This window comes from Canis lupus, chromosome 36, assembly GCF_048164855.1.
Source record: "Canis lupus baileyi chromosome 36, mCanLup2.hap1, whole genome shotgun sequence".
NCBI lineage: Eukaryota > Metazoa > Chordata > Mammalia > Carnivora > Canidae > Canis > Canis lupus.
Window position 1 is genome coordinate 30,615,792 of NC_132873.1, and position 72,089 is coordinate 30,687,880.

Genomic DNA, 72,089 nt, shown 5'->3' on the forward strand with positions numbered 1-72,089 from the left:
AGGGTGGCCACGATGGGTAGGAGAGTTCAGGGCATACGTACTTCACTAAAAATGACCATATGCCCATAATGTGAGCACTGCCGGGAATTCCAGGATTTGGTTGTTATTTGTACACTGTTCTCTCCTTCCCAGAGATATACCAGAACCCCAGTGCTAACCTGGTACTAGGGAGTTAGCAGATGGCAGATATGAGAAATATCTAGAGTCACACGTTGAGCCAAGATTTTATTTATTTTAATTACTAAATCTTCTGCACACAGGAAATCAGCACAGTTTGCTTCTGATATATGCAGCCTCGTGCTTTCAGCACAGCGCTAATGTCTTGTTATATTAAGAATATTTACTGAGAAGAAGTGGGCTCTCTTGGGCTTCCATAAACATTGTGGGTTTTTGTAGGTCGAACAAAATCCGCAGCAGCAAAGTCCTGCAAATTCCTGGGCAGAAATCTAAGGCACCGCTCGAACTGCTTACTCTTTTTTCCTTGGCAGATGGTGTTTCCGTTCAACCACACGCTGACCCTGCCCAGGCCTCTGCTTTAAATGCTGCTTTATTAAAAATCTTGATTTAAACCTGCTTTAAACAGTTAGGTTTTCTGGGAGGCAAGCGAAGGGACTATCACGTGAAAACTTTTTAAAAGCATTTTCCAGAATCACCAGTTAATACTCGGCAACCCAGGAAAGGCCAGGATCCCTAAAGTCCGCAGCGGCGGAGCCAGTCCCCATGCCCACTGCGCCCTCCAGATAACGCTCCGGGCCAGGAGCCCGTGGCCCAGCCCCTGTGAGTGGGGGCTTGCCCCGGCCTGGGGAGCGGCCACCTCGGGCTGCTGGTGGCACCTGCTGGGGCCTGGCTGACAGCACGGCCTGTGGGGCGCACCCCACTGGCCCAGGCCCAGGGCGCACCCCACCCCCCACTCCCCAGGACAAGCCACGGCCTGCTTGTGGTCCTTGCTGTCCTTGCTTCTGTACGTGGCCCGGTGTCTGTTGTGGTGACATCTCCAGGGGGAGAGCCCTGCTCTCAGTTTGGCCCTGGAGCCGCTGCCACAAATCTTCTCTTTCTTCCTTCTGGGGCACTCATGCCAGAAAGGCTCAGGATAAAAGGTGTTTTCCCTCTTTGCTCAAGGAATGGGAATGTGGAAGAGAGGAAGCACTGAGGGAGGCCCTAAGTGCTGTAGGCCCAGAGTTGCTTACAGTGGCAGGAAGCTCCGAGGGGGTGCTCCAGGGTGAGGGTGCTCCAGGGTAGGGGTGCTCCACAGTAGGGGCGCTCCAGGGTGGGGGCGCTCCAGGGTGGGGGCGCTCAGGGTAGGGGTGCTCCAGGGTGGGGGCGCTCCAGGGTAGGGACCGTCTGGGATAGGGACCCTCCAGGGTAAGGGCTCTCCAGGGTAGGGGCGCTCCAGGGTAGGGGCGCTTCAGGGCTGGAGCGCTCCAGGGCAGGGGTGCTCCAGGGTAGGGGCGCTCCAGGGCAGGGACCCTCCAGGGTAGGGGTGCTCCAGTGTAGGGGCGCTCCAGGGCAGGGACCCTCCAGGGTAGGGGTGCTCCAGGGTAGGGGCACTCCAGGGCAGGGACCCTCCAGGGTAGGGGTGCTCCAGGGTAGGGGCACTCCAGGGCAGGGACCCTCCAGGGTAGGGGCGCCCCAGGGTTGAGGGGGAAGAGGAGGACTAGTCCAGGGGCAGAACATGGAGAGAGAAGGAAGAGCTGCAAGCTCACCCAAGCCTCTGGGTGTCCTGGAGGAGACTTTCCCTGTGAGGACACGGCACCTGCACGGGGGGCGGCTACGAGGGGGCAGGGCTCAAAGGCTGGGTGTCAGGGGGAAGGAGGGTTGAGGGACAACCGGGAAGGCCATCAGCGGCCTTGCAGTGGTTGCAGGACACGGGGACTCAGCACAGTGCTCAGGCGGGAGGGGACCCATATCCCGGGCTACAAAGGAGGCCCTGACCCGACCAGGGTCTGCACCAAGGTCAGTATTTAGAATGAAAGGGGAATCACAACCAGCGACCGTGATTTATGTTCGCTGTGACATGAACACAGGAGGAAAGCTTCAGGCTTCAGGCCCCATCAGCCTCGTGGCAAATCCCACTCTGGCCACAAGGATATAAGTGCCCTGAAGCGAGCGCCGGATTGTATGGCCGGGGGTGTCCCAGGGGGGTTACGGGGGACACAACGCATCCTCCACATGACAGCTTCGAGACGTTCACATGTGCTCGGGGCAGCTCCAACTGCGGATATTTTTAAATAAAATTTAAATAAGACCATGCATATGGAGGTGTTTTAAAAACTTGTAAAGTTCTCCTGCAATGCTAGGTATTTATTTTCTTTACTTTCTGAAAAATCCATTATATCTCAGCCATTCATCAAATTGATCTAGGACTTCAATGAGCCTGTTTATTTTCAACCCACACAAGCTCCTTAGAATTTTGTTTTACAGTTACTATGAAGTATTATCTCTCATTTTTCCTAAAATATTGTTCTCTCAGCTACCATGATTCCTTTTTGAGAAAACAATATTGTTTCAGTCCCCATTTAAGAATGGTTTACGAGGGCAGCCCGGGGGTGCTGAGTGGTTTAGCGGTGGCCTTCGGCCCAGGGCATGACCCCAGGGTCCCAGGTTCGAGTCCCGCGTCGGGCTCCTGCATGGAGCCTGCTTCTCCCTTCGCCTGAGTCTCTGCCTCTCTCTCTCTCTCTCTCTGGGTCTCTCATGAATAAATAAATAAAATCTTTTAAAAAATGGTTTACACTTTCATCATCTCTCCAGACTAAAGTTCTAATCTTTGCTTTCATCTTCTTTCATTAAGTCCTTAATTCCTTTGTTAATTTACCATTCTCACTTTTGTGCTTTCTCAAGACTAATTGTTGTATTTTTTTCAAGGTTTCTGGCCAGAACGGGAATGAATATGGAATGGAAAGAAGAGTTTATAAGTCACTTGTGTGTGTGCGTGTGCGCAGGTGGGTGTGTACTTTCCAATCCTTTTGCTACATAAGCGTCTCATTTGGCTAATTGTTGGCAATGATGGGCTGACTTGTTTTCAGTTTGGTTTCTCCTATAGGGTTCCCTTCGGTACTAGTTAGTTGTGATCTGGGAGAAATTTGATCAGGGTAACCCAGGATGCAGATGAAGTCTGGGGCGGTGAGCGAGGGCACTCCAAGCACCAGGGACAGTGGATGGGGAAAACAGATGGAAATTAAGAAGCGGGGTGCGACCGATGGAGGCACCTGAGAGACCACGGGTCACGGACTGGGGAGCACCGGGTGCCTGAGAAGATAAGAGGTTCTGATCCTGGACGACAAGCAGGAAGTTAGGGCACCCGGCTGGTACAATGGAGGTGGAGCTGGACCTTGTAATTAGACCAAAGGTTTTCATTTCATGAGTGGCCAGTGTGGAACGGAGGCAGAGATCAAATAGACCAAGTAATCAAATAGAACTTGTGTGGGAGAGATTAGAGAAGTAGTTCCCAGCCCTGTCTTCATACGACGATCACCTCAACACTTTAAAAAAAAAAAAAGATTTTATTTTGTCTTTGAGAGAGGGAGTGTGAGCTGGGGGGAGAGGGAGAAGTGGAGAGGATCTGAATCCGGCTCCACGCTGAGTGCAGAGTCCCAGCTGGGGCACGAGGGCCCGTCGTGCGACCACGACCCGAGCTGAAGCCCAAAGTAGGCTGCTTACTGGACTGAGGCACCCGGGCACCCCGACTTTGATAGTTTTAAAGCATGCCAATGCCCTGGGGCCATAAACCAATTGAATTAAAATCTGCAAGTAGACCTAGGCATTGGCAAGTTTTGAAAAATTATCAAATGGTTCAGGCATGCATTCAGAATTGAGAACTATGGCCTAGAGCCCTGGTTCTAAACTGGAGAAGTTTTTATAATCCTGCTGGTGCAGGTGGTCTTACTCCTTACCAATTAAGTTAGACATTTGGGAGTGAGATCCAGGCATCAAAATGATCATCAAAATGATCCAGGCATGAAAATCCCCTGGGTGGTTCCAATGCACAACTAAATTTAGGAACTGTTGGGTTAGAGGGATCGTGTCCTGTGACCTGCTGTGCATTAGGGATACAGTGAAATTTTGTTGTGTGGTAGGCCCAGTGTATTAAAATCACACTTGCAGCCTTGAAGTTTCAGGCAAAGAAAAGAATCCAGATGCTGCAGTTTGTCTTTGTTCTGAAGCTTCAGTACACCCTTCTACTTTATTGGGTTTTTTTTAAGATTTTATTTATTTATTCATGAGAGACACACAGAGAGAGAGAGAGAGAGGCAGAGACACAGGCAGAAGGAGAAGCGGGCTCCATGCAGGGAGCCCGACACGGGACTCGATTCCGGGACCCCAGGATCACGCCCTGGGCTAAAGGCAGGTGCTCAACCGCTGAGCCACCCAGGCATCCCCCACCCTTCTACTTTAATGGAATTAGAATAGCAAAATTTTGAAAACTAGAAGAGACCTCCGGGAAGGAGTAATGCAGCACTTCCTCTTGTACATGAGAAATAAGAGACCCAGAAAGGAAAGTAAAATTGTTTGTGATCACTTGGGCGATCACTTAATGACAGAGAGGTGTCCTCTGACTTAAATATTTTTCAATCTTCTTCCACAATGCTGGCCACTTAGCTCCGAAGTGCTAAATGCTGGAAGGGATAGGATTTAATTTATAAAATCTAGAAAGTGGAGGAACAGGATTGATGTGAACCTGTCCACAAAACTCTAGAAAATGAGGAGTAAAAGCTATTCTTGAAGCATAAAAAAAAATATTTTTAAACAAGTTAGATTTAAAAAACCTAATCCCCAATATGGCATTTGTAACGTTACTGGCTATGAGACTGCTTCAAGCCATAGAGACAGTCACGGGATAGCCATCCGTTTGTTTAGGGAGACTAGAACCTGGGGGGACTTTAGACCTGGAAGCCCAAATACTTGGGTTTCCTAAGGTCATCTGCTAACTGTAAAAGAAAGTTGAGCAGTCAGTACCTAGACCCTCAATCATGAGGCTTTCGTATCTTCTGAGTTGGGTAGTCCAATTCCTGAACTAATCCAACTTTGCAGAAATCAGAGCAAAAGCAGATCTCTGGGGGATAAAGATAACTGCATCTGATTATATTCTGTTTGCTAAATGTGCACCCTCCCTTGTGCATATGTGGACTTAAATCTCAGTATACAATCTTTGCAAAAAACATAGCGGCCATCCCCACTCTCCCCTCAAGTGATATCTTTTGGTTGGTGCTTCGTGTGCAGCTTTCCTGGCCAGGATCTTTGCCAGTGGCCATGGCTGGAACATGCTGATCAAGCCTAAAAGGGACTTGAAGGAGGCAAAATGAGTACATTAGGTCACAGAATTGGGATTCAGAAAGGTCTCTGTGCACGGCAGTGAATGGCCAGAATCTAAGATACGATTTGGTGGGAAGAGAAGACCGCAAGCGCCTGTACTTGGACCCAGAACTCGGTACAGGAGCGGGGAGTACTCTCCCTTACAACACATGAAGGGTCGTTATTGAGGAGGGTGCCTAAGCTTAAGGCCCACAGATCATCATGCTCTTTAGGGGCTTGGTCATGCCCCAGAAATTGCCTGTCGCCTTCATTAAATGCTCGAAATAGGAAAACCCAGATTAGACCTAAAGGTTTTAATGGGAAAAAAAATAAAAGGAAGCTACAAATAGATTTTATCTCCATATGAGAAAGAAATTTCTCAGTTAAAGCCATCCAAAGATGGGATGAGCTATCCTGGGAGGCTTCAACTTTCCGAAACATTTGGCAAGGATAGCATGGAAGGGATTGAAGCAACAGATGGATGGTTGAAATGGGTCATTATGTCTCTTCAAAACAAACAACCGTGTGCATGGGGAGAATCCCTGAATGCAAGTCACCTGGAGGCTGGTGGGGCAGGAGACCTCGGCGCCTGGGGGGCTCACGGGTTGAGCATCTGCCTTCGGCTCCAGGCGTGACTTTAAAGAAAAAGTCTTTGGGCTTTCTTTAAAGAAAGAAAATAAAATGTGAGGGTATAGTAGCTCTGAGCATGGACTGTGAAGTTAGGCTGATCAAATCTCACTTCTGCCTCCATATTTACTAGTCATTTACTATGACTTTGGAGAAGTTATATAGCCACTCTGTGTTTCTTTCTTTTTAAAAAATATTTTATTTATTTATTCATGAGAGACACAGAGTGTGTGAGGCGGAGACCCAGGCAGAGGGAGAAGCAGGCCCCATGCAGGGAGCCTGACACGGGACTCGAACCCAGGACCCCGGGGTCACACCCTGGGCCGAAGGCAGATGCTTAATCGCTGAGCCCCCCACTGCATCCCCACTCTGTTTCTTTTCCTATCTAAAAATTAAAATAACAACGGTACCTCTGTGTAGGTTGGAGAATCAAATAAATACAAAAGTAAAAACAAAAACAAAAACAAAAAAAAACAAATAAATACAAAAGTCCTGTAAAGAATTTAAAATGGTGATAAAAAATGTTAGCTACGTTATTATTGTTATTTCTAGTTACTGAAGATACTTGAATTTTTTATAAACTGTCATTTATTTACTTATTTATTTATTTTTTAAACTGTCATTTATTCGCCGTGTGATGTAGGGGAAATTCCTTACTTCTCTGGCTTCAGGTTTTGCACCTGTAAAATAGTGACCACATTTCTATTATAGACAAAGACAGGATCTCTTGTTCTATTGTCCTTAAGAGTTGAAGGAGTCAAAGTACCTGAAAGGCCTACTAAGGTAGCAGAGCACAATAATTTTACAAATTTATGTTTGTCTCAGAACATTAATTCTTGATTTGGAAGCAATGCTTTAGATTAGGTTTTGAAATCACCGGCAAAGTGTACTCGTCTAGTCGGTCATCAACCCTTGTTAGAGCCTCACCTGTGTGTCGAGCCGGCGTCTCCAGAGCTCAACCCAGAACTTTAAATAAGGAATGTCCGACAGATTTTTTTTTGGGGTGGGGGAGGATCTGTACCTTTTTTTTATATATATAAATTTATTTTTTATTGGTGTTCAATTTGTCAACATATGGAATAACACTTTTTAAACACTTCACAGCACTTCCTGACCCGGCTCCCAGCCGCAGCTGGCGTTCCCAGGCCCGGGGAGGAACTCGGCCTCCACAGCAGTCGGAATCCTCGAGGCTCCCTAACACCACTGACTCTTCACATCTGGAATGTTTTTGCAAAGGGAGTGCCTGTTGCAAAATTGGCCAGGGAGGTTCACCAAGCTTTATAGTCTATTTATAAAGCGGTTTTTTTTGTCTTAAAGCGAGGCCTGGTATATATGTATTTATGTGTAAGAATGCCTAATCTTTAATTAATAATTGATGAAGCCTCATATGAAAGGTAATGGGGTTTTGTTTTTAAATTTAGCTTCAAATGCTAAATTAGCAGTGGAGTAAACATGCATCAGGATAGTCTCATTATTTTAGATTCTACTACTCTGAGGTTTGTGTTAATTGACTGGACCAATGTGTACCTCCACTCAATCAGTCATCTTCTTTATAGCAGAAATTAATAGCATTCCCAAACATTTGAGGTTTTAAAAGAACAGCTCTTAAGCTCTGTAAGTACTTTATAAGCAACTACTGAAATGCTCATTATAAATTACTCTTATCTGTTCATCACATCTTTTCTTGAGAGGAATTAGAGTCTCAAGAAGCTGACAAAACCAACTTTCAACTCCGAGTTCTTAGCATTCTTTGAAAAAATGATTTTATCAGGTTTTTATCTTCAGCCCAGTCTTCTGGTTTTTGCCTTTTTTTTTTTTTAATCTCCTTCCTCACTAGCCATGTTCTGCTTGGCTGCTCTTTTAATTTATTACCCATGCAGAGTATATGACAGCTAGTTTACACTGATTTGCAGATGTCAGATTTTCCTCAGGCAGTTTAGGTTCTTTTGGAGTGTCACAGAGATCTGCTTTCTATTTCCTGGGTTAAAAGTAAAATCATCAAGAAGGAAATAGCCCCTTTTATGACTTTCCTTCATTACTAGGAAACCTCTCTGGGACCCCTCCTGGTCACACCAGGGGCTATGCAAGGAAGAACTTCATCATCCTGAACCCCATCCCCTCTCTCCGCCCACAAGCTCCCTGAACCTCTGCTTCCTCCAGTGTCTATACCATTCCTCCTCAGAAGGGCTCCACAGTTTTAAATTTTGCTCTTTGAACTTTTTCTTTCCCAAAGTGAACAAACTGTTTTGAGACTATTCCTCATCTTGTATTCAAGAACAAGGAGCTATGACTTCAGTCAAACTCTTAGATACAAACTTTTCTCAATGGAGAAGCAATTTGAACCTGGGATTAAAGTCCAGTCTTTGGAAAACTATAAATTCAGGAAGAATGATTCCCTCCCCTTCTCTTGCTCCCCTGGACATCTGGCCATATGGACTCTAGTGTTCCCCGAGAGCTGTCGGCCACAGCAGATCACATCCCCAGCCTTCCTGTGTGCTGGGGGGCTGCCCTGGCCTCCCCTACCTCCCATCCCAGCTCCACATGTGGGAGATCTTCAAGGCCTTTTCCTTTATGACTCAGCCCAGCCTGCCTTCCCCTGGAACAGTCCTGTATGCGGACTTCACCATGCTGTCTAGGTGCTCCACTCACCACCACCTCCTTCATATTCTTACAGGTGAGATAGAGGAGGAGGAGATGGACAGAATCACCGAGGTGCCTGCGAACTGCTCTGTGCTGAGGAGCTCCATGTGCTCGCTGTCCCCTTTCCGGAGGCACAGCTGGGGTCCTGGGAAGAACGTGGCCAGTGATGCTGAAATGAACCAGCGCAGTTCATTGCGAGTTCTTGGGGATGTTGTCAGGAGACCTCCCATTCATAGGAGAAGTATGAGCTGGTGTCCCTTTGGTGTGCAATACTCTGCTGCCCCGAGTGCTGACTTTAATTACAGAAGTTTCATCCTAGAAGGCTTGACAGGAGGAGCTGGTGGTCGGAAACAAGCCATCTTCATCCCTAGATATAAACTCCATAAACACCAAAGAACTCAGACACCCTTTCAATGGTGAAGAAAGGGGTGACTCTTTGGTGTCACTTTCAGAAGAGGATCTGGAATCAGGCCAGAGAGAACATAGGATGCTTGATCAGCAGGCATGACACAGATCTAAACAACAGGGATTCAATTACTGTACATCAGCCATTTCTTCTCCATTAACGAAATCCATCTCATTAATGACAATCAGCCATCCAGTGTTGGACCATTCTCGGCCTTTCCACAGCACCAGTGCCAATCTGACTGAGAGCATAACAGAAGAGACCTATAGTTTCCTGCCACAAAGCCCCTCTAAGAAAGATTTTGAAGGGAAGAGTGGAACAAAAGTCAGTCGTACATTCAGCTATATCAAGAATAAAATGTCCAGCAGTAAGAAGAGCAGAGAAAAGGAAAAAAAGAGAAATGTTGCTTCATGCAGGGGCACTTGTCTGGCTCAGTTGGTGGAGCACTTGACTCTTGATCTTGAGGTTGTTGAATTTAGGCCCCTGTTCGGTGTAGAGATATCCTATAAATAAAATCTTTTTTAAAAATTTTATTTATTTTATTTGAGAGAGAAAGAGAGAGGGTGGCCAACTCCTTGCTGAGTGCAGAGCCCAACTTGGAGCTCAGTCTCAAGACCCTCAGATGGTGACCTGAGCCCAAACCAAGAGTTGGACACTTAACTGACTGAGCCATCCCGGTGCCCCACAAAAAAAAAAAAAAAAAAAAAAAAAAAAAAAAAAAAAAAAAAAAAATCTTAGGATAAATATAAATAAATAAATAAATAAATAAATAAATAAAGCCATCTTGCTTCCTGCAGAATCTGTTTACCTGATTGATTTATCCTTCACCCCCACGTGAGCTCCTCTGGAGTAGACAACATTTCTGGAGTACTGCATCTAGCACAGTGCATGCCTAGACATAACATGTCCTCAATATAAATCTGTAGCATAAGTAAGTTTGTGGCATAACTGAATTATAAGCATCGACCATTCTATAAAAAATAAACAGAATTAGTGAATTTCTAGAAATTATAAATTTAGAGAGGTCATTGTTAGGCAATGGCATTGAAATAAAAGGGAAAGTTAAGATTATTTCAAGTAAGGGCAACATACAGTAAAATTCTATTTAACAATTATATATGTCAATAAATAGACATTTAGAAATTTTTAAAAGATTTTATTTATGTATTTGTGAAAGACACACACAGAGAGAGAGAGAGGCAGAGACACAGGCAGAGGGGGAAGCAGGCTCCATGCTGGAGCCCGATGCAGAACTCGATCCCGGGACCCCAGGTCATGCCCTGGGCCAAGGGCAGGCGCCAAACTGCTGAGCGACCCAGGGATCCCCCACGTTTAGAATTAATACAAAACACAAATAGTAAAAAAATTGTTTAAGCAGTTGTGGGTTTTTTTTTTGTCTTAAATAGACAAAATATCTCATAGTAGGCTTTAAAAATGCTGCCTAGTAGAGATTTTTCTTCCTTCTCACTTAGCTGTGTGACAGGAACTGTCATGGCTTTTGAAAACAGTTCCGTTTGAAAGATTACCTCTGGTTTGAAGCAAAAGAAAGGATTCTGACACTGGTGAACTAAATTTTTATTTTCAGAAAAGTCATAGGAATAAAATTAATTAATCTTTAAAGATAAAGGTAAAATAAATATGAAATTACAGTTGACCCTTGAACATTGTGGGGGTGAGGGGCCCTGACACCTGCACAGTCAAAAATCTGCATATAACTTTTGTTGTATAACTGTATAAAACTTAACTACTAATACCCTACTGCTGACCAGAAGCCTTACCAACTACAGAGCCAATTAACACACATTTTGATGGTCATATGTATGATATACACTCTATATTTTTACTGTATTTCTACAATAAAGTAAGCTACAGAAAAGAAAATTATAAGAAAGAGAAAAAGCATTTACAGTATTATACTGTATTTACTGAAAAAAAATCACATGTAAGTGGACCCATGCAATTCAAACCTGTGTTGTTTCAAGAGTCAGGTATATAGTAAAACACTAAGTAATTAGGACCAAGACTGATTAGAATTACTGGACTTCTTGAATCAATACAATATTTAATCATTATGTTGCATACCTGAAACTAATATAAAATTTTTACTTTGATAATAAAAATTTAAAAATAAAAATTTTTAAATATTTAAATAGGAATATGATTGTATTGCTTTCAAAGAGAGACAGGACCTGGATCTAGGTTAATGTGTGTCCTGTATTAAGGAATATAGAAGGGTGATCGGCAACTCTGTGAGTTAGGCAATGTTGCACTGAATCACCTCACTGTAGAAATGTTTCCATTGGCATATTCACTCCAAACTTGAATTCAGCTTACACATTCAAGTAGAAAATGCCCTTGAAATTGTGTTTAGTCCATTAATTTACTTCAAAAATATGAAAACAAAAAAAATTAAATTTAGCGCATTTCTGAATTACCCAAATTGCCAGAGAAAAGATCAAATGAATGAGAAATTGGTCGTTTTAAAAGTTAAACGTGTATGAGCAGAGGTGGGGAGAGAATACTTGGCAACATAACTTTCCATTTCATTCACAAATGTAAGTTTATTTAAAATGATTTTTAACCCATATGTATATAAAGAGAGAGAAATGCTAGAATATGGAATTTTCATTCCAGAAGAAAAATTTCAAAATTATAAGTTCTGATTAGTTCTGAGTCAAGTCACAAAGTACTTCCTCGTCATCAGCATTTCTGTCACAGGATTCCGTGCTTTGCAGTCCTCCAGCGTGAACGCAGACTTGTGACTGGCTTAAGAACCTGGCACATTGACCTCAAAGTGGAATAAAAAGAAAATACTCTCCAATCATGTGATGTTTGGATTTGAAGATGACACATAAGTCTTTTTCAGCTGTGATTTTTATAAATGGCATAACATGGGTAGGGTTTGGGGAAAATTGGTGAGGAGAAAGAAAAGGAAAATGAAGGATGTACATCCTCTGGAAAGAAGGAGGAGTAGATGTAGTGTGGAAAGGGTAATGATACAGGGAGGGCTTCACTCTTTTTTTTTTTTAAGATTTATTTATTTATTTGAGAGAGAGAAAGAGTGAGAGAAGGGAGAGAGGGAGAGGCACAAGCAAACTCCCCACTGAGTGTGGAGCCCTGATGCAGGGTTTGTGCTAAAGACCCTGAGATCAGGACCCTGAGATGGTGACCTGAGGTCATGACCTGATCCTGAGATCACAAGCTGAGTGGAAATCAAGAGGTGAAAGCTTGACCAGCTGAGCCACCCAGGTGCCCCAGGGAGGGCTTCACCTGTTCTCAAAACTTGAACACTGCACCTGGTTGTGAAACTGCTGCTGTGCACTGTGCGCAGCTGATGCCCTAGAGCGCCACCTCCCAATCTGGCCAATCCGCGCTTCTCATCTTTAACTTCTCTTGCAAGAAAGAGTGTTTGATTCCAAGAGCCACGGGAGGGACTTGCTGATCCTACATTCCGTTAGGAAACTTGAGGAATTTATGGCGGTTCCCACCCTCCCTCTGGGCACTTTATGCTTCCAGACAACCTTTGCTTTTAGTTTCCTTTCTTTTTCTTCAGGGGGATGGCCCTAAATATGGTCAGATTTTTTTGTGGCTCTCTGTCCTATATACATCTTCTCCTTATAAGTGTGTGACTGTATCTCTTAAATCATGGTTAAAATTAGTCTCTTTTGTTTCCCTTCCCTGTCCTTCCAGCACTAGTAATTTCACCCACCACCCTCTCTACTCATTCTGTCTCCCTAAGAGAATCCTTCCCTCCCCCCTTTAGGACTTTGTTCGATCAGTTACTGGTGGTTTCACATTCTGCACTTTGTCTCTTCCCTCAAGCTAAAAGGGACTAAAAGAATCTTCTCTTAATTCTGCTTCCACCTCAAACTTCTGTTTAATCTCTCTTTTTTTTTGGACAATAAATCATATAAGACCTATATTGTCTATATTTGCTCTCTTTAACTTCCTGACCTCTTTTGGCAAATAGACTTCTATCTCTACAACTCCTTAGCAAATGCATTGGTTAGGATTACTAGTAACTTTATAATTGGCAAATCCAGAACCTCTTTTCCAGTTTTCACCTTCCTTGGCTTCTTTACAACAACTATACCATTGACTATTTCTTTTCTTAGTTCTCTTACCTTTTTACCTATTCTTTCTTAGTTTCTCTCATTCTTTCTGCTTCTTCATTAACATTTTTTAATCACCCAGGATTCACTCAGGATTGCCTTGTCATTCTTTCTTCTCTATGTCGTCTCCCTGGGGCAGTTACTGCATGCATCCCCCAGGGTCAACAATTAGCAATCCTTCCTCAGCTACCAATATCAGATATATTTCTTCTGCATCAACCCTTCTTTTGAGCTCCATTTATGTATTAGTGATGGCAACTTTGACATTTATATGACTGTGGGCAATTTATGTAAGTTTCTGTTTTTTTCATGTGTGAAGTTAGCTGTAAGATTCCATAATATAACGTTTCTTGTCATGTTTTAAGAATAATGAAGGCCAATGGAAATGTCTTATTCCTAATAAATGAACAGTAAAGGTGAAAAGCAACTTCAGTGGATGCGGTGTGGGCAGCAGGAATAAATGTCAAACAGGGGAAGCACCACATTTTGCTTTGAGATGAACTAATGCTGTGGAATAAATATAGAGTACGACTACGCCAGTGACAAACATGAAGATTAGCAAACATGAGTAAACAGACCTAGTCCTAAACTAAACAATTTAAAATGCTGATTTTTATTCCATTTAAATATCAGCATACTCCAAATATGAAGACTGTCTTGCATTTTCTGTTGGTGAATTAATGTTTTCTTTAAATATATGCATTTACAAGTATTAATTAAGTAATAGATTGCATATTATCTATCATCTAAACAATAATGATGAAACTTTTGAACTTATGCTTTTCTCAGTGATTTGTTACCTTGAAAAAGTATCATAAAAACGGATTTTTTCATCAATTTGACTTTTTTTTTTTTTTTTTTTGGAAATTGGTCTGTGCCAGGCACAGTTGCATGGTGGTGCAGATTATTATAAGACAAGGGTACTTGCTTCAAGAAACTTAAAAAGAAAGCTATGTAACTAGATAATATACCTGACAGACGTGCAACAGGTAAGAAGGATCATTTTGCTTAAAGTAATCAGCAGAATAACCCATGACTGGGGTGTGTCCCCCCCTTGGTCAAGTGGCTCCAACAACTCAGGAATGTTGATGAGTTACCTGCCCCAGACATCTTTCCCTGAGTCAGTGTCCTAAAATAATCTATGGCTCGTCCAAGACTAGAGTCTGCTCTATTTTCTTCCTCCTCACTATCAACACTTCTCCTTTCTATATCTTGTTCCCGTGGGACTCATTCTGCTACTTCACCCAACCATCTCTTCTCATACCCCATTTCATTATACTGGTTCTTGAGCTGCATATATTCTAAAATCTCAACCGATTGGACACTTTTAAGATCTGCAGTTTGAATATACTGATCTCAGGTTTCAGGACAATCTTCAATGATTTGAAGATGTTGAAGAAAAAGTATTTGCTTGGGTAGTTGCCTTGATTAATTAAAACCATGTGAAAGGTAATCTGGATTTTTGAATTAAGGCTAAAAATGATTATTATTTCTTTCATTCCTAAAAGGTTTAAGAATGAAATGGTATATTTTCAAATGCATGATTAACTGGCTCTATTAATTAGATACGATAGAATCAAGATAAAACTTTGAGAAAAAAATTAGTAATTTACTCTTTGACAGGTTTTGAACCTTCTGGAGTAGTTGAAACCCATTTGATATAGAAATCTGATAAAAATGTAAATCAATGCTCCTTAAATTTGGGCAAGACTCACTGCTGGTACTTGTTCCCATGAACAAACATCCTCTTGTGAAGGAAAGGCCAATGTTTCCTTCCCTTCCAAGAGAACTGATTACAGTGACAGTTTCTATTTTGGTAAGATATATAAACATGTTTCAATGAGAGCAAAAAAGCAAAGCATAGCATGGTTGGTGATTCAGCAAAAATGAGGATGGCTTTGGTCAGTGAAAACAATTGAGATTTTTCTCATTAATGAGTGCCATTTCCACTAACTCTCAAAAACATTGCTTTTAAAGTTGGCTTAAGAAAAAAAATAGAATGTTTATGAAAGCCCCTTTAATTTCAAGCTTATGGTAGAATCATAACAAACGTGACTCACCGGGAGAACATTTCCTGGGAATGAGATAATAATTCAGTATTTGGTCAGTCATCGCCTTCCAGATACCATTCTCTGCCAACTTTGAGGTTTCTGTGTATTGGACTATAAACTGCCAAAGTCAACGTTTTCATATATAAGAATAAAGAATGGAATGGCTTTTCAAGTACTTTCATTTGAAGCCTGCATGCTTAATTTTTGAATATGCCAATGTACTTCTTGTCTGAAATTTTTTTTTAATTTCAGAAAATTAATTTAATAGAAACTAAGGCAACTTCATTTTACCTCTTACTCTCAAAATAGGTAAAACCCAGCTGGACCACTGATACAGGGAGACAGGCAATGCTGGCAAGAGAGGCTTTTTATGGTCACAAGAGTAAATATATCCACAGGGTAACCAACCTAAGTAGAAGTGAGACACTTCACTGGGAGGATTTATTGGAAAATCATAGTTTGATTATTCATTCATTCAAGAAATATGTATTGACCATTTACCATGTTGACACAGCCTCTGACATCACTAAGCTTTCAGGGCAGTGGCAGAGATCATCAAGTAAACAGGTGTAACCAGGATAACATTTTGAAAATGCTGAGCAGATGTAATTTTAATTCCCATTAAGTCATGATACTCTGCAGCACCTTATGATGTATGCATACAGATGGATCATACAATCCAAACTTGGGCTAAGGAGGTATCGTTATAAGGATGAATAAGAGCTGGAGCCTAAATAATATTAGGCAAAAACACAAACAAGTGTGAAATCCTGGATCCCAGTGAGAACATTCAAAGAACTAAAAGAATGGCTGGAGAGAGGAAGAAAGTGGTAAAAGACTGGGGTGGTGAGCAGAAGCTAGATCACACAATGCCTAATAATCCCTGTTACCACATATTTGGTGTATTTGAAGAATTGAAAGAAAGTACTGTACCATCCAAGTGGTACCATCCAAGACTGTACCATCCAAGTGGAATGTTTGAAATCATGAGTCTAAGTCGTGTGCAATTGGAACATTAGAGTTTAATGAATTAATCCAGCTTGGGGAGCTATAAAATAGCCAAGGATGTTCATTCTTATGATCCAGTTTGAATGAGTGCTTTGTGTGAGCAGGAAAAATGAAAAAGATTTGGGTGTTTGGTAAAGTTGCCTGTAAATCTGAATTGGATACAGGGAAGTGATGGACTCTGCACAGCATCCCCTGGGTGGACAGTCTCAAATATTCTAAGGGCTCATTTGTGGCAAGAGTAGGTCTAGGTTCTGGCTCAGGAAAGAGCAGGAGAAAGTCTATGAGGCAGTTCTGAATACTCTCCTCCCTGCCCTCATGAGGGGCAGCTTCCTTCGAGGACTAGAAGTTAGCATTCATAAGAGACTTTGAATATGGCCCCTGAAAAAGCTGTAGAGCCCCACAATGGGGTTGATGAGAGAATGAGACAGGCCTGTGGGACACTGCACAAGGTAGTTCCTATTTAACTATAGTAATCAGAGGCATCCAGAAAGCTAGTCTAGAGAATATGTCTAAGAAAGGGTGTTAGGTTAGGTTATCAGTTATGGTTCCAAACATCAAGCAGGAATCCAGAAACAAAATGAAGAGGAACAATGAGCTCATGAGGAAAGGAGTCTAGGTCTGGAATTTTTGTAATGAGTAGAGTAATGATGCCTGGATTCTCCTTTGCTGGGCACCAGCTATATTTGCATGAATGAGTCAGCCTCAGTTAAGACACAGGCTCATGGTAGACATGTACAGAAATAAGGACTGCTGACTAAATGGTCTCCATTGATTGGAACTATCACCTGCAAGAGCACTCATTAAGGCAGGTCATGGTAAACCAAAGGAGTAACCAAGATCCACTACCTGGAATTGTTGACATTGGGAGCTACTATCAAAAGAAACCAAGGAAAACCACAGCAGAGAGTCCCAAGACGGAAAGGTAAACTAGATGATCACCCTGGGAGGCCACCACATAGCTCTGGCTTTCTCTGAAATTCCAATGGAAGATACTTTTTGCTATAAAAGAAGGGAATAGAGATGGGGAACTGGGAAATAGAAAACACCTGGCTGGAGTTTTGGACCATCTAGTATAGAATTATAACCTATCGTTGGACTCCTCGTAGAAGGCAAGAGAAATGATGGCTATATATGCCAGAAATGCGGTTATGATGGATGCCCCTTGTCACTGGTTTTTGGTTCGCAAACTGGTGGGTCAGAAATAAGATTTCTTTCATGATGACCTGATGAACTTTTGCATCCTCATCAGTTTTTTTTTTTTTATCAATACATCACCTTTTAGTGAACTTAGCTTATGATACCTGAGCAGAAAATATATTTATACATGAATCATTTCTTTTATTTAGTGCCAGAAACTGTCGCGGGGGGGGGGGATCTCTAGCAAGATGTCTTTTTATTTTTATATTTTTATTTTTTTTGCAATATGTCTTTTTAAAGGTCTATTATATGAGTTACAAATGGTGATTTGAATTTAGATCCAAACAACCAATTTCTTTAAAAAAAAAAGATTTATTTATTTATTTATTTATTTATTTGAGAGAGAGAGAGGGAGAGCACAAGTAGGAGTGGGGAGGAGGGAGAGGGAGAAGCAGACGCCCCGCTGAGCAGGGAGTAGATGAAGTGAAGATCCCTGGGATCATGACCTGAGCCCAAGGTGGACACTTAACTGAGCCAACCCAGGTGCCCCTAAACAACCAATTTCTTTTAAATCAAGAGACATCTATGAGTAGTTAAAATAAGGAACTAAAAGCTTCCCTGAGTCTTAAGTTTTGAGTAAATGGAAACACAATCATATTAGGTAATCTTGCACTTGTCCTTTTGCTAGGACTATTTCCTTCAAGTATATTGTTCATCCTCCTGAAAAAAGAATTAAACTAAATGATACTTAAAGTAGTATAAAAATGCTTTTATTATTAAATGGTTGGAATTAAGCAAATATAAGTTGGCTAAAATCTTCAATAAAATTTTAAAACATACAACTTTTAAGACAGACTATATAGAAATAGAGGGAAGGAGAAAACATCTGTGGTTAGTCTCATAGTAGTTCATGAGGAGAAAACTTAGACAACCCAACATGAGTTACTTTTGCCCTTCCTACCAAGAAACTCGGATCTAAGTTTTCAGTGTTAGTTCGTACTTTTAATATGCATTTATCTGATGGCTAATGATGTTCAATACCTTTTCATGTGCTTATTTATCATCAGTATGCCTTCTTTAGGGAACTATCTATTCATGCCTTCTTCCCTGTTTTGTATTTTATTTTTTATTTTTTTCTGTTTTGTATTTTAAAATGTACAACTTTCTAACCTCAGTTGTGCATTTTTAAATTTAAACATACATTGATATGTACAGATCTTCCTCCACTTACGATAGGGTTCCATTCTGATAAACTTACATAATTTGAAAATATCATATCAAAATTGCATTTGATACACCTATCTACTGAGCATCATATGTTAGCCTTGCCCACCTTAAATGTGCTCAGAACACTTACATTAGCCTACAGTTGGGCCATATCACCTAACACAAAGCCTATTTTATAACAAACTGTTGAATATCTCACCTAATGTATTGGATACTGAACTGAAAGTGATAAACAGAATGGTTGCTTGGGTACAGAATGGTTCTAAGCGTATCCATTGTTACCCTTGTGATCGCGTGGCTGACTGGGAGCTGTGTCTCATGCGCTGCCTAGCATCACAAGAGGGTATTATACTGCACGCCACCAGACAGGCAAACTATCACATTCAAGATTCAAAGTATGGTTTCCATTGAATATATACCACTTTTGCACCCTTGTAAAGTAGAAAAATCTTAGGTTGAACTCTACTGGAGAATGTTCACATCTTTTTCATGGTTTCATTTCAAACAGAGAAGCCAACACATTTCCCACAGATCTAAGCCTCATATTTGTACTCAAGATTCACTTGAGGGGCACTCGGTTGCCCCTCAGTTGGTTAAGCGTCTGCCTTTGGTTCAGGTCATGATACCTGGGTCCTGGGATGGAGCCCCATGTCAGGCTTCCTGCTCATTAGGGAATCTACTTCTCCCTCTCCCTCTCGCTGCTCCTCCCCTGGCCCCACGTGTGTGTGTGCTCTCTCTCAAATAAATAAATAAAATCTTAAAAAAAAAAAAAGATTCCCTTGAGAGTTAGCAACCAAGAATCTGAGAAATGGCTTCTAGAAGACTCTTAAATTTTTTTTTAATTTCATAAAATATTTCTGACCCTTAGGGATTCCAATTGTTCCAGTAAATTAGCTAATAAATTAGGTCAAGTAGTGGAAAATACATTTACAGCCTTAAAAATACAGTTGTAGGACAACCTACACTCCCCATCAGCTAGAAGGAAACCTCCAAGAGACATCAGGATCTCTAAGGTGTTGAATCTGCATTGGGGAGCTGGGTTCAGCAGGTCAGTAAGACAAGCATGCACACCTGCCAGGCCTTGACATGTGGTTTATTTATTATTATTATTATTATTATTATTATTACTATTATTATTATTATTATTTAGCGGTATCTGAATTTTTTTTTTTTTGGTATCTGATTTAATAAACACACTGCCTTCTAAAAGACAACACCCCATCCTCTCATAGTATTCCTTCAACCTGGCAATTAAGGTGCCTGTAGGAGGCCTTTCCAGCATTCTAAAGGTCAGCTGCCTCCAGATGTTGTGCTATGTGCTCATGTGGTTTAATATCAGTGAAGGTCGGGCAGTCCTGGTGGCGCAGCAGTTTAGCGCCGCCTGCAGCCCAGGGCTTGATCCTGGAGACCCTGGATTGAGTCCCACGTCAGGCTCTCTGTATGATGCCTGCTTCTCCCTCTGCCTGTGTCTCTGCCTCTCTCTCTCTCTCTCTCTCTCTCTCTGTCTCTATGATTAAATAAATAAAATCTTTAAAAAAAATAAAAATAATAAAGTTAAAAAAAAATATCAGTGAAGGTCAGCAGAGAACTGACAGGGTGGCGCGAGGGGCTTTGGCCTCATCTTGGTCAGCCACGGTACACACCAACACGACACGAACAGCCGGGTGCTTGTTGGAAGTCTCTACAGTGAGAGGAGGGTGAGTAATGGTGACCAGGATAGAGCAGGCAACGGTGCCCCCCAGGGCCTGTGCCTGTCAGGGCCCCGTAGAGAAGAGGAAGTTTCCAAGCCAGAAGGGAGAGAGAGAGGCGAGACTGACCGACTAGAGATGTTAGGGGCCAAGGACATGGCTTTGCATAGTTGTTTGGGGAAAAAAAAGTCTTTGAATGAGAGGGAAGCCCCAGACTTAAAGGAAGAGATAGGATGTCTTGTTTTTCCTTTCCTTCCAGGATCATACATCTGAGAATGGCTTTTAGAAACTCTAAACCCTGGTGTGGGCCTTTATTGGTAGTGGATAGTGAGCGACTGAAAAACCTGCTTATTATTTTGTTTTTTTGATTTTGGATTCTACCAGTGTTAGTCCAATTCCCATCCTCCTCAAATACTTTCTAAGGCTATAGTCTGGATAGGACCAAAAACATCCTAAATTAAAGAAAGAAATTCTAGACCAAGACTAAAGGATTGACTCATGATTTGAAGGGTGAATAAAATATCCCCCAATAATTCGCTATCTATTCTCCCCCTCAATTACCATGATCTTTTACTGATAATTTCCACAGCCAAATTTCTTAAACTGGTTGACCCCATTTCCTTATTCCCTCTCACTCTTTGACCTGACTTTCTCCAATATAGTTCTTGCTAATGACCTCCCTGTCATTAAATCAATAAGCATTTTGGGGGGTGTTTTTTGGTTTTTTAGTTTCATTTACTTGACCACAAGGCAGAATTTTTTTTTCCTGTGACTTCTAATGTCCCTCTGACCTTCCTGCTCTCTCTTTTAGACTTACCCTCCTGTAACGAGACAATAGAAGTTGGAGCCCCTCAAGACTTAGTTCTAAACCTTTCCTCTTAATCTACCTACACCCATGGACGTATGAGGCCACCTATACCTGTTTTGAAGCTACCAGAATCTCTCCATTGAATTAAACTTACAGTTATTCACTCTTGGCCTCTGCCCCCCAATTCACTCTCTACAGTGTTATTTTTTTTTTCTACAGTGTTATTTTTAAAAAGTAATCTCGTCACTTCTCTGCTTTTAAAGACTGGCTCCTGCTTGCTGCTCCTACTGCCGCCAGGCTCAGCTCTGTCAACACATCCTCCTTTCAGTTCTTTCTGTCTCAGGGTCTTTGCTAAGGCAATTTCCTCTGCCTGAAATATTTCTGCCTCCCCTCCTCTCCAGCTTCATCTAGTTGTTGACTAATCATCCTTCACGTTTTAGCCAGAATGTTACTTCCTCAGAGAAGCTTCCTGATAGCCCCAAAATGGATCAAATCCACCCCTCACATGCTTCAGAGACCCCTGCACTCTTCTTTTAAAGGCTTTTCGCTGTTTCTCTGTCTTCAAATGATTATTTGATTAATTTGTGTTTGTCTCATGAGATTCTAAGCTCTGGAAGAGAAGGCGCCTTGGCTATTGGCCCTTCCCATAGCTTTAGACCCCAGCATAGAGAATGAAGAGACCATCTAGTCATAATCGTTTGAGAGCCTGAAAAGTGGCTGAAAAGTGGCCCCCTGGCCCTCAGGTCTCCAAGGAGTAGGTCCTCCACAGCCAGTGGGCGTGGGGTCCTGGAGTGGGTACCCTGGACCCAAGAAGTAAGCACAGGTTGTGACTGCCTCTGCTTAATTGTACCAAGTTCAATTTCTGGTGATCTTCTTTTCTGATTATTTGAATAATTCCCAAAAGCCTTGCTCATCCAGAAATTGTTTCAGCGTTTATTTTTAAAATGTTTTAAAATAACATTTGTAGGGCATTTTAGAGTTATAAAGTATATGCATTTTCATTATGTCATTTCAATCTCCAAACACCTTCTGAAAGAACATGTATCATTCTTAATTGACAGATGTGGGAAATAAGGCTTAGAGGGATTAAGCGACTAACCCAAATTCTCTCAGCTAATAAGGGACCAAGCAGGGACTTCATTCCAGATTTTGCAATGCCAAAGTCTGTCTTTTCCCACTGCTAGATAACTGCTCATGGCTTCTCTTTACTTGGTCGAATCTGAATTTGGACTTTCAGGGTTAACAATAACCCAAGAATGATAGAGCTTGCCTGAGCAGAGCAGACATGTCTGCCAATGATCTGCATCTGTATCAGTTTTTCTTTTCTTTCTTTTCTTTTCTTTTCTTTTCTTTTCTTTTCTTTTCTTTTCTTTTCTTTTTTCTCTTCTCTTCTTTTCTTTTCTAAGATGTTATTTATTTATTCATGAGAGACCCAGAGAGAGAGGCAGAGACACAGGCAGAGGGAGAAGCAGGCTCCATGCAGGGAGCCCGACGCAGAACTCGATCCCAGGACCCCAGGGTCACGCCCTGGGCCCAAGGCAGGTGCCAAACCGCTGAGCCACCAGGTGCCCCATCTGTGTCAGTTGTCCTTATACTAGAAGGGACACATGATACTTACATAGTTGTCTTTGTCAGATGACCGTGTTTTCCTTTCTTCCTCCCTCTTCCTCTTTCTTTCTTTCTTTTTTTCTTTCTTTCTTTCTTTCTTTCTTTCTTTCTTTCTTTCTTCTTTCTTTCTTTCTTTCTTTCTTCTTCCTTTTTAATTTGAATTATAGTATTCAGGAAATTGTTTACTGTGTTTACAAAATAATAGGACAAATCCTCAAAACTATAGGGAGTCCTCTATTGCTGGGCATTTAGTTACACAAGAATCTGGCTGCCCATTTCTGAATTCAAGGTTTGTTAGTCCTGACTAGCAGGTTAGTTGCTATTGAAAAACAGAAAAATAATTGCAGTGTGGAAAACCTGACTCTTTACTTTGAGCTAATTTAGATTTCTACGGAGTGTCTTCTCCTTGAGGCAAGCTTTATGGTGGCAGTTAACATCTAGTTCTTGGCTCCACAAATATTTACTTGAAGACGACCTGCAAATTTAGGTCATGGCTCTAGTGTCACCGTTGTTAACGTGCTTACCTCGTTGGCTGTCGGGGCTCACTGAAAAAAAAGAACGAGGTTAAAAGGAGCTGTTCCATATACCTGGAAAGTGCAGGCTCGTGTGCAGACACCACAGACTGCCAGATTCATCATGATCTTGAGAACAACCTCCTTCGTTTTTCGCGAAAGAAGAGAAAGGCAGCAGGAGGCCAGGATCCTGAGGACTCACGGTGCCAGGCCAGCTCTCTCTGAAAGCAGAGGGGGCAATAAAAACAAATTGAGCAAACAGGCAAAAGCCTCTAAGCTGGTGGAAAAGAACATATTTTAAACACAAGCACATTAGTATAAAAACATTTTGATTCTAGGAAAGTGAAACTGGAAAAAAAAAATAAAATAAAAGCGCGTATTAGGCTTCGGGAAGCCCGGTAGCTGGTCCTGAGAGGCGGACTGTGTTCCGTCTACACCAGACACAGCCTGGGTCGCTGGAGGCGCCGGCAAAGCAGCTCCGTTCAGGGACTTCAGGCCTGTGAGCGCCAAACTGCCCAATATCCCACCAGTGCAACTAAGGGTGTCTTAAAGGATGGAGGTTTTACATGGTTGGTCATTACTGGCATTTCTTCCTTTAAAAATCCTCGAACATTTTAGATTTTTTAGATTCTTTCTGTAGGAATAGAAAAAAATACAAAGCCAAAACTTGAATTTTGTGTATGAATTTTTGAAACTTTGAAACGTTTACTTCAAGCGACTAAAAAAAGCAACAAATTTCTTAAACATCTGTGTTAAAGAGTGTGATTTCGGGGGCGCCTGGGAGGCCAGCCCGTGAACGTCGGCCTTTTGCCCGGGTCCTGACCAAGGTTGCGGCTGGGCCTGGCGGCTCCTGTGCGCGGAGGTCGCCTCTTCCTTCTGCCTGTGCTCCCTTTCTTTCAAGTGAATACAGTGAAGAGATAAATTCTTTTTTAAAAATGTGATTTCAGACAGATGACTTAAAAATATACTCATGAAATATAGAAGAGAGACTAATTCACTTCTGCTGAAACGGCATCTATGAAATCTATAACATCCAAATTAGAGGACAATTTTAACAAATTATGCCGGTGTTATTTGCAAAGGCTGAAGAAAATTATTTCCTACTTAAATCCCGACTAGTGGGAGCCTTGTAAACAAACTCACACTCCTCGAGGTGCTGGTGGAGCATCTAGTGCAGATTATATGACAGACAAGGCGTCAAAAAAATTTAAATGCTTTGGAATTACTATGATGAAAGTTCTCCTCTAGTCTAAGTATAGGATGAAGTGTTCTATTACTAAGAAAAGTCAGTGGTCTAAAATTTAGAAAGTTCTTGTGAATGGCTGCTGTTGATAAAAATGATAAGAAAGTGTGATGATTTTCATTCAGAACCATTCTAGAAAAAGCATTGGTCTTTTTTCCTGTAAATTCCTTCTACATTACTTCTTGCCTAAAATGACCTTGTTCTAGTTTAGACAAATCATTCCTTTTTATGGGGCCCCTAAAAATATACTCTGCTCTATGCATGGGAGAGTCTGTAAAGATAATTTACATTATAAGGAGTCATTTCTTTTAAAGCTCCAATATATCATTGGTAGTGTGTGTACCTGAATGATGAAAATGAAAAGTCAGATTCCTTTTTGCTACTGATAAATTATTAAAAAGTCAGACTTATTCAAACAAATGTTTTATTATTTTTCTGTTTTTATGATTTTCCTCCTAATGGAAAATGGTCAAATATTAAATACATAGCTTCAACTGGGTCAAATATATTTGAACTTTTTTTAACCGACTGTACAATTGGTCCAGCTTGTCATTATTGGATCCATTTTTAGATGCCCAGAAATAGACTCTTACCATGAGGGAAATCACACGGTTGGACTGGAGTTTCCTGTTACACCTCCAGAGAAGATGCCAGTGTGTGGCTGTACATGAGGCCCTGGGTGCGAGAAATAGAGCTGACTCTGTTTGATGGTAATCCGAGTTCTTCCCTGGCAGACAGAGGCACGGAAGCGTGTGTAACATGTGTGAAGGTTATGGTGCTCTCAGTTTCGGAATCAGCCTGTGGGATTTCAGCAGGAGGCTACTGGGAGAAGAATGAAGAGTAACTACCTTTCGAAATCTCAGCCCATCTTGTGCCTTTGATGTTTTCTCCATCAGAGGACGCCAATTTGGTCCTTCTACGGATGCCTACTTGTTAGCGGCCTGTTGTGATGCAACGTGTCCTGAAGTAGAACTAAGCAAAGGTCCTTCCGTTCTACCATGTTAATATTCTTTTCCCTTTTTCACAGCATTTACCACCCGTTACGACACCTCCACAGGGTTGGCGTATTTTGTAGGAATGTTTTCTGTCTTAGATGAGCACAGTTGATGATGGATTAGTCCATGCACATGGTCTGCACTGCTGTTTGATGGGGATGGTGCACAATCTGGCGGTAAGTAATCAGGAAGGCCCTTTGGTTTCCCTCGAATATCAGGTGGAGACCTGGCCTCTTGGACTAAGAAACTTTTTAATGAGTCAGAGGAACAGGTAATTACATTTAATCTTATGTAAACCAGCCACCAGGAAACATTTGCTACTTATTCCATAATCCAGTCTCCTGACTTCCCTATCAGCCTCCAGATTCCAACCATACAGAGAAGCTCTTCTGAGAAGACAACACCGCCAGCAGTATTTACTTACGAGAACATTTGTCTTTGTCCAAGGAATTTCTCCACTTGTAAGCTAGCACTCTGAAAAAAAAAATTGTATGTTAATAAGCCATTATCCACATGATAAATACTATTGTCTTTTCTTTTCCTTACAAATGGGATGTGATTGACTCATTGACACGGACCAGGAATTTGTTTTCCTTTTTTTAGAAAAAAAAATATTTATTCATGAGACAGAGAGAGAGAGAGGTAGAGACACAGGCAGAGGGAGAAGCAGGCTCCATGCAGGGAGCCTGACATGGGACTCGATCCCAGGACCCCAGGATCATGCCCTGGGCTGAAGGCAAACACTCAACCGCTGAGCCACCCGGGCATCCCAGGAATTTGCTTTCCATTAGTGATGGTGGATTTTCACAGATCTATCCACACCTTGCCTTACTTGCCTCATGGCTGGTGATCTTAGAAGCAACGTGAGAGGCAGTTGCCAGGAGGCTAGGAATGTAAGTCAGACTGGAGTCTTCAATTTGTCCAGATATGTTCTTATTTATGAGGTGATGTATACTGGTAAAACCGCAGCTACAGCATTGTTGCTTTTAGGAAATATAATCATGTACAATGATCCAGAACAAACCACACTTAACAAGGCTGCAGGAAGTGACCACACTCCCCACCAAGTATTTGTAGTTAACCCTTGCTATCTTCCTCATCTTGAATTTATCCTGACTCTTACTGCCACCTTGAGAATTCTCATTTTCTTCTTTTCATTGCCCTAAGGCTCCCTGAACACCTGCTTAGCTTATCCCTTAAACAAAGGATACAGTTGGGTTGGCTGTGCTCTGGAGGCTAACTTGCTTTGTTTCAGCTCCTTTCATTACTGAACTAAACGTTATGGACTAACCGCTCCCACTTCAATGTTGCCATACTTTCAATAGCTTGAGATCCACAGCACACTCTTTTTCAGAATAATAAATGTCTATTGAACCTAAAACAAAAGTACATTTGAAGACCAGGGTTATTTCAAATACAGTGTATGCACACTGAGAGCAATGCCTAGCCATCCTTTTTGACTCTACGGCACTGGTCATGCTTCCTACTGAAGTTAAGAGAACTTTCTGTTGCTGCTGTCCCACATAAGGACCATATGGAAATTTTCCAATGCATGCTTATTCAATGAATTATTCAATGAATAATTGAAAAAGGACCACCAGCATCATGGTTCAGGTAAAATATAGATTAAAAAGATTTTGGTGGGGGGCACCTGGATAGCTCAGTTGGCTAAGCATCCAACTTGGTTTTGGCTCAGGTCATGATCTCAGGGTCTTGGGATCCAGCCTTGCATCAGGCTTCATGCTCAGAGGGGAGTCTGCTGGAGAGTCTCTCTGTCTCCCTTTGCCCCTCCCCCTACTCAGGTACTCTGTCTCTCAAATAAATAAATCTAAAAAAAAAAAAAAAAAAAAAGATTTTGGTGGTCTGAAATGGAAACCCAACCATCATTTTCTAACCTGACAAGAATACACTTTCCTACTGAAACAGTTTAATATTAGTGCTTTTAAGTCAGAAACAGTAACACATATGTACAATGGAGAGACCGAGACAGAACCCAATATGTGAACAGTCTGTACTGTGTATAAGGGTACATATGTTTTAGGAATGAGGAGTGAGGAAATGGATTTATGGGTTAGCAGAGTTGACCAAGATACAGTGATTCCAAATATACTTTGGGGAGAATAATGAGTGTCTTTTGAGAGAAGGTGACTGAGTAGTACTTCAGACATACTGGACAAACTAATAAAGGAAGGATCGCTTTCCAGTGTCACAGCGTCCAAAGGCTTGGGTTCAAACTTGAAAAAAGCATTCATTTCATTGTCCTTGAATGATTAGCCAAAATGCCCCAGGGGACTTGGTATGGTTCCCCTGTGAGGAACCATGAATGTAAATGATTTTATAAGGTCTCTTCCAGTTCTGTAATCTGAATCTTCTTGGAAGGAGAGTCTAAATATACAGCTAAGAAGATTTAGTAACTGCCTCTTGCTTTTCTAGAGAAAAGCTACTTCCGGAAGTGAAGTCATGCATAGTCCTTTGTTGGTGCAAAACTAGTCTAGGTGATTTATTTATTTTTTTTTTTAATTTTTTTTTTTATTGGTGTTCAATTTACTAACATACAGAATAACACCCAGTGCCCGTCACTCATTCACTCCCACCCCCCGCCCTCCTCCCCTTCTACCACCCCTAGTTCGTTTCCCAGAGTTAGCAGTCTTTACGTTCTGTCTCCCTTTCTGATGATTTAATTCCCAATCTTGGCTATAGGAAGCAAGTTAGGATTGGGCCACGGCGCCCTCTAGCCTGCATGCCTGTGTAGCCAGAGGCCGGGCTTCCTGGGATTCTGTAGAAAACAACTGAGTAAGTAGATTTTCTTCATACAATACATTCTCTTATCATTTGTTTATGTAATTTATAGTCTTCAAAAGTGTTGCTCCCTCTTCAAGCTAAAGGACACTTACTCATTTTAGGGAAAATGAATGACACCATACCCAAGACGTCCTCTACTCCACTTATCTAACATTCCTTGGAGTTTAAATTTTTAAAACCTGACTTTGAAATATTTTGTTCTTATGAAGGCAGGAAGTTTATAGCAAAACATCTTCATATAGATGGTAAAGTCCTTGAGTATTTTAAGGTCTTATATTTGGAAAAGTAAATGGGGATCCCTGGGTGGCGCAGCGGTTTGGCGCCTGCCTTTGGCCCAGGGCGCGATCCTGGAGACCCGGGATCGAATCCCACATCGGGCTCCCGGTGCATGGAGCCTGTTTCTCCCTCTGCCTGTGTCTCTGCGCCTCTCTCTCTCTGTGACTATCATAAATAAATAAAAATTTAAAAAAAAAAGGAAAAATGGAAAAGTAAATGGATATGTATATAATATTAGGTGGAACCAAATTGCATTTCTCTAAACCACATTTGCTCTACAAAAATGGTAGTTTTGTATTGTTTACCCTAATATTTAAAAGGATAAATAAACAATGGAGAGAACTGAGATCTGGGAGACATATGAGAGGCAGAATTATTTTTTTATGTATATTACTTGAAATACAAGGATCTTTTCACCACATTTGAAAAATTAATAAAAAACATTTTAAGAGGAGAAAAAAATTTGTGGTCATAAATTTTCCTAAACTGACCTACTTCACACTTTTCTCCCTTCTTTGCCAGAGTTGTTTATTAAACTATCTGATGAACTATTGTTTTCAAACTTCTGACAAATAATCTTTAGAAATATGATCTAGGGGGTAGCCCGGGTGGTTCAGTGGTTTAGCGCCTGCCTTCAGCCCGGGCCTGATCCTGGAGCCCTGGGATTGAGTCCCACGTCGGGCTCCCTGCATGGAGCCTGCTTCTCTCTCTCCCTCTGCTGGTGTCTCTGCCTAATAAATAAATAAAACCTTAGAAAAAAAAGAAATATAATCTAAGGAAATGTATCATCTAATTTCATAAATATATATGCATAAGGGTTTTTATTGTTTTAAGATAGTGGAAATTTTAAACAACATAGATGGGAGATTGTATTAATAGAGTATGATGTACCCATTTATTAGAATACTATGTAGCTACTGTTTTTAGATTTACTTTTAGCATGCTTTTTTAAAAAAAAGGATTTTATTAATTTATTTGAGAGAGAGAGAACAGAGGGAGAGGGAGAGGGGGAAGCAGGCTCCCCACTGAGCAGGGAGCCCAATACCGGACTCAATCCCAGGACCCTGAGATCATGACCTGAGCCGAAGGCAGATGCTTAACTGACAGCCACCCAGGCACTCCATTTTTAAGTATGTTTTATAACTTTTTATTTCTCTCTTTGTTTCTTTCTTTTCTTTCTCTTTTTCTCTCTTTTTTCCTTTTTTTATGATTGGATTTGATGTACTGGATAAAAGGAACTGCCTTTCCTAAATAGACCTTTAGTAATAAGGTGTGTGAGGGGAAGCAGTCTATTGTTCTATGATTGTGTCTCAGTCTTTTAGTGAGCCTATGCTTCTGGACTGTAAATGTCTCAAGTGTTCCTTAGTTTTCTTCTCCCCCTTTAGTTGGACAGGATGGCCAGAGTGGGCTGGCCCTGGCTGTTCCCTTCCCCCACATGAAAGACCAGAGCTGATAGAAGCAGCTGGTTCCCTTCCCCAGGAGAGTTAGGCTCTAGTAATAACCCAGCAGGCCAGGCTCTGGCTCACTAGTTTCTCCGGAGGGCAGGCCTTCTTTGGAGGAACAGACTCCTCCACCTCTTTCAAAAAGGAAACTTCTTCCTTCCCAGCCAGAAGCTAGATAGAATGTTTCTCCTCACTGGGGGAACTTGCTCAAGCTCCTTGAGGTACATTTTACAAAATTGTGGAGGTCCACCATGATTGAGTGCCCTGGAGTTCTTAACCTTCAGATTTGGGGACCCTGAGCCTCCAGCAATTCATCAACTACAGCTCAAGTTTTCTGAGCCTGCTCACTGAGGTGGCTTCCACTAAGTGAGCTGCTGCTATGGTAAGCCATGACTCTCTGGGTTTGCTGATCTCAGAGATAGAGATTTGCCCAGTGTCCTCTCCTCGCTTATGAATCCAGGAAGAATTGATGATTTTCAGTGTGTTTAGCTTTTTTACTTGTTGTTAGATGCTACTGCCAGGCTCTTTAAATGCAGAACAATAAGTGCCTTGAAATGAATTTTTAAGGTGACACTGAGCTTCTTCCCAATGAACATTAAAGGATATTACAAGAGAAATGGAAGAAGTCTCTAGGGCAGAAGGAGGGCAGAGGAGGGAAGCAGAAGGTGGGGTAGGAAAGGAAGGTAAAATACCAGGAGCCTGTGAAAACAGTGGTCCAAGAGACAGCATCTCTACACAAGGTGTAAGGGCCCTGGGTCTGGGTCTGAGGAAAGACTGCTATGAGGCACCCAGACTCACGTTGGATCAAAGGCCTTTCCAGCCAGAAAACTACGTAGGGTTCCTATGCAAGAGAACTTCACATCGCCTACACAGAGGACCTGTGCCTGTCCATCTCACAATCTGCACTCTGGGAGAACTGTCCTCTCTCTGTAGGGTGTTCTCACTGGCTGATTATCCAGTAGGACAATTCCCAGTCCATCCACCGGTCTTTGCTTTCTCCCACTGCATGACCGCTCCTTGTAGACATCTCGTGGCAATGTTCTCAGGGTACCTATTAACCCAAGGGGACCTAGTGGTGTGGTGGTAATATGGGAGGGCTGGGATTGACAAACTGACTATGCTTGAGCAGCCTAAGCTTGAGCAACTGAGAGTGGACCCCACTGTTCTGTCTGAATACATTAAAAAAACAAAAAGATCTGAAAGGAAATATACCAGATTAATACAGGATATTTTGACCTCTCTGTTGGACAATCTTTTCCCATTATTGTCCTATAAGATTGTTTGGACTTTGTTTCTAAATATCAGAGCTTTAACGACCATTTATAGGTTTGATTGTTGTGTAAAACAAAACAAAACACCAGAGACAGAGACAACAGGCCCAACATGGAGTCACTTGTGTTTGGCCCCACATCAGGAAACCAAGACTTAATATCCAATTTATTTTTTTTTCATTAATATCCAATTTAACTGCAATTTCAGCCTTTCCAGGGAATATGATCTTTAACCCATTAAGGTAGAATTACCTGATCAGCACTAGTGCAGCAATCTGCAAGCTAGACCCCTGCCCTTCCCTGAAAGGAAGGTAACCTTGCCTGAAACAATTTATTTTTTATTACAAACTTCTTTTTTAGCCCCCTTCTGCCTATAAAAGTGTTTCATTTCATTCAGCTCCTCGGGGCTCTTTTTTACTTGCTAGGTGGGATGCTGCCCAAATTATGAATTGTTGAATAAAGCCAATTAGATGTTCAGATTTAATTTTGTTTTTTAACAATTGATTTTCAGAGTTAAAATATACTGTTTCTATTTTTATTTTTCTAAAATTACTTTCTTTGGGGAACAGTTTTTATGTGCAAATTCTGTAATGAAGGTTTTTATTGAAAAATGGCTCACAGTATTTGACCTATATTAGGGTGCATTATTACTACTAAATCCAATTTCCTCAAGTCAAATTTTCAAATTTAATTCTTTCAAGGAGAGGGAATTCCTCTATTACTTCTAATCAAAATTTTATTGTGTATAGTTTAGCAATTTGTTTCTCCTAAAGAAAGCCAAAAAATTTCTGGGTTAACATGTGCAGTTATCCTTCAGCTTGTTTACTAACTATAATGAAAAAGGGCCCAGTCCGGTCGGAGTCACAGAAGGCGGGTGCTAACAGGCAGGGCGTTTCGGTGGTGGGAAGATGAAAGCACATTTATCTAAGAGCTTCTATTTTCTCTCATGATGTGTGGGGCAAGGTGAGCAACTAGAAGTGAGAGAGGAGAAGGACATGAGTAAATTTTTGGAACTAGGACAATGTGTGATGTAGTTATTTTGGAGAGAGAAGAAGCTGCCGTATCAGGCAAATAGGGTAGGATTATTGATTAGTGGTAAGTGTTCTCTTGAGATGTGTGGTCATGGATTTAAGTGAGACCAGCTGTGTATGTTTCTCCCACTGTGTTCCGCCACTTGATTTCAGGAGCATGGCAGACAGTTGAGGTTCACCTGAATTGGAGTTTGGCAAGGCGTTGGTGGCCGAGGAAAGAAAGCATTGCTCCCATAACTGTCTTCTCTCTCCTACATCATCAAACTTTTACTCACTGATTATTTTCTCTGGTATAAAATGTTTCAGTACCTGCGATCTTTAAACAGTAACAATCAATACAAAACAGAATACTAAACCAACCTTTCTTTTACTGCACTCCTCTTTGAAGGGCCAAGCTACCACACCCATTTTTCTGTTCCCTTCAGAGCTTAACTTCTTAAGTGATAGTTTCAGCTTCATTTCCCCACTTTATATATTCTTAACCCATTCCAATCAAGCTTCTCTCCACGACTCCACCAACATTGTGTTTTTCACAGAACCAGTGACTGCTATGGTGCAGCATTAGTAGTCAATCCTCGGTCCTCCTCTTGAAACCACCTTCTTCTCTTGGATACCTTGACACAAACATCCCACCCCCATTTCACTGGCTGCTCCTTTGGGGTCTCTTCTGTAAAAGTTTTAAATGTTGGAGATCATGTTGCTAGAGATCACTTTTTGTTACCTAATTTATTCTTCCTAGGGAATCTTCATTACTAGCAAGTATTTAAGTATTATTTATATGCCAATGATCTACATAAATTGATTTTCCTTTTTTTTTTGAAGTTCAATTTGCCAACATATAGTATAACATCCAGTGCTCATCCCATCCAGTGCCCCCCTCAATGCCCATCACCCAGTCACCTCTTGCCCACCCACCTCCCCTTCCACCACCCCTAGTTTGTTTCCCAGAGTTAGGAGTCTCTCATGGTTTGTCTCCCTCTCTAATTTTTCCCATTTATTTTCCCTCCTTTCCCTTATACGCCCTTTCACTATTTCTTATATTCCCCATATGAGTGACACCATATGATGATTGTCCTCTGATTGACTTATTTCACTCAGCATAATACCCTCCAGTTCCATCTACGTTGAAGCAAATGGTGGGTGTTTGTTGTTTCTAATGGCTGAGGAATATTCCATTGTATACATAGGCCACAGCTTCTCTATCCATCATCTGTCGATGGACACCGAGGCTCCTTCCACAGTTTGGCTATTGTGGACATTGCCACTATAACATCGGGGTGCAGGTGTCCCGGCGTTTCACTGAATCTGTATCTTTGGGGTAAATCCCCAGCAGTGCAATTGCTGGGTCATAGGGCAGGTCTATTTTTAACTCTTTGAGGAACCTCCACACAGTTTTCCAGAGTGGCTGCACCAGTTCACATTCCCACCAACAGTGCAGGAGGGTTCCCCTTTCTCCGCATCCACTCCAACATTTGTTGTTTCCTGCCTTGTTAATTTTCCCCATTCTCACTGGTGTGAGGTGAGATCTCATTGTGGTTTTGATTTGTATTTCTCTGATGGCCAGTGATGCGGAGCATTTTCTCATGTGCTTGTTGGCCATGTCTAGGTCTTCCTCTGTGAGATTTCTGTTCATGTCTTGTGCCCATTTCAGGATTGGATTGTTCGTTTCTTTGCTGTTGAGTTTAATAAGTTCTTTATAGATCTTGGATACTAGCCCCTTATCTGATATGTCATTTGCAAATATCTTCTCCCATTCTGTAGGTTGTCTTGTAGTTTTGTTGACTGTTTCCTTTGCTGTGCAGAAGCTTCTTATCTTGATGAAGTCCTTTGCTTTTGTTTCCCTTGCCTTCATAGATGTATTTGCAAGAAGTTGCTGTGACCAAGTTCAAAAAGGGTGTTGCCTGTGTTCTCCTCTGGGATTTTGATGGATTCTTGTCTCGCATTTAGATCTTTCATCCAGTTTGAGTTTATCTTTGTGTCTGGTGTAAGAGAATGGTCTAGTTTCATTCTTCTGCACATGGCTGTCCAATTTTCCCAGCACCAGTTATTGAAGAGACTTTTTTCCAGTGGACATTCTTTCCTGCTTTGTTGAATATAAGTTGACCATAGAGTTGAGGGTCCACTTCTGGGTTCTCTATTCTGTTCCATTGATCTATGTGTCTGTGTTTGTGCCAGTACCACACTGTCTTGATGACCACAGCTTTGTAGTACAACATGAAATCCGGCATTGTGATGCCCCTGACTTTGATTTTCTTCTTCTGTATTCCCCTGGCTATTTGGGGTCTTTTCTGATTCTACACAAATCTTAAGATTATTTGTACCAACTCTCTGAAGAAAGTCCATGGTATTTTTATAGGGATTGCACTGAATGTGTAAATTGCCCTGGGTAGCATATTTTCACAATATTAATTCTTCCAATCCATGAGCATGGAATATCAACAAATTTATTTTCCAATATTGAATAATCCTTGCATTCCTAGACCACCACTGATTATGATGTAGCGTTTTTTTGTTCACTAATGAGTGCAATTTGCTAATGCTTTATTATTTTTTTATTTTTTATTTAGGAGTTTTGCAGCTATATTTATCAATGATATTACCTATAACTTTTTTTGTATTTACATTAAGCTCGGCTTTTCAAAATAAGCCCCACTAAAGAAAAACTATTCTATATTCCAACTAAAACTATTTTAGTAGAACTTTCCTTTCTAGAAACACTACTGAAGGAAGCAAGGCATTTCGAAAAATGTGGTCCTGAATAAGCCACAGCAAAAAGTAAATGTTTACTTAACTTTCACTTCCTCAAAGAAGAGGATACTTTCTGTTCCTCAGACTTGGAAAGAAGATAAAGAACAGCCACTCAGCAACTTTGAACAAAGGGCTTGCTAAAACAAAACTCAAGCAATTAGGGGGCATCTGAGTGGCTCAGTTGATTGAGCATCTGACTTTTGGTGTTGGCCCAGGTCATGATCTCAGGGTCATGGGATCCAGCTCTGCATTCAGTGGGGAGTCTCGTTGGTATTCTCTCCCTCTACCCCCCACCCTGCCTCTTAAATAAATAAATAAATAAATAATCTTTAAAAAAAACAAACAAAACTCAAGCAGTTGAATATAGACACCTCTTAAAAGAATTTGGGGGAACCTAACAAGGAATTCCAGTTCTATTTATAATAGCTGATACAAAGGTAAAGCGGCTCCTCCCAAGTAGCAGTGCTGCCAAAGCCTGGCCCAGCCTGGTGCTCACCTATGCTATGCTCCCTAAGCAAAGTCTGGTACCTCTACTCCTGGGGAGACTTTTCTTTTTAGAGGTTTGAGGGTCAGTGTCCAGGGCGCTCTTTCATGTGGGTAATTTAAAGGTTGGAGGCAAAAGTATTTTTCTAACATGGCTGGGTAGAGTTTGGGTATCAAATGCCTCATTTCTAATTTGTCCTAATCCCCCACCACACATTTGTAGACCTAGGACCACAGACCTCTGCTACGTCATCATAATCACATCTGTCTGTCCTAACTAATGTCATGTTCTGTGCCTGACAACGGTCCTTGCATTTAACAAACAATACCTACACATAAAACAATCCACTATTACCAGGCACGTGGTCACAAGACATTAATAATCTTCTCCAAACCAAGCAAAGATCATAAACCGTATCTGGTCATGCATCAAATTCACAGTCAGAAATCCCAAGATCAAAAAAAAAATTTACACAGTACAAATAAAAAACACAAACACACACACTTCTTACAGAACTGTGCTTAGGGAAACTTCATTTGTTGTATGCCAATGAAGGCATGTTTTGCTAAACTACCACTCCAGGTATTTTTGTTTGGAACACCTATCCCAGTAGGGCACAGGTATTTATTGGATGAGGAGAAAAGAAGGAGATGCTTGTAGCAACCAGATAGTTTTAAGGTCTTATTAAGTTGTACACAATGGACATAAAGATGAGTTGAAGTGTTGTCAGGATGGAAAACTGGAGCTGAAATGTGGTAGCAAACCAGTTGCAAAAGCATACAGCAGCTATGTCCTGTAGTCAAACATGGACCCAGATGTACAAAAAGTTTCAGAACACATAGCTTATTGGCCTTGTTCCATATCATTACATAATGTGATCAATCATATATGAATTTCACAAAAGATTCACTGGTATAGAGGATTGCCTCATACCCCTCCTAAGTTTGATCTTTCTAGTCTTTTTTTTTTAAGATTTAAAAAAAAGATTTATTTATTTATTCATTCATGAGAGACACACACAGAGAGAAAGGCAGAGACATAGGCAGAGGGAGAAGCAGGTTCCATGCAGGGAGCCTGAGGTGGGACTGGATCCCGGGTCTCCAGGATCACGCCCTGGGCTGAAGGTTGTGCTAAACCGCTGAGCCACCCAGGGATCCTGATCTTCCTAGTCTTTTAAGAGAGGCTCACATATTATTCCAACTTGTGGGAAGGTAAAGGGGGCTGGTCTTTCTTCAGAAGGAATCTTGAGAACTAGGCAGCATGTGTGCTGAGGAATAAGGCTGATTCTCCAAAGTACAAGCTTTACTCTAAAAACAACTTCTGAAGGTCTCTCCCTCTGATAACGACTATATTCATGGTTACTCAACCATTTCATGGTTACTGAAAATTTGCTCTGGCGTTGAAAGGCTGGCAGCTGAGCAGAACAGGCTACTCTGATGCTGGATGCATAAATATTTACAATTATTATATCCTCTTATTGTATTATCCCCCTGATTATTATATAGTGTCCTTCTGTGTCTCCTATTACAGTCTTTGTTTTAAAAATCCATTTTGTCAAAAAAAATAAAATAAAATCCATTTTGTCCAATATAAGTATTGCTTCCCTGGCTTTCTTTTGACATCCATTTGCATGATTATGTTTCTCCATCCCTTTACTTTCAAGCTTCAGTGACTTTAGGTCTGAAATGAATCTCTTGTAGGCAGTATCTAGATAGGTGTTAATTTTTTATACACTTTACCACCCTATGTCTTTTGATTGGATCATTTAGTGCATTTACCTTCAAAGTAATTATTGATACATATGTATTTATTCCCATTTTGTTGTTTTGTGGTTGTTTTCGTAGTTTTTCTCTGATCCCTTCTTGCTCTCCTTCATGGTTTGTTGCATTCCTAAATGACATACTTGGATCTCTTTCTCTTTGTTCTCTTCATATTTATTACTGGTTTTTGATTTGTGATGGCCAGTAGGTTTGTATGTAACATCTTCTGTCTATATTAAGTGTATGGCTGGTTAAATTTGAACACAGTCTTTAATCTACTTCCCTCCACTCCCTGCACACTTTTTAGGTATATAGGGTCACATTTGGTATCATTTTATGACTCCCTTGACTAATTTTTACAGAAACGCTTACTTTTACTACCTTTGTGCTTTTTACTTTTCATTCCCTCACTAGAGTTCTCTTTAATATTTCTTAGAGGGCTGATTTAGTAGTCATGGACTACTTGCTTTAACTTTTGTCTGAGAAACTCTTTATCTCTCCATCTATTCTGAATGATAGCTTTGCTGGATACAATGTTCTTAGCTACAGATTTTTCCCTTTTAGTACTTTGAATATATCCGGATACTCTGGCCTACAAAATTTCTGGTGAAAAATCCTCTGATATCTTTATGGGATTTACCCATAAGTAACTGTCTTCTTTTCTCTTATTGCTTTAAAAATGTTTTTCTTTATCACTACTTTTTACCATTTTAATTAATATGTGTCTTGGTGTGGATCTCCTTTGGTTGATTTTGGGAAAGGAGAGAGTCTCTATGCCTCCTAAATCTGAATATCTGTTTCCTTCCTCAGATTAGGGAACTTTTCAGCTATTTCTTCAAATAAATTTTCTGTCCCCTTTTCTCTTTTCTGGGATCCCTATAATGTGAATGCTATTGTGCTTAATAGAGTCATTGAGCTCCCTAAGAATATTCTTAATTTGAATCATGTTTTTCCTCTCATTTTTTTCAGCTCAGTTTCTTTCCATTGCTCTTTCTTTGAGGTCATTAATTTGTTCCTCTGCTACTTCTACCCTGCTATTTGTACCATATTTTTTACTTAATTTATTGTGTTCTTCAGAAGGAGCAAGATGGCTGGAGAGTAGGGGTCCTCAACTCACCTGGGGTCCCCAACTCGCCTGGATAACTTTCAAAGCATCCTGAACACCTACGAATTCAACCTGAGATTTAAAGAGAGAACAGCTGGAACACTATGGAGATAAGGGGTTTCACTTCTAGCAAGGTAGGAAGGCAGAAAAAAAATGAAATAAAAAAGAATCAAGTGGAGGAGACACCCCCACGCCCCCACCCCCACCCAGGATCCAGGCTAAGGCAGGGCTGCGAGAGCCTCCGGGTCAGGAAAGCCCAGTCCTGCAGAAGCGGGAACTTGAACAATCTTCACCAGATTCCTCCCAGATGGAAAGGTGCTCAGCAGGGAGCTCCGGCAGGACCCCAGGAGGGGAGGGAGGCCCCAGTCTCCCGGGGGCACTAGCGGAGGAGGGCGCCCCGGGGAGAGCGCACTGCACACCTGGCGACCTCGGTAAAGGGCTGGAGCTTGCACCCGGGGGGCCTCGGAGAAGCCGGTGGGTCAGGTGGGGGCTCCGGGCGGAGGAGGTTGAGCCCGATCCCTGCGCGGGAGGAGGCCCCGGGAGCACAGGTCCAGCGACACAGGACCCCAGATCCCAGGGTGCCGAGCGGACACAGCCTCTGATCCTGCACTCCCCCCGGGACAGGTGGGGACAGGGAGGGCACAAGACAGCGGGGACATCCTGCTCCCAGGTGCCCGGGGGAGGCGGGGAGGACACAGGACAGCAGGGACACCCTTGCCCCTGGCGCCCCCAGGGTACAGGTCAGCACCCCGGCCGCCCTGGGAGTATCTAGGCCAGTGCGGATTGGGAGACTGTGGGTGGTTACTGGGAGAGCTGAGTCCAGAGCTGCAGACCTGGCCGCTGCCAGTGGTTGTTCCTCCTGGTGTCACCGTGTGCCTGGCGGGGGCGGGGGGGCAGGGGACAGAGGCCTCACGGGGTCAACAGCATCCACTGACCACGGCACCCGACGGGTGAGGGGGGCATCTCCCCAGGTACACACACCTGAGAGTCAGCACAGCAGGACCCTCCCCCAGGAGAGCAGCTGGAAGGACAGGGGAAGAGCAAGTTCTGGCCCAAGCAGCACTGGAAAGCTCCAGGGGAAGTTGAGGGATTTATAGTATATAGAACTAGATGGTACCCATCCTTTTTTAAAAAAAAAAAATTCTCCCCTTTTTTCCATTACAACTCGTTTTTATATCAGACTAAATATTCCCAATATATTTTCTCTTTTCCCACCTTAACTACAATATTTTACCACCTCTTCATTTTTAAGGTTTTTCCCTTTTTACTTTCATATTTCTACAACTACAGGCCTTAGATGTATTGTTCACTTCTGGATTCCCTTCAACATAGTCGATTTAATTTGGAGAGATACACGAGATATGGGTTTTTATTTTGTGTTTTTTGTTTTCTCTGCCTCATTGTGTTCTACAATGGTGGAAGTTAATACCTTCTAGACATTGACCAGCAAGCACTCAGAACCAAGTGGAATACTGTGCTGGCTCATTTTGTGATTATATTCTCTCTTCCTTCCCATTCTGCTCCCCTCGTTTATCTCATTTATGTTTTGGTGGTCAGTGGTGGGGCTTTCCACAAGTATGGCTAGTTTATATAGATTTGGGACTGAGCATCTTCTAACATACAGAAATTACTATACTCAGAACCAAGAGGACCACCCTCTAGGACCCCTCAGGTAGACTACATTCTCCCTCCACTACAACTTCGTCACCACCACCATCTCCTAGTCTCCCCACTTTTTTCTTCTTTTTTCTTTTTTTTTCTTCTTCTTTGGGATTTTTGGCCTTTTATTTTTTACTACTATGTTTTAAAATATGTTTTTCACTGTAGTGATCCTTTCATTTTACTTTGTTCTGCTCTTCTTTTTCATTTTCTGGTCTCTGAAATCGTCAGAATCATCTAGTGTGAAATTTACTTAGGTCGAGGTTGATATTCTTGACTCAGCCCGGTCATACAGCCACTCTGCACTGAGCAAAATGATTAGAAGGAAGAACTCACCACAAAAGAAGGAATCAGAAACAGGCCTCTCTGCCACAGAGTTACAGAATATTTGGATTACAATTCAATGTCAGAAAGCCAATTCAGAAGCACAATTATAAAGCTACTGGTGGCTCTGGAAAAAAACAAAGGACTCTAGAGATTTGTGACTGCAGAATTTAGGCCTGATCAGGTCAAAATTAAAAACCAATTAAATGAGATGCAATCCAAACTGGATGTCCTAACAGCTAGAGTTAATGAGGTGGAAGAAAGTGAGCAACATAGAAGAGAAGTTGATGGTAAGGAAGGAAGCTGAGGAAAAAAGAGAAAAACAATGAAAAGACCATGAGTATTTTAAGGGAAAATAAATCATAGCCTCAGAAGGAAGAATCTACATATAATTGGGATTCCAGAAAATGCTGAGAGGAACAGAGGGCCAGAAAGCATATTTGAACAAATAATAGCTGAGAAATTCTCTAATTTAGAGAGGGAAACAGGCATTCAGATCCAGGAGATAGAGAGGATCCCCCCCCCCCCAAAATCAATAAAAACTGTTCAACACCTCAACATTTAATAGTGAAATTTGCAAATTCCAAAGACAAAGAGAAAATCCATACAGCAGCAAGAGATGAAATTCTTAACTTATATGGGGAGAAATATCAGATTAACAGCAGACCTCTGCACAGAGACCTGGCAGGCCAGAAAGGGCTGCAGGATATATTCAGGGTCCTAAATGAGAAAAACATGCAGCCAAGAATACTCTATCCAGCAAGGCCCTCATTCAGAACAGAAGGAGAGATGAAGAGCTTCCAAGCTAGGCAGCAACTGAAGGAATATGTGACCGCCAAACCAGCTCTGCAAGAAATATTAAGGGGGACCCTGTAAAAGAAAGAAGCAAAAAATAAAAATTAAAAATTAAAAAAATTAAAAAAAGAAAGAAGCAGCCCAAATAAATAATCCACAAAAACAGGGACGGAATAGGTATTACGATGACTGACACTAAATTCATACCTTTCAATAGTTACTCTGAATGTGAATGGGCTAAATGATCCCATCAAAAGACGCAGGATTGGGCAGCCTAGGTGGCTCAACGGTTTAGCGCCGCCTTCAGCCCAAGGTGTGATCCTGAAGACTCGGGATCAAGTCCCATGTTGGGCTCCCTGCATGGAGGCTGCTTCTCCCTCTGCCTGTGTCTCTGCCTCTCTCTCTCTCTCTCTCTCTCTCTCTGTCTGTCTCATGAATAAATAAATAATTTTTAAAAAAAAAATAAAAAAATAAATAACACAGGGTTTCAGCCTGGATAAAAAAGCAAGACCCATCTATTTGCTGTCTACAAGAGACTCAGTTTAGACATAAGGACACTTCCAGTCAGAAAATGAAAGGTTGGAGAACTATTTACCGTTGAAATGGTCCTCAAAAGAAAGCTGCACTAGCAATCCTCATATGAGATAAATTAAAGTTTATCCAAAGACTACAAAAAAAATAAAGTTTATCCGAAGACTGTAGTAAGAGATGAAGAGGGACACTATACCATACTTAAAGGGTCTACCCAACAAGAAAACTTAACAATCATGAATATTTATGCCCCTAATGTGGGAGCTACCAAGTATGTATATCAATCAATTAATAACCAAAGTAAAGACATACTTAGATAATAATACACTAATAGTAGGAGAATTCAACATGGCATTTTCTGCAAATGACAGATCTTCTAAGGACAACACCACCAAAGAAACAAGGGCTTTAAATGATATACTGGACCAGATGGATTTCATATATATATATATATATATATATATATATATATATATATAAAATTCTCCATGCAAATGCGACTGTATATACATTCTTCTCAAGAATAGACCACATACTGGGTCACAATTCAGGTCTCAAACGATACCAAAAGATTGGGATTGTCTGCTGCATATTTTCAGACCACAATGCTTTGAAATTTGAACTCAATCACAAGAAGAAATTTGGAAGAAGCTCAAACACATGGAAGTTAGAGAGCATCCTATGAAAGATGAATGGGTCAACCAGGAAAATTAGAGAAGAATTAGAAAGATTCATGGAAACTAATGAAAATAAAGATACAACCATTCAAAATCTTTGGGATACAGCAAAAGCAGTCCTAAGAGGGAAATACACCACAACACAAGCCTCCCTCAAAAAAACGGAAAAAACTCAAATACACAGGCTAACCTTGCACCTCAAGGAACTAGAGAAAGAACAGCAAATAAAACCTACATCAAGCAGAACAAGAGAGATAATAAAAATTCCAGCAGAACTCAATGAAATAAAGACCAGAAGAACTGTAGAGAAGATCAAGAAAAACAGGAGCTGGTTCTTTGAAAGAATTAATAAGGTAGATGAACCATTAGCCAGCTTTATTCAAAAGAAAAAAGACTCAAATTAACAAAATCATGAATGAAAGAGAGGAGATCACAACCAATACCAAGGAAATACAAACAATATTAAATGTATTATGAGCAGCTATACGCCAATAAGTTAGGCAATCTAGAAAAAATGGATGCATTTCTGGAAAACCACAAAGTACGAAAACTGGAACAGGAAGAAATAGAAAACCTGAACAGGCCAATAACCAGGGAGGAAATTGAAGCAGTCATCAAAAACCTCCCAGGACACAGAAGTCCAGGGCCAGATGGCTTCCCAGGGGAATTCTATCAAATATTTAAAGAAATAATACTTATTCTACTAAAGCTGTTCCAGAGGATAGAAAGGGATAGAATACTTCCAAATTTGTTCTATGAGGCCAGTATCACCTTGATTCCAAAACCAGACAAAGACTCTACCAAAAAGGAGAATTATAGATCAATAATCCCTGATGAACACAGATGGATGCAAAATTTCTCAACAAGATACTAGCCAATAGGATTCAATAGTACATTAAGAAGATTATTCACCATGACCAAGTGGAATTTATCCCTGGGATGCAAGGCTGGTTGAACACTCATAAAACAACCAACATGATAGATCACATCAACGAGAAAAAACAAGAACCATATGATCCTCTCAATAGATGCAGAGAAAGCATTTGACAAAATACAGCCTCCATTCCTGATCAAAACTCTTGAGAGTGTAGAGATAGAGGGAACATTCCTCAGCATCTTAAAAACCATCTATGAAACGTCCACAGAAAATATCATTCTCAATGGGGAAGCACTGGGAGTCTTTCCCCTAAGATCAGGACCACGACAGGGATGTCCACTCTCACCACTGCTATTCAACATAGTACTAGAAGTCCTTGCCTCAGCAATCAGAAAACAGAAAGAAATAAATGGCATTCAAATTGGTAAAGAAGAAGTCAAACTCTCCCTTCGCACATGATGTGATACTGTACTTAGAAAACACAAAGACTCCACCCCAATATTGCTAGAACTCATACAGCAATTCGGCAGTGTGGCAGGATACAAAATCAATACCCAGAAGTCAGTTTAGCATTTCTATACACTAACAATGAAACTGAAGAAAGAGAAATGAAGGAGTCAATCCCATTTACAATTGCACCCAAAAGCATAAGATACCTAGGAATAAACCTAACCAAAGAGGTAAAGGATCTATACCATAAAAACTACAGAACACTTCAAAAAGGAATTGAGGAAGACACAAAGAGATGGAAAAATATTCCATGCTCATGGATTGGCAGAATTAATATTGTGAAAATGTCAATGCTACCCAGGGCAATTTACAGATTCAGTGCAATCCCTATCAAAATATCATGGACTTTCTTCAGAGAGTTGGAACAAATCATCTTAAGATTTGTGTGGAATCAGAAAAGACCCCGAATAGCCAGGGGAATATAGAAGAAGAAAACCAAAGCCAGGGCTTCACAATGCTGGATTTCAGGTTGTACTACAAAGCTGTGGTCATCAAGACAGTGTGGTACTGGCACAAACACAGACACATAGATCAATGGAACAGAATAGAGAACCCAGAAGTGGACCCTCAACTCTATGGTAACCTATTTTCAACAAAGCAGGAAAGACTATCCACTGGAAATAAGACAGTCTCTTCAATAACTGGTGCTGGGAAAATTGGACAGCCATGTGCAGAAGAATGAAACTAGACCATTCTCTTACACCAGACACAAAGATAAACTCAAACTGGATGAAAGATCTAAATGTGAGACAAGAGTCCATCAAAATCCTAGAGGAGAACACAGGCAACACCCTTTTTGAATTGGTCACAGCAACTTCTTGCAAGATACATCCACGAAGGCAAAAGAAACAAAAGCAAAAATGAACTATTGGGACGTCATCAAGATAAGAAGCTTCTGCACAGCAAAGGAAACAGTCAACAAAACTACAAGACAACCTACAGAATGGGAGAAGATATTTGCAAATGACGTATCAGATAAAGGGCTAGTATCCAAGATCTATAAAGAACTTATTAAACTCAACACCAAAGAAACAAACAATCCAATCCTGAAATGGGCACAAGACATGAACAGAAATCTCACAGAGAAGACCTAGACATGGCCAACAAGCACATGAGAAAATGCTCCGCATCACTGGCCATCAGAGAAATACAAATCAAAACCACAATGAGATCTCACCTCACACCAGTGAGAATGGGGAACATTAACAAGGCAGGAAACAACAAATGTTTGAGAGGATGTGGAGAAAGGGGAACCCTCTTACACTGTTGGTGGGAATGTGGACTGGTGTAGCCACTCTGGAAAACTGTGTGGAGGCTCCTCAAAGAGCTAAAAATAGATCTGCCCTATGACCCAGCAATTGCACTGCTGGGGGTTTACCCCAAAGATACAGATTCAGTGAAACGCCGGGACACCTGCACCCCGATGTTATAGCAGCAATGTCCACAATAGCCAAACTGTGGAAGGAGCCTCAGTGTCCATCGACAGATGATGGATAGAGAAGATGTGGTCTATGGATATAGTGGGATATTCCTCAGCCATTAGAAACGACAAATACCCACCATTTGCTTCGATGTGGATGGAGCTGGAGGGTATTATGCTGAGTGAAATAAGTCCATTGGAGAAGGACAATCATTATATTGTTTCATTCATATGGAGAATATAAAAAATAGTGAAAGGGATTATAGGGGAAAGGGGGGAAAATTAGTGGGAAATATCAGTGAGGGAGACAGAACATGAGAGACTCCTCACTCTGGGAAACGAACAAGGAGTAGTGGAAGGGAGGTGGGCGGGGGGTTGGGGTGACTGGGTGATGGGCACTGAGGGGGGCACTTGGGATAGGATGAGCACTGGGTGTTATACTATATGTTGGCAAATCGAACTCCAATAATATAAATATAAATATGGATAGATTAGATAGATGATAGATAGATAGATAGATAGATGATAGATAATTTAAAAAATAAGTATTGTGTTCTTCATCTCTGATTGGTTATTTTTTGTCTCTTTGTTAAGGGTTTCACTGATGTCCTCCACTCTTTTCTTAAGTCCAATGAGTATTTTTACGATCATTATTTTAAATTCTCTTTCAAGGATTTACTTATATCTGTCTTCACTTATGTTTTTTTGTTGTGGCTTTGTCCTGTTCCTTTATTTGGGACATATCTGTCTCCTCATTTTGTCCAAGTCTTTGTGTCTGTTTCTCTGTGTTAGGAAAATCAGCAACATCTCTTGCTTTTGAAGTGATGGCCTTATGAAGTGAGGTCCTGTAGTGCCCTGCAGTGTAGTGTCCCCCGTTCCCCAGGACCTGGTGCTTTAGGGAGTGTCTCCTGTGTGTGTTGCATGTGCTCTGCTATTGATTCCTGGCCTCTTTTCCTTCAGTCCAGTTGTCTGCAGAGCCCCTATGTACATCTGCAGGGGCTGTTTGTTATGCTGTCTTTAAAGGAGGGGAATCTGCTTCCTAATGCCTTCCAAGTTCTCTCAGAGCAGCCCACTGATTTTTATAATTCCAGGCTTTAAGTCCTGTTGATTGTAAGAATTCACAAAATCCAGCCTCTCTTACTTTCAAAGGCAAATGTTATGGGGACTCGTCTTCCCTGTTCAGGCTCCTTATAGTGAGTATTTTTTTAAGGGGAAAATACACAGAGAAAGATACACTGATGCATTAGTATATTGAAGTAAATCTGTATTTTATTGGTCCTGAGATGTGTATGGTGTTGTGGTGAGATCATGAGCTCTAGAGCCAGATTGCCTATATTCTAATACTGCACCCTCATTTCCTAGTGTGTAACAAAGTTAACTTCTACATATCTCAGCTTCCTAATGTTTAAAATGGTGAAAACAGTGCTTAACATAAAATTGATGATGGTTCATTGATATGTGACATGAAAAGTCTTTAGAAGAGTACCTGGCACATAATTTATTCATTTGAAAAATAACACATATTTATATTGGGTTTGTTTTTAGTTAACATGTAATGAATGTCCATTGGGCTGTGAAGCTTGGAGACTAATAAAGTCCTAGAGGGCAAGGGCTGTGTCTATATCATTGACCTGCATCTTCAGCACTAAGCATGGTGCCTGACAAGTAGTGGATGCCTAAGTGAATGAAATCAGACAGATTTGGGTTCCAATCATAGCTTTGCCATCTATAAAGACCTGCCTCGGTTACTTGACCTCTCAGCTATAAAATCAGGGTAACTTCATAGGTTTGTTGTGAGGATAAAGTATGCATATAAAGTACTTTAGTACCCGTCACACACTGCATCAGAGATGTTCGCTATTAGCAGGAATTCAAATGCTGATAGACTATGGAACTGAGAGTTTGTGATGTCAACCTATTCAACAGTCTGTCACAGCTATCGCTGGAAACCCCTGCCCAGAAAGCAGTCTGTAATCACATCCATTTCCTCACTTTCCTCATCTTCCTCCTGATAACTGAACCCCCCAAAATAAGCTTCTGAGTCTTCTTTTGATTGTTCTAGTGTGGAACGCACTGTTGCATGGCTACCCAACAGTTATTCCATTCTCTCTTGCTTTCAGGACCCCAGTTTGTTTGGAATTAGGGGATAGTTAGATTTTTGTTCCCAGCCCTTCATCCTCTCTCTAATAGAATTGTACATCCACACCTTTTGGTGTGTGACTTTGTAGCACTTTCCACTGGAGTAGGCCGAGTATATATCCTTGCCCAGTGTGTTTTGGAACTGGCCAGTTTGTTTGGGAAATGGAATGTTACTGTACATGACATGAGCAGAGATTCTAAATGTGTTTATGTGTGTGATTTTATCCGGCTTCTTGTGTGCCTACCGTTTGCCATGAGACTATGCCAGGGACATCAGCAATACCAGAACAAGAATATGAATAGGGCAGACATGAAAACACACACAGTACTTTATCCAAGCCTAGTTGATCCCAGCCAAACCCAGGAGAATCACAGATGACCTATGTGCTCATAAGTGAGGAACAAACTCTTGTTCTAATAAGCCACTAAGATTTGGGGAGTTACTTATTATGAAGCATCATCACAGTGAAAGATGGCTAATATAGGCACTAGTCTGACCTCCTCCAGAAGATGAATCATAATTAATCTAAGCTAACCTTGTTGTTCTTGTCCATACAAGAGAATTTCCCAGATTTGCTTGGAGCTAAAGGTGGCCAAATGACCCAGTCTTGGCCGGTGAAATATATGATGATATCTACTGGGGACTTCTGGGAAAGCTTTGACCTCCACGATAAAAAGCACTGTAGGGGCTGAAAATGGTCTTTTCCTCTTATTTCTTGCTTGAAATTTCAGTGGGCATTTTGGGGCCATAATTTGAAAACACAAAGATGAAAAACTAACAACTATGGATGATGGAGCAAACAAATAAAAGTCTAGGCTCCTGACGACATGGCTTAGTGGTTGACCAACATCAGCAATCACCTATCTTTGCACTTGTTATTTAGTCAGATATTTTGCTTCCTGCTTTCTAAACCATTCCTAACTTACTAGAGCTGAAATATGTCAGTTTCATTATCTTAATCACCATTTCTCTGAGGTGAGTGAGGAAAAAGTAAAGGGAGCTAGGTAATCACAAGTCTCCTCACAAGCCTTAGGAAACTTTGTTAGTTTATTAGAGCCTGATGTGTGTGTGTAGTCTTTGTTTGTTTTTCCTGTGTTGCCTCTATGTCAAATGTTTGTAATAACAGCAATTAGCTTATGGTCACTTTTAACCAAAAATGTGGTGGGAACTGATTTGGATACAGAAAAGTACATCCTGACCAACACTGGAGACCATTATGTCAAATGGGGATTTCTGAAAAGGAAGTTGTGTCAACTATAGAGTCATAGTAAGAGCATATGTTAGATGGTTGCCAGAGAGTGAGCTGCCAAAAGTATTCAAGAAATATGTGATGTATGTAATACGTATCTTCAACTTGCACAAGCCGTGTCCTCAGTTTAAATTTGGAGTATGCGTGGATTGCTACCAAATGAAGAGCAAAAATTGCCAACAGGGTGCCATCTACAAGATTTTTCCTTGGGTGGGATGAGTGAAGAGTCAGGTATATGAACCAAGGAACTTGATGTCTACACAGATCACCCTTAGAAAAGTTCTCTTTAATGTTGGAGACTATTCATTTTGTAAGAACAAAATGTGGGAAAAAGGCAAATTGTCCTTGTTAAAGCAGATATTTCAAGCTCTTCTCAAAGCCAGCCTCAGAGACATAGAGCAGACTCCTTTAGTTAGAGAAAAAGCTAGCTTTGATGCTGCGCTCTTGTAAAATCCCTCAGTGTTGGAGACGGCAGCTGTGGATGAGAGTGCAGCCTCCGAGCCAGCCAACAGCATAAAATTGACCTGTCCAACCAGCACTTTTCCTTTAAATTAGCCAGCAGACTTTACCAGAGAGAATGTCAACAAAGAAAACAGACAGAATGGACACAAGAATACACAAAAAATTCTTGATATCTTTGCTTCTTCGATAGAAAATAAGACTTGCTCTGATTTATGTGAGAACCCCAAGAAATGATGACAAGCACAACATTCTGATACTCCTCACTATTGGCTGCATGGCCATTGTTTACTGTGCTTGCAAGATTTCGACAATAAGAGGAGCTGGAATGTGCTCAGGAAGTATTGGAAACAAAAGCAGCCAGTAATGTTGTCTGGATGCATCATAAATTGAACACTGAATCTTGTTGTTGTTGTTGTTGTTGTTTTATGATAGTCACACAGAGAGAGAGAGAGAGGCGGAGACACAGGCAGAGGGAGAAGCAGGCCCCATGCATCGGGAGCCCGACGTGGGATTCGATCCCGGGTCTCCAGGATCGCGCCCTGGGCCAAAAGCAGGTGCCAAACCACTGCGCCACCCAGGGATCCCTTTGTCAAAGAGTCTGGTGACCAGTTAGTTGATCTAGTTAATTGTGGGATGTGTTAGTCTATTTGGGCTGCTATAACAAAATCCCGTACACTGGAGAGCTTAAAAGCAAGCATTTATTTCTCACAGTTCTAGAGACTGAGAAGCCCAAGATCAAGGGGCTGAAAGATTTGGTGTCTGGTGAGGGCCACTTCTATGTTCATAGGCAACTATATTCCTGCTATGTCCTCATAGGACAGAGGCAAGGGAACTTTCTGGGGACTTTTATAATGGCACTAATGAATTAATAAGGGCAGAGCCTAATCAACTCCCAAAGGCCCCACCTCTAAATATCATCACATGGGGAGATTAGATTTAAAAAATGAATTTGGGGGAACACATTCAGTCTATAGCAAGGACCAATGAAATCATCACTGAAGTCACTACAGGAGACTTTTGAAGTGGATTTGAAGGAGTTCCACATTTCTTGAAAAATGAAAAGGAATTAGTGATGTTGAAATTTAAGGGCTAGCCATGAAGAAGAAATTTTAGAGATATGATGTCTTCCAGGTTTGATGATCTCAGGGACAACATTCCACTGCTTGAATACACCAGGTGAGATGGTGAACTAACTGTATTTTCACTCTAGGCTACCAAAATACTTTGGCCAGATTGAGGTCCCAAGATGTATAATGCAGATAATTACTCTGGAAAATAAAAACTGTGGAGTAACATCTTTACTGAGACATATCTGATGCAGCTGATGTCATTGTCTATGTGAGAAATTCAAAAGGACAGTGTGACTGAGAAGTCCTTAAAACTGTTCAAGATGGAGATTCTCACCATAAAGCAATTTATTGAAGGAAAAGAGAAACCAAGAGCCTTCTGGTACATACATACTAGGTATGTTTATCAGAAAAGAGACCAAGAAGTCATGAGCATTTCTTTAAGAGTCATCAGAAAAGCGAGCTCAGGAAGAACCAGCAACCATGACCTGGTGTTTAGACCCATCACTACGAAAGCAGCTTCATTAAGAGTATGAAGCTGAAGGCTGGGCAACTGAAAGTTAGCAGAGATGTGGTAATTATCCCAGTAGGAACTCCGTATTATGTTCATGACCTATTTAACTGTATCGGTTGGCTGATGATTTTCTTTCTCCAGAGCGCGTTAAACAATGCTCCTGGCATACTCAGTAATTCTGTCATCTGTCACAGATTTATGCTAATCATGAAGACACATTACAGGTGAAGAATGTTATCTACTGTGGCTTCTGCTATACGAAAAGCCAGCAAATCCAGTTTCATCAAACTCTGAAGGTCCCAGAGATGCTGTAACCTTGGAACAATGGAAGTGATTTATTGGTAGCTGTTAAAACTCCAGGTAGGATTCCTGTGGATTTTAAGAATCAAGTTTCCTCATTTAAAAAAAAATCACACCTGACTTTTGAGGGTACTCTGATAATGTATATTTCTAGTGTTTAGAGACACTAAATATATGTGTGTAGTAAATAGTCACAGAACATGCATCCTTAAACTGTGACTTCTCACCTAGTGCAGTTTTTACCAACTTGCAAAAACAAAATCTCTTACTAGCTTTGGTGCAATACCTACAGTTACTCCATAGCTACTTATTTGGATAGTGTAGACAAAATGCATTTACAACTATTAGGAAACACTTTGCAGTTTATTTGGGTTGAATTTTGTTCCATGTTTGTCTAAGTACCCCTTCCTCTGTCATATAAGATTCAGAAGAACAATAGAGGAAATCAATAGCTAATGATAGAGTTTTTATTATATTGCATAGGATTGACATTATAGAGTAGAAATTTACTTCTGTAAAATTCTGGGGGTTAATAATCTTTTTTAAATAAAGTTTTTTACTTAAATGAAGCTTTGCTGGTTTTAAGTGTTAAGTATTTTTGCATTATTCACATAATTTTTAAAAGCTTGCAAAATACCTGTGCTAAAATAAAAGTGACATCAAACCATGTAAGGCAGAAACTAACAGATTTGCAAAGAGAAATAGATGAATTTATTATCATGATTTGAGGCTTCAGCACCACTCTGTCAGAATGGATAGAGAAAGCAGGCAAAAGATAGTAAGGACATAGTTGAATTCAACATGATCATCGATCAACTGGATATAATCTCCATCTACAGACCACTTTATCCAACAATAGCAAAATCCATATTCTTCTTAAGCTCACATGAAATGTTCACATAGGTAGACTGCATTCAGAACCTAAAACACCTTAATAAATTTAAAAGAATAGAAATCAAACAATATCTTCTCTTAGATCACAATGGAGTTATCTAGAAACCAATAACAGGAAGATAATAGGAAAATCCTCAAACATATGGAAATTAAACAGGACACTTTTTAAAATTTTTATTTATTTATGATAGTCACAGAGAGAGAGAGAGAGAGAGAGGCAGAGACACAGGAAGAGGGAGAAGCAGGCTCCATGCACCGGGAGCCCGATATGGAATTTGATCCCAGGTCTCCAGGATCACGCCCTGGGCCAAAGGCAGGCGCCAAACCGCTGCGCCACCCAGAGATCCCAACAGCACACTTTTAAATAACACATTGGTCAAAGAAGGTATCTCAAGAGAGGTTTAAAAAATACTTCAACTACATGAAAATGAAAACACAACTTACTAAGTACATAGGATGTGGTGAAAGCAGCACTTACAGGGGATATTTATAGCATTGAATACATATATTAGAAAAGAAGAAATTTCTACTATCAATACATTTCCATCTTAGGAAATCAGAAAAAGAAGAGCAAATTAAATCTAAAGTAAATAGAAAAAAAGAAATAATAAGAATTAGAGTAGAAATCGATGAAGTGGAAAGCAGGAAACCAACAGAGAAAATTAATGAACCCAAGAGCTGTTTCTTTGAAATGATGAGTTAAATTAGTAAGCCTCTAGTCAGATGAATAAAAACAGGACACAAATTATTAATATAAAAAATAAAAGGACATCATTATAGATTCCATGGGCATTAGAAGGATAATCAAGGAATAGTATGAACAATTCTATGGCCCACAAATTTGATAACTTAGATTAAATGGATCCATTCCTTGAAAGACATCATATGCTAAAACTCACACAAAAAGAAATAGGTGAAACAAATAGACCTGTGTCTATTAAAGAAATTGAATCAGTAACTAATAGACTTCCAAAACAGAAAGCCTCAGGTACATTGGTGAATTCTACCAAACTTTTAAGGAAGAAATTATACCAATCCTCTACATTTTTTTCAGAGGAGAGGAGCAAAGGGAATACTTCCTAACTCATTCTATGAGGCCAGCATTGCCCTAAAACCAAAATTCATTTTAAAAACTACAGATGAATGAATAGCTCTTGTGACAAAGATACAAAAATCTCCAACAAAATATTAGTAAATCAAATCCAATAGTGTATTAAAAGAATTGTATACCACCACCAAGAGGGATTTATCTCAGGTATACAAGGCTGATTCAACGTTTGAAAATCAATTAATGTAATCCATTACATCAATAGGCTAATAAAGAACAAACTAATGATTGTATTAATAGGTGCAGAAAAAGCATTTGACAAAATTTAACACCAATTCATGATAAAAACTCAGTAAACTAGGGATAGGGAAACCTTCCCCAACTTCACGAAAAATAATAATTTAAAAAACCCTCAAAACTCTATAGCTAACATCATACTTAATGGGAGAAATTTGAAATTTTCCCACTAAGATCAAGTACAAGGCAAGGATATCCCCTTTAACTACTCTTTCAACACTGTACTGGAAGTTCTAGCAAATACAACAACAAAAGGAAATAACAACAACAACAAAAAAAGGAAATAAAAGATGTACAGATGGGGAATGAAGAAATAAAACTGTCTTTGCTCACAGATGACATGATTGTCTACATAGAAGATCTGAAGGAATCAACAAAAAGCTCCAGGAACTAATAAGCAATTATAGCAAGGTTGCAGGATACAAGGTTAATACACAAAAGTCCATCGTTGCCCTACGTATTAGCAATTAACAAGGAGAATTTGAAATTGAATTTCAAATTTACCTAATACCATTTAATATCCAAAAAAATGAAATACTTAGGTATAAATGTGACAACATATGCACAAGACATATATGAAGAAAACTACAAAATTCTGATAAACAAAATCAAAGAAGTACTGTATAGATAGTCTATACTCATGATTTGGAAGACTCAATATTGCTATGGTGTCCATTCTTCTCAACCTCATCTATAGATTCAATGAAATCCCAATCAAAATCCTAGCTAATTATTTTGTGATTATCAACACACTCGTTCTAAAGTGTGTATGAGGAGGCAAAGACCCAGAATAGCCCATACAATATTAAAGGAGAACAAAGTTAAAGGATTGACACTACCCAATTTCTAGACTTACCATAAAGCTATAAAGCTGTGTGGTATTGGTTAAAGAACAGATCAATAGAACAGAGGAACAGAATAGAAAGCCAAGAAATAGATAAATAATGCCAACTGATCCTTGACAAAGGAGAGTCTTTTCAATAAACGGTGCTGGAACAACTGAATTTCCATATACAAAAAAAGAAAATCTAGACACAGACCTTATGCCTTTCACAAAATTAAATCAAAATGGATCACAGGCTTAAGTGTGAAATGCAAAACTATAAAACTCTTAGAAGATAATGTAGGAGAAAACCTAGATAACCTTGGGCATAACAATGACAAGATACAATACTGAAGACACAATCTGTGTAAAAAGAATTGGTAAATTGGATTTTATTAAAATTAAAAACTCATGCTCTGGGAAAGACAATGTCAAAAGAATGATAAAGCCATAGGCTAGGAGAAAAATATTTGCAAAAGATACATCTGATAAAGGACTTATCCAAAATATAAAAGAACTCTTAAAAATCAACCACAAAAAAACAACCTGATTTTAAAAAGAGCCAAAGACTTAAACAAACACATCATCAAAGAAGATAGTCATATGACAGATAAGCATATGAAAAGATGTTTCCCATCATAAGTCATCAGGGAAATCCAAATTAAAACTGTGAGAGGCCACTGCACTCCTGTTAGAGTGGCCAAAATCTGGATTATGGATAGCACCAAATGTCGGTGAGGATGTGGAATGATCGAAACTCTCATTCATGAATAGTGGAAATGCAAAATTGTACAGCCACTTTGGAAGTCATTTGGTGGTTTTTTGTAAAACTAAACATACTCTTACCATATGATCCAGCAATTGTACTCCCTTGGTATTTACTCAAAGGAGCTGAAATCTTATGTCTACCCAAAAATCTGCACACAGATGTTTATAACAACTTTATTCATAATTGCCAAACCTTAAAGCAACCAAGATATCTTCAGTAGGTGAATCGATAAACTATGCCCAGACAATGGCATAGTATTCAGCACTAAAAAGAAATGAACCATTAAACCATAAAAAGGCATGGAGTAACCTTAGATACTACATAGTGACTAAGTTACTAAGTGAAGGAGACAATCTGAAAAGGCTACATACTGTATTATCCTAACTGTATAATATTCTGGAAAAGGTATTATGTCACCCATAATTATGGAGACAGTAAAAAAAATCAGTGGTTGTAGGGCACTGTAGTTGTGGGGAGGATACAAAATCTCATCTTAGATTGTCCCATACTCAATTAGCTCACTTGCTACTGCCATTTCCCAGGATTCAATTTATGCCATATGGCAACAAGTGCAGCCTCAATGCATCCTTAACACATTTTTTCCAACTGGTCTGATTTAAGAATTTGTAACATCTTCATGTTATAAGAAATTGAATGAAAGATACAGCAACTATTACAATTAATTAACATTACATTGGCAGTATTGGGTGCTTACATAAAAGTGCACAGAACTTATTCCGGTGAAAAGGATTCTGGTTTTGTAATCAAAGAGCTGAATTAGAATTTGAGTTGTATCATTTATTGATATATGCCTTTGAATAAGTCACTTAACTTCTTCTGGGCTATACTTACCATTCTTCTGACTACTGCATAGTTACAGAGACCAGTGAGGTATTCAATGGGCATTGTATTTGGTAAATTGCAGAGGGGTGTGTGGATAGACAGGTTTCTACTGATAATACATATCCTCAGAACAGATGTGTGCAGTGACAGAGTGAGGTAGCAATTTGCACGTGGTTGTTCTGGGGAAGGACATCTGATTAGAGTCTTCTCCTACTATTTCACATGAAATATATGCCCTTATGTAATGATGATGAGCCTGCTCTCAAACTGTAAGATGTAGTGTCAGATCCCACTGGCCTATGACAAATTGACCATATGCACTGTTGCAACTTAGAGACATGGCTTGCATTTTACCCTTTGACAAAGAATAAACTTAAAAACTCGTTGAGTGAAATGAACTTGGGGGCATCGGAAATTTCCAGGCACTCCTTGATATGATTAGAATATTGTGGGTGTTTTCAGGGAGATAACGTTTCCCTGGATTTCCTTGGGATCCAGTAGAAAGCCCAACACTCTTCACATACCATAAGAATTAGATCTGTATCTATGTGTCTGGTTAAATACTCAGATATGGGGATCCCTGGGTGGCGCAGTGGCTTGGCGCCTGCCTTTGGCCCAGGGCGCGATCCTGGAGACCCCGGATCGAATCCCACATCGGGCTCCCGGTGCATGGAGCCTGCTTCTCCCTCTGCCTGTGTCTCTGCGCCTCTCTCTCTCTCTGTGACTATCATAAATAAATAAAAATTTAAAAATAAATAAATAAATAAATACTCAGATATGAAATGATAATACAATTTCTTTTATTTCCCTGAGAGAGCCAAATGGTTACAAAACAGCCTAGGTCCCTATGTTAAGGCACAGTGTGCAGGTCAACTGATGGCAATGCTCTCTCCAAGTGGAGATATGATATGAAGCCCAGGCTTTGGCACCACCTCTACGTCATAACAGCTATGACACATGGGGCTATAGGGTCTTTGGAGATATTTCACTTATACAAAAAGCAGGGACTCAGCTCATTATATTTCTAAGAAGGCTATTTCAGGAGGGCGAGGGATGGCTGCCTTCTTCACTTTTCATCATCACTAGCCTATAGTGCCCAGACATTTGTGTAATGTAGTAGGCTTCCCTAGTTTATTAATATATTCAATAATGAATTATTGCTATAAAACTATTACCATCTTTAAAAAAAAAATCTCTGCTTTACTCAAGTGGAAATTGCCCTTAAAGAAAGGGCAAGATTGGGGTACCTGGAGGGCTCATTTGGTTAAACAGCTGCCTTCCTCTCAGGTCATGATCTCATGGTCCTGGGATGGAGCCCTGCCTTGGGCTCTCTGCTCAGCAGGGAGTCTGCTTCTCCTTCTCCCTCTGTGTTCTCTCTCTCTCACACTTTCCCACCCTCTTTCTTGCAGTCAAATAAATAAATGAAATCTTTAAAAAAAAAAAATGAAAGGGCAAGATTGCCTCAGGGTCACACAAAGAGTGAGGCATAGACTCCAGACAAGGGCCTCTGCCTCCCAAATGTTATATCACATAGCTATACAAATGGATTCACAGTAACATTTTCCCTTAATTACAGTAATTCAACTTAGAACAGATATAATCCTTCATGCACAGATTGTAGTCAAAATCAAAATCTCTCTATCACGAGTAAACACCTTTAAAAATTATTATCATCTTAATTGCAAAAGGTATTATGTAGTACTCTTGCAGTCAAGGACCTTCAGAGCTGGAAGTCACCTCAGAAATGACCATCTCTTTCCACTTTACTGATGAGGAAGCAGATGCTATGGGAGTTTCAGTGATTTTTTTTCCAAGCAGTTCAGCAGAGCCACTGTGACTGAGTCAGGGATTGAGCTATCCTTTTTTTTTTTTTTTTTTGCCCTCCAAGAGTGGCCTGAGAGTAGATCCCATAACACCCTGAATTGTAAATGTGAACCCATAGTGACTGGCATACAGATTGCTCCTGCTAGAGATCTTCCAAAAGATGTAGAGATATTCAAGATGATTTAATTTCCCATTAAGAGAAGACCTTGAATGTGTGAGGAGACAAAGGCAAAATATGGAATAGCAATTATCCTTAGCTCTAGATACTCCCAATTTTTGGATATACCAGTTAAAGGTGTACTTTCTGTGTAGTTTGGTCCCAATAGCCAGTCAGACATCTCTCTGCTCCTTTATTTGAGGGACCTGAACATATTGGTATATATTTTGTAGTGTTCAGTGTAGTGTTCAATGTTTTCTTTAGGTTTTCTTATATAGTCAATAGGATATTTTCTACCAAATTAATGATTTGGGGGATGAGAGGAGTGTTACACATTGGATACACTAGACGGTGGAGTGGAATGAATTTGGGTATATTTAATTATCAAGAATTCCAAAACTCAGGGCAGCCCGGGCGGCTCAGTGATTTGGCGCCGCCTTCAGCCCAGGGCGTGATCCTGGGGACCCAAGATCAAGTCCTGCATCGGGCTCCCTGCATGGAGCCTGCTTCTCCCTCTGCCTGTGTCTCTCCCTTTCTGTGTGTCTCTCATGAATAAATAATCTTTAAAAGAAAAAAAAAGAATTCCAAAAATCTGCCAAATTATGGAGACAGAGCAGAAAGGCAGAACAGACTGTGTCACATAGCGAGAATCATTTGAGCTGGAGTGCTTAGTGCCCTGAATGCAGGAGACATGGGAATGCTAAGTCTCTTAGGATTCAACTTGAAGGATGAAAACTGGTTCAGATGAAATAGAATAGGAGAACAAGATAAATACAAAGGAGGACAAAGGCGCAGAGAGTAAGGGGTTAAGGAGAGTGCTGTCATTAAAGCTAAAACTAAATAAATTGCTTAGGAGGAAGTGGTAGCTGGGAAAGCCAAGGGTTTAGGAGGTTTAGGAAGAAAGAAGGAAGTCATCAGGAGGCATTATGAGGTGAGGAATCTGAGCAGTTCTGATGACAAACTAAAGCTAGCGAGACAGGTTGCAAGCACTTGGTCCTGTAGCAATAGATATAGCAGTAGAATTTTTATATACTTTTTTGAATTGTTTAATATTTTTATTTTGAAAACTTTCAATTTACAGAAAATTTGTAAGAGGAGAACATTAAATATCATATGCCCCTTTCCTAGACTTACCAGTGGTTAACATTTTGCTAGATTTGCTTCTATCTCATATGCATCTTTATTTAATGAAACATTTATATTACCTGTGAATTTTAAATGGTTTGTGTTACATTTCACACTTAAATATTTCATTATTTATTTTCCAAGAACAAGGGCATGACAACATGACTACAATTCACTTATCACCTTCAGGAAATTTAATGTTGATATAATCTTATCTCTAAAATTTATATATATGCCAATTTCCCCAGGGATACCAAAATGTCCCCAAAATTTGTAGCTTTTTCTCCTTCCTCCAATCCAATATCCAACCAAGGATCACACATTGCATTTAGTTGTATCTCTTGTAGTCTCCTTTAGTCTACAATAGTTACTTACCTTTATTTCTTTCAAGACTGCCCACTTTGAGTCCAGATCTGTTTTGCCGAATGTCCCTCAATTTGGACTTGTCTGTTTTCTCCTGTTGAATTCAGATTAGACACTTTTTGTAGCAGTACCATATAAATGGTACTGGAGACAAGCTTTACAGTAAGTCACAATGCACAAAAGTCCTACAATCCTTCTGATTCTACTTGTCATCTTGAATATGTGTTTTGTGAAGAAGAAATGGGATGTGCTGAAAGCTGATCTAGACCTCCATGGCATAAATTGGATTCATCTCAAAATTCTACTTCACTCTGTGCTACATGTAGTTCAGGAATCAGAAGGCTGGATTCTGTTACTGATAATCAAATCTTTTTCACTCTAAAGCTTATACTTTGTACTTTCTTTTGTCTTAAGGAACTGATTTATAAAACATATACAATATGTTTGGCAATATAAGTATCAAGAATTAACCTCACGATAAGTCTGAGTCTTACTGTAATTCATCTTCAAGCGAAAGTGAAATCCTTTCACTGTTCAAGGCAATACATTTTAGCCAGGGTGGCTAAATCTGCCAACTGGTTTGCTTAACATTTATGAAAAAATTTGTATTTTTGTGACGATCTTTATCATACATGATTGTATTTAATGCTCAGAATGATCCTGTGAGGTTGTGAGATGACTGGGCCTCAAAGAAGAGATACAGTTGGTCCTAATTTCCAGTGAGACTCACATCTTTGCTTGTTGGGGCTGGTTTGCAGTCACACATACACTACCTTCCCCTCTGCCTGAGAAAGGTGGCAGTTTCAGAACCGGTTACTGGAATGATCAGGTTACCAGAGAAATCAAGTTAATTGAAATCTTTGAATCGACAATTTTTGTAGAAAAATGGCCAGTTCTAAAACAAAAATCTCACTTTAATATGTTGTTTTAATTGCATGTTACCTAATAAATTAGGACATCCATTTACTCACTCACTGAGTTTTCAAATTTTCATTTGGAACTCACTTAGCTAAATATACGTTGACAAGTTGGATATGATACCTGTTAGGATATATGAATATTTACATGTCCTTATATTCAGGTCTTTGTACAAAAAGATTTAAGATCTCTTACAGAAATACATGTTGTCTAGCAAAAAAATAATAAGAAAAAAGTAAGTAAACAATTAAAGTCAAAGAAAAAAGAATGCCAACAATGATATTAAAATGCAACACAAAGTGTAAGCCGTGAGATTTTGTTTTAAAGGTTGAAGATACTTGAGTGTAAGTGTGATCTTATGCCAAGGGGAAAGAAGAAAGTGAAAATTAAAGATAGAAGAGTTGGAGGTGATGATTGCTGGAGCAAGCTCCCAAGCAGATTGGAAAGAATGGGGTCAAAACCAAGAGGGTGGGAGTGAGAATTAGTTCCTCATGAACTCAAAGGATTTGCTTGTGGATAAAGCACAAGGATGAAGCAGCAGTGGTTTTTTTCAGTGTGAAACAGAAAGTAAGTCGACCTCCTCTCCTGGTGCTGAGGAGTGTGGGGAGTGGACAGCAGCCTCAAATATCCAGTGAAGCACTGTATTCTAAGATTGGAAAACACAGACCGTATTCAATTTTCTTTAGCTACCCCCACCGACTAAAACTCATGGACTGTGTTGTCTGTGCTGCAGAATATGTAGCTCCTCATTGGTTTCTGGGAGTACTCAGGGCCTGGGAAATAGATTTGATTAGATAGGAGGAAATTTATAAACCTACCGTCTCATCATCTTTACCCTGTGGTCTCCTTCATTCAACAAATGAAAGTGCCACTTATGTGTCATGAAGTCTGCTCCTCATTCCATTTTTTGCTTTTGCTCATAATTTCTAGGGGAAATTACTGATGAGGAGTTCTAATTCTAGTCTGTTCTCTTGGGTAAAATCTGCAGAGATTCAGATCAAGTGCATCTCAAGCCTAAGTAGGTGCAGGATCTTCTTTCCTATTCAGAAATAAAATCTTTTAAGCTGTTTGTTTGCTCCTGTCTCCAGTGCCAAAGGAGGCTGTAATTAAGCAGAAAAACCACACATACATTTTTGAGTAGGGCTAATAGACGTCTGGGTATATTAGAGAATCACAATTTGAGAGCTCACCCTCCCCCCACCCAAAATCTTCAGAGGACCATCTAACAAAATACAGCCCTTTTATTTTAGAGGTAAAAAATTTAAGTCCTCAGATAACTTAATACAAGCACACGTGTAGAAAGAAGCTGAGCTGGAACTAGTAGTCTTCTGACTCCTAGATCAATGGAGTCTTTCTGGCCTAAGATACTGCTCACCAAATACAGCTTGACTACTGAACTCAAATTTCACAACGCAAACAGGCATTTCTGAGGGAACAAGAAGTTTAATTTTACCTTCCTATGTGAGCTAGAATATCAATATTTGCATTTAAAGTGATTGTTTTCAGAGCACTTACATTCGTCCTTCCGTTAAAGTAGGCAACCACTGAGTAACAAGGATTATCAAAACTCTACACAACAATGGGAGGAACTGGTGCACTTTCATGTCTGATTATTTCATTTTGGGAACTAAGTGCTCTGATCTCCCAAGGAGTTTCCAAGCCAGAGGTACATTATGCCTGAAGATGGAAAACTAAGATAGCTTTACCTCTACATATTTATAAACTGATACCACAAATTTAGTATTTGCAAGACCAGATTCTTGGCATTTGGGGGCATGGGGTGGGAGTGGCACTGTAATATACCATTCTGGCATCTTAGTTTTGTGGTCACAGAATATCAGAGCTGAAAGAGATCATTTAGTTCTGTAATTTAGAGGAAGGAACTATGATCCAGAGAGTAAGTGGTTTGCTCATGGTTTTAGAAAAGCAAAAGCAATTTGAACAGTTCAATCATTAATTACATCTCTCTGGCTGTTGTAGTTCAGATAAAATAGCCTCATAGAAAAATCAATGCCATTTATAAAACTTAGTTAACTTCAACCAAATGTTTTTTTTTTTTTTTAAAAAGATTTTATTTATTTATTCAGAGAGAGAGAGAGAGAAGCAGAGGGAGAAGCAGGCTCCATGCAGGGAGCCTGACGTGGGACTCGATCCCAGGTCTCCAGGATCACGCCCTGGTCTCCAGGATCACGCCCTGGGCTGCAGGCGGTGCTAAACCACTGAGCCACCAGGGCTGCCCTAATTTTAACCAAATGGTTATGTTTAACTTAATACGTTTTTTAAAAAGATTTTATTTATTTATTCATGAGACCTACACACAGAGAGGCAAAGACACAGGCAGAGGGAGAGCAGGCTCCCTGTGGGAAGCCTGATGCAGCACTTGATCCCAGAACCTCAAGATCACTCCCCAAGCCGAAGGCAGACGCTCAACCACTGAGCCATCCATGTGCCCCAACTTAATAACTTTCTGTTGAAGGCTACATTATAGTCATAGTGCAAAGACCCCTAATTACTTAAGATACATGATTACATTATAACACATTTTCTAATTTGTGCCAGTTTATGATAAAGAAAAAAACAGAGAAAAGCTGTTCACATTAACAGTGAGCTTATTCTAATTAATATGTAGGTGTTCATTTAGCTTATTTTTCATTAAAAATTTACTTAAAACCAAGTATATAATCTAATACAATATCTAAATTTTACATACTTTTCTTGTATTTGGAACGTAATAGTACTAGTCAGATAATTAGAACCATTTGCATACGGAGGAAGAGCTTCATTTTACATATGAGGGGCTAAAGCTCAGCAGATTGAAGGCCTTCAGCCAGGTAAGGAGCTAGCTAGCTCCTGTTTGTGGCTGGGACTATCTAAATCTGGGCTTTCTCCTTTCCTGTTTGTTTCATATCATGATCCCTTCCCAGTTACAGATGCCTTTGTAATGCTAAGTAGCTGTCTTAAGTGTCTGGGAGACCAGGTGTTATTCTAGAAACAGCACAGGATTTGGGATTTGATGGGGAAGGGTTTGTGTCTTAGCCCCACTTCTTGAGGCTTATGATCTAGATATAACTTACTTGCTCTCTCTGGAGCTAGTTTCCTTATTTGTCAAATTGGGGTGACTACCTGACATCGGGAGTTGTGGGGAAAGTGTGATGTGTGTGAAATGTGTGGCATGTGGTAAGTGGTTAACCTGTGGTCCATCCCCCATGAGGCTGAGGCTGTATACTTCCTGAAGTACAGGCTGCCCCAGTGAAAGCACCAAGTAGTAGGCTCATGCTGGACAGATAAATTAGATAAATGAGGGAGGAGACAAGGGGAATAAACTTTATAAGTTCACTTATGATGGGACTAGTTTTCTGTGGGGGGACAAAAACTGGAGGGCCAGAACTACAAATCTGCTGGACAGGTCCAGATTTTAATGACTACAGTGGCCATTTTCCTTTTATTTGTATAATTGTCTTTGGAAAAAGAAACAGTAATTTTTTTATATTGGAATAGGAAAAATTTGAGTAATTCTTCTCAACAGTGTTGTCATGTTTTAGTATTAGAGTGATCAGCCTTTTAGAAAAAATAATTAAGTCCACATTTACAAAGCAACTATTCAGACTGTGTAATAATCATTATTTTAAAAATATATGTTCCATATTTATTTGATTTGAAACAATGGAATCTTTCATCATATATATAGCTGCAAAAAAATAAGTTATTTCTTAAACTGGGAAGTACCATGTCAGTGTCTCAATATGGCAAAATAATAATGAAATTTGTTTGTAACTATGCCAAATGCCCCGCTTCCTAGGCTGAAAGGAAGCTGAGAATACTGGAGTCCTGGTCAGCCCCATCCCAGCTTACTTAGGGCAGAGGTTCCATGAGGAGAGATAAGCAAGGTCGAGGCTGTTGTCTCTCCCAGCTTGTAAAATAGTGTCTCTATGAGAGAAGGGCCATTGTGTCTATCCCTAGTTCTGGAGAAGTGGCTGACAGATTTTGCCCAGGGGCAGTCCATAAGAATAGACAGCTCTGACATTATTTGAAATAAAGTGCAAGCCTAAGGCTGTCCCTGAAAACAATGGAGGTTTTGGTGGTAGGTAATTAAAAAGAGGCTTGTAAGTAGCTCCATCAGTGCAATAAACTAAACCATGAACCAGCTAGTTTACCAGAAAGAAACAGTATGAGACAGCTATAAAGAATCCTCCTGGGATCAGAAAACAAAGCAAAACATAACAAAAAACCAACCAACCTCAAAACCTAACCATGCAAAGGCATCTAAATCTAATAGACCGGATTATGGAACAATGAATTCTCCATATAATGTAGATAATGAAAAATTATGTGACTGATTTGTAAGTCTTGTGATTTTTCCAAAAATTAAACACAGACTTACCAAGTTACTCAGTAATCCTACTCTTAGGTATATACCCAGGAAAAGTGAAAATAATAAAAAAGAATGATGTACTGATTCATGGTACAGCACGAATGCTAAGGGAAAGACACCAGCCAAAGAAGATCACACATATGATAGGATTCCATTTATATGAAATGTCCATATAAGCAAATCTATAAAGATGGAAGTATTATGGTTGCCTAGGGTGTGGGGTGGGATTGGTTGGGAGAAATGGGAAGTGATAGCTAATGCACTGAGTTTGGGGATGATGAAAATAATCTGAAATTGATTATGGTAATGATATACAACTCTGTGAATATCTGAAAACTACTGAATTGTACACCTTAAATGAGTGAATTTTATAGTGTGTGAGTTATATGTCAATCTAGCTATTATTTAAAAAAATGCATAGGCCTTACTTGGATACTGACTCAAACACACTAAAAAGCCATTTATAGCAATTTCATTAACATTTGTTGAGATGTGCTCTTATACTGTACTGTTTCATTTTTAATTGAGGTATAGTTGACATACAATGTTACATTAGTTTTAGGTGTACAACATGTACAACTCTATATATTACTCTATGCTCACCAGTGGCAATCATCTGTCACCATACAACACTATTACAGTATCATTGATTATATTCCTTACATGGTAACTTTTATCCCCATGACTTACTCATTCCATAACTGAAAGCTTGTATCTCCCATTCCTCTTAACCCATTTTGGCCATACCCCACCCCCCATCTCCTTCCCTCTGACAGCCATCAGTTTATTCTCTGTACAGGTCTGTTTCTGTTTGTTCATTTATGGTGTTCTTTAGATTCCACATAGAAGTGAAATCATATGATATTTATCTTTTTGCCTCATTCATTTCACTTAGTATAATACCCTCTAGGTTCATCCATGTCACAATTGCAATATATTGTTTTATTTTGGCTAAAAAATATTCTATTTTACAGACAGACACTGACAAACACACACCCTACATCTTCTTTATCCATTCATCTATCAATGGATACTGAGGTTACTCCCATATCTTGGCTGTTGTAAATAATGCTGCAATAAACATAGGGTTGCATATCTTTTCAAATTAATGTTTTTGTTTCATTTGGATAAATACCCAGTAGTGGAATTACTGGATCATTTGGCATTTCTACTTTAAAATTTTTGAGGAACCTCCATACTGTTTCCCACAATGGCTGTACCGATTTACATGCCCACTGACAGTGCATGAGGGTTCCTTTCTTTTAACATCCTTGCCAATACTTGTTATTTCTTGTCTTTTTTATTTTAGCTGTTCTGATAGGTAACATCTCATTGTGGGTTTGATTTGCATTTCTCTGTTGATTAGTGATGTTGAGCATCTTTTTCATGGGTCTGTTTGTCACCTGTAGTCTTCCTTGGAAAAATGTCTATTCAGGTCCTCTACCCATTTTTTAATTGGATTGTTTTGGTGTTGAGTTGTATAAGTTCTTTGTATATTTTGGATATTAAGCCCTTATCAGAGATGTCATTTGCAAATATCTCTCCCATTCAGCAGGTTGCCTTTTTGTTGATGGTTTCCTTTGCTGTGCTTTGCTTTTGTTTTCCTAGCCTTCAGTAGACCTATCTAGAATGATGTTGCTATTGCTGATGTCAGAGGAATTACTACCTGCTTTCTTCTAGGAGTTTTATGGTTTTAATTCTTTATGCCTTTAATATATTCTGATTTTTGTGTATGGTATAACTGGTTCAATTTCATTCTTTTGCATGTAGCTGTCCAGTTTTCCCAGCAGCATTTATTAAAGAGACTGTCTTTTCCCCATTGTGTATTCTTACCTCCTTTGTTGTAGATTAATTGGGTATATAAGCAGGAGTTTATTTCTAGGATATCTATTCTGTTACATTGAACTATGTGTCTTATCTTTGTACCAGTTCTATATCCTTTTGATTATTACAGATTTGTGGTATATCTTGAAATCTGGGCATGCAAAACCTCCACCTGTTCTTCTTTCTCAAGATTGCTTTGGCTATTCAGGGTCTTTTGAACTTCCATATATATTTTATTATTTGGTCTTATTCTGTGAAAAATGCTGTTGGTATTTTGTAGGAATTGCATTGAATCTATAGATTGCTTTGGGTAACATGGACTTTTTAATATTAATTCTGCCAATCCATGAGCATGGACTACCTTTCCATTGTTTGTGTTGTCTTCAATCTCTTTCATTAAGTGTTTTATAGTTTTCAGAGTATAGTTTTATGGTTTTCAGTTTCACCTTTATGGTTATGTTTATTTCTAGGTATATTTTTATTTTTGGTACAGTTGTAAATGGGATTGTTTTTTCAATTTCTCTTTCTGCTACTTTATTATTAGTGTATAAAAACACAACTGACTTACGTGTATTAGTTTTGTACCCTGCAGTGTTACTGTTCATTTATTATTTCTAAAAGTTTTGTGGTGGAGTCTTTAGGTTCTATGCATAATATTTTATATCATCTGCAAATAGTGGCAGTTTAACGTGTTCCTTACCAATTTGAATACCTTCTTTTTCTTGTCTGGTTGCTGTCGCTAGGACTTCTAATACCAGGTTGAATAAAAGTGATGAGTGAACATCCTCGTCTTATTCCTGTTCTTAGAAAAAAAGCTGTTTTTCATTAGAGTATGAATGTTAGCAGTTTTTCATATGTGGCCTTAATTATGTTTAGGTATGTTTCCTCTATACCCACTCATTGAGCTTTATCATCAATCTCATTAACATCATCAATGGATGTTGAGTTTTGTCAAATGCTCTTTATTGAGATATGTTTTTATCTTTCATTTTGGTAATGTGGTGTATCACATTGACTCATGAATATTGAAGCTTCCTTGCATCTGCCAAATAAATTCCACTTGACTGTGGTGAATGGTACTTTTGGTATATTGTTGAATACAGTTTGCTAATTTTTTTTGAGGATTTTTGCATGTATGTTCATCAGGGATATTGGCCTATAGTTTTTTTTTTTATGATGTCTTTGGTTTTGGTATTAAGGTAATGCTGACCTTGTAGAATTTATTTGGAATCTCTCCCTCCTCTTCTATTTTTTTTGGAATAGTTTTAGAATAGGTATTAATTTTTCTTTAAATGTTTGATAAAATTCACTTGTGAATCCATCTGGTCCTGGACTTTTGTTTTTTAGGAGTTTTTAAATTACAAGTTCAATTTTGTTACAAGTAATTGGTTTTCAGATTTTCCATTCCTGATACGGTTTTGGAAGATTATGTTCCTAGGAATTTATTTCTTCTTGGGTGTCTGATTTGTTGGCATATAAATTTTGTAGTAGTCTCTTATAATCCTTTGTATTTTTGTGATACTGGTCGTTGTTATCTCTTTGATTTTCTGTTCTTTTTTTCTTGATAAGTGTGGCTAAAGTTTTATCAATTTTATCTTCTGAAAGACATAGCTCAGTTTCTCTGATATTTTCTATTGTTTCTATTTCATTTATTTCTGCTCTGGTCTTTATTATCTCCTGGCTACTATCTTAAGCTTTGTTTTTCTTCTAGCTCCTTTAGGTATACGGTTAGATTGTTTTGAGATTTTTGTTTCCTGAGGTAGGCCTGAATCACTATAAATTTTCCTTAGAACTGTTTTTGCTGTGTCCTAAGGATTTTGGACAGTTATTTTCATTTGCTTCATTTTTTATTTCTTCATTAATTCATTGGTTGTTTAGTAGCATGGTGTTTAGCTGCCACGTGTTTTAAGGTTTTTTTCCTTGTGATTTTTAGTTTCTTACCATAGTGGCTAGAAAAGATGTGTTATGACTTCAGTCTTAAATTTATTAAGACTTGTTTTGTGGCCTAATATGTGATCCATCCTGGAGAATGTTTCACGTGCACTTGAAAAGAATATATGTTCTAATGTTTCTGGGTGGCATGTTCTGTATATATGTTAAGATAATTTGGTCTAATGTGTTGGTTTCCTTATCAATTTTCTGCCTGGGTAATCTATCTATTGATATAAGTGGAGTGTTAAAATTCTCTACTATTCTTCTATTTCTGTCAATTTCTCCATTTATATCTATTAATAGTTGCTTTGTGTATTTAGTTGCTCCAATGTTGGGTGCACATTTACAGTTGTTGGATTGATCCTTTTATCATTAGGTAATGTCCTTGTCTCTTGTTATAGCCTTTTTTAGAAGCCTATTTTGTCTAAAGGAATACTCTTTTTCTTTCTTTTTCTTTCAATTCCATTTGCATTAAGTATTTTTCCATCCACTCATTTTCAGTGTGTGTCTATCTTTAGGCCTGAAGTCTCTTATAGGCAGCACATAAATGTATCTTTCTTTCCCCCACTACTCTGTCTTTGAAACATTTAGACCATTTAAAGTAATTATTAATAGGTATGTATTTATTGCCATTGTTTGTTTTCTGGTTTTCTTAGTACTCCTCTGTTCCTTTCTTCTCTAACTTGGTTTCCTTGTGATTTATGATTTTCTTTAGTGTTATGCTTGGCTTTTTATTTCTTCTGTACCTATTACAGATTTTGTGGTTACCATGAGACTCATCTATAACATTCTCAGTATATCATAATCTATATTAAATTGATAATCATTTAAGTTTGAACACATTCTAAAATAACTTTTTTTACTCTCTCCATGTTTTATGTATGAACATTTTCTATCTTTATTCATAATTCCCCATTTCTAATTATGCTCTTCTCTTTTTCACTTAAAGTCTCTTTAACATTTCTTATAAGGTGTGTTTAGTGGTGACAAATTCCTTTAACTTTTATTTATCTGGGAAACTTTACTTCTTTACTTCTGAATGTTAACTTTGGTAGGTTATCCTTGCTAGATAATCCTTGGTTGTAGGTTTTTTTCTCTCCTTAGCATTTTAATAGTTCATCTCACTCCCTTCTGACCTGCGTTTTCTGCTGAAAAATCAGCTGATAGCCTTATGTGGTTTCCCTTACACTGACTATTTGCTTCTCTTGCTGCTTTTAAAATTCTCTATCTAATCTTTGACATTTTAATTGTGTTCTTGGTATGGACCCTCCTTGGGTTCATTATTATGTTTGTAACTCTCTGTGCCATTCTTCTCAGGTTAGGGAAGTTTTCAACTATTCTCTCTTCAAATAATTTCTCTGCCGGAAACTGTTTTCTTCTGGGGCCCCCATATGTGAATGTTGGCTTCCCATTGTCTGACACATTCCGTACCCTATCATCCTTTTGTAATTTTTTTTGCTGCTCAGCTTGGGTGCTTTTCATTAGCCTGTATTCCAGATTGTTGATCTGTTCTGCATTTGCTGTTGATTCCCTCTAGTTTTTTATTTCAATTATTGCATTCAAGTAAAATTGGTTTTCTGTTTTATTTTTGTATATTTTTCATATATTTTGTATTATTTTTGTATATTTTTTATTGGAGTTCGATTTGCCAACATATAACACCCAGTGCTCATCCCATCCAGTCCATTTCAGGGCCCATCACCCAGTCACACCAACCCCCTTCCCCCCTCCCCTTCCACTACCTCTTGTTCATTTCCCAGAGTTAGGAGTCTCTCCTAGTTTGACTCCATCTCTGATGTTTCCCACTCATTTTCCTCCTTTCCCCTTTAATCCCTTTCACTATTCCTTATATTTCCTGTAGGAGTGACACCATATAATGATTGTCCTTCTCTGATTGACTTACTTCACTCAGCATCATACCCTCCAGTTCCATCCACTTCGAAGCAAATGGTGGGTATTTGTCGTTTCTAATGGCTGAGGAATATTCCATTGTATACATAAACCACATCTTCTTTATCCATTCATCTTTCGATGGACACCGAGGCTCCTTCCACAGTGTGACTATTGTGGACATTGCTGCTATAAACATCGGGGTGCAGGTGTTCCGGCATTTCCCTGCATCTGTATCTTTTTTTTCTTATTTTAATTTTATTTATTTATTTACGATAGTCACAGAGAGAGAGAGAGAGAGGCAGAGACACAGGCAGAGAGAGAGAAGCAGGCTCCATGCACCGGGAGCCCGACGTGGGATTCGATCCCGGGTCTCCAGGATCGCGCCCTGAGCCAAAGGCAGGCGCCAAACCGCTGCGCCACCCAGGGATCCCCCTGCATCTGTATCTTTGGGGTAAATCCCCAGCAGTGCAATTGCTGGGTCATAGCGCAGGTCTATTTTTAACTCTTTGAGGAACCTCCATAGTTTTCCAGAGTGGCTGCACCAGTTCACATTCCCACCAACAGTGCAAGAGGGTTCACCTTGCTCCACATCCTCTCCAGCATTTGTTGTTTCCTGTCTTGTTAATTTTCCCCATTCTCACTGGGATGAGGTGGGATCTCATTGTGGCTTTGATTTGTATTTCCCTGATGGCCAGTGATGTGGAACATTTTCTCATGTGCTTGTTGGCCATGTCTAGGTCTTCTTCTGTGAGATTTCTGTTCATGTCTTTTGCCCATTTCATGATTGGATTGTTTCTTTGCTGTTGAGTTTAGTAAGTTCTTTATAGATCTTGGATGCTAGCCCTTTATCTGATATGTCATTTGCAAATATCTTCTCCCATTCTGTAGATTGACTTTTACTTTTGTTGACTCTTTTGCTGTACAGACGCTTTTTATCTTGATGAAGTCCCAATAATTCATTTTTGCCTTTGTTTCCCTTGCCTTCATAGATGTATCTTGCAAGAAGTTGCTGTGGCCAAGTTCAAAAAAGGGTGTTGCCTGTGTTCTCCTCCAGGATTCTGATGGATTCTTGTCTCACATTTAGATCATTCATCCATTTTGAGTTTATCTTTGTGTATGGTGTAAGAGAATGGTCTTACAGGTCTTTTATTGAAAACACTGTCCTTTTTCCAGTGGATAGTCTTTCCTGCTTTGTTGAATATTAGTTGACCAGAGTTGAGGGTCCACTTCTGGATTCTCTATTCTGCTCCATTGATTTATGTGTGTTTTGTGCCACTACCACACTGACTTGATGACCACACCTTTGTGTACAACCTGAAATCTAACATTGTGATGCCCCCGGCTTTGGTTTTCTTCTTCAATATTCCCCTAGCTATTCAGGGGCTTTTCTGATTCCACACAAATCTTAAGATGATTTGTTCCAACTCTCTGAAAAAGTTCATGGTATTTTGAAAGGGATTGCACTGAATGTGTAAATTGCCGTGGGTCACATTTACATTTTCACAATTCTTCCAATCTGTGAGCATGGAATGTTTTTCCATCTCTTTGTGTCTTCCTCAATTTCTTTCAGGAGTGTTCTGTAGTTTTTAGGGTATATATCCTTTACCTCTTTGGTTAGGTTTATTCCTAGGTATCTTATGCTTTTGGGTGCAATTGTAAATGGGATTGACTCAATTTCCCTTTCTTCAGTCTCATTATTAGTGTATAGACATGCCACTGATTTCTGGTCATTGATTTTGTATCCTGCCACACTGCCGAATTGCTGTGTGAGTTCTAGCAATCTTGGGGTGGAGGCTTTCGGGTTTTCTAGGTAGAGTACCGCATCATGCCAAGAGAGAGAGTTTGACTTCTTCTTTGCCAGTTTGAATGCCTTTTCTTTCTTTTTGTTGCCTGATTGCTGAGGCTAGGACTTCTAGTACTATGTTGAATAGCAGTGGTGAAGTGGACATCCCTGTAGTGTTCCTGATCTTAGAGGAAAGGCCTCCAGGGTTTCCCCATTAAGAATACTTGCTGTGGGCTTTTCGTAGGTGGCTTTTAAGATGCTGAGAATGTTCCCTCTATCCCTACACTCTCAAGAGTTTTGATCAGGAATGGATGCTGTATTTTGTCAAATGCTTTCTCTGTATCTATTGAGAGGATCATATGGTTCTTGTTTTTTCTCTTGTTTATGTGATCTATCACGTTGATTGTTTTACAAGTGTTGAACCAGCCT

General features: G+C 39.9%; 1 long non-coding RNA gene and 2 pseudogenes across 1 annotated transcript in view; all 3 read left to right on the forward strand.

Annotated features, from left to right (window-relative positions):
• LOC140625829 (uncharacterized) overlaps positions 1-9,602 on the forward strand; it is a 9,754-nt gene extending 152 nt beyond the window's left edge. Inside the window, exons 2-3 of the long non-coding RNA XR_012025127.1 lie at positions 2,863-2,939; positions 7,021-9,602. This is a non-coding gene — a long non-coding RNA (uncharacterized lncRNA). The remainder of the gene's footprint in view (positions 1-2,862; positions 2,940-7,020) is intronic.
• Positions 9,603-46,951: 37,349 nt separating this feature from the next.
• Positions 46,952-49,007, forward strand: LOC140625640 (lysine-specific demethylase 3A pseudogene; annotated as a pseudogene).
• LOC140625642 (lysine-specific demethylase 3A pseudogene) lies at positions 49,008-50,789 on the forward strand (annotated as a pseudogene).
• The last annotated feature ends 21,300 nt before the right edge of the window (positions 50,790-72,089 follow it).